This window comes from Sciurus carolinensis, chromosome 16 (assembly GCF_902686445.1).
Source record: "Sciurus carolinensis chromosome 16, mSciCar1.2, whole genome shotgun sequence".
NCBI lineage: Eukaryota > Metazoa > Chordata > Mammalia > Rodentia > Sciuridae > Sciurus > Sciurus carolinensis.
The window spans coordinates 7199851-7271939 of NC_062228.1; the positions used below are offsets into that span (position 1 = coordinate 7199851).

General features: G+C 45.0%; 2 long non-coding RNA genes across 2 annotated transcripts; one reads left to right on the top strand and one right to left on the bottom strand.

The window, feature by feature from the left end:
- Window positions 1–15660: 15660 nt before the first annotated feature.
- On the bottom strand, window positions 15661–21115 carry LOC124967311 (uncharacterized). Its single transcript, XR_007105512.1, has 3 exons — window positions 20954–21115; window positions 20168–20418; window positions 15661–16241 (listed from the first exon to the last, which is right to left on the bottom strand). It is a non-coding gene; the product is annotated as an uncharacterized LOC124967311 (long non-coding RNA).
- Window positions 19683–28868, top strand: LOC124967310 (uncharacterized). Its single transcript, XR_007105511.1, has 3 exons — window positions 19683–19820; window positions 26907–27190; window positions 27884–28868. It is a non-coding gene; the product is annotated as an uncharacterized LOC124967310 (long non-coding RNA).
- The last annotated feature ends 43221 nt before the right edge of the window (window positions 28869–72089 follow it).

Genomic DNA, 72089 nt, shown 5'->3' on the forward strand with positions numbered 1-72089 from the left:
TTAATACTAATGTCAATGAAATTAAAACTATTTGCATGTAGTTAATGTGCCTGTATGTAATAGAAGGCATAAATGTGTTCTTCCAAACTCTGATGTGTCTGATGTGAGTACAGACAGCTTATAGGCAATAGTAGGCGACTAGAAAAGCAAGCTACTTATTTTGCATGTATTGTGATATGACAGTGCTTTCTCTTCATATATTTAAACACCAACTAAATCTGCAAGAGTTAAAGGTAGTGGATAAACAAATTAAATAAAATGTATATGTTCACACAGGTGGAAGCCCTCCTGTGCTTCCTTTCTTATTGAAGCTAAATGATAACATCTAATATGAATGCAAAAAAATAAGAATGCTGAGAACATTCTCACTAATATTTTTTTTACCAATAATGTCAGTCATTTACTCATAAAGTACATGTTCAGTGTGTACAAGTTGCTGTGTGGTGAACAGTGAGCAGGATAGACAAGGTCTGTCTGGTTAGAGACAGAGACAGTGAGTGTGTAGACAAATACAGGTAAGATGGAATTTGGGGTGAGGAAATGTCCTTTAAAGAAGAACAAAGCAAGAAATGAGGATGGTGAGTGACAGGTGGCTTGGGAGTGTAGTTAGCGATGCTTCTCTGAAGAGGTAATATTTGGATTAAGAAAAGAACAAAGGGAGTGAGTGGGTGAGTCATTGAAAGTTTAAGAGTGGGAGAGTTTCAGGCGGAGAGAGTGGTAAATACGAGGACCCTGGTGTAGGACCGAATCTGGCATGTGAATGAGCAAGTCGGTGTGGGAGATGAGTCCGACAGCTGGTGGTGGAGACGAGACCATGAAAAGTGAAGAATCTGGGTCGTACTCTATGTGTGATGCAAAAATACTGAAATTTAATGAAAAGGAACATGACATCATCCAGTGATCCAATTTCTATATATGTAAACACACTCACACGTGCATGTGTGTTTTAATTTTTGTTTTGTAACCGGTTCACTGGGCTGTGGAGAGTCCTCTGCAGGAGGACCTGTTAAAAGGCTATTTCAGGGGTCTCACTTAGGAATCATTGTGGCTCTAGTTTTAGTCAAGAGAGTCAAACATATATTTTAAGGATAAAGCCAACAGAACTTGCTAATGGACTGGATGTGAGGAAGATGAAATAAAATAAAATAAGGCTAACTTCTTAGTTTTGGGATTGGGCCACTGAGTACATGGAAATGCTATTTGCTGCAAGGAGAAGCAATCAGTTTAAGGCAGGAAATCATGAATTCTATGTTGCATCTCTAATACCTGAGATACTTGTGAGGTCTCCAGTGAAGACTTAAAGATGCAAATGGAAATTGGAGTCTGGAGTTCCAGGGAGAAATCAGATCTAGAAATGAAAAGCATCAATTTGGAAGGACTTGACAAGGTGTATTTGCAGCTAAGGGACCTAGAGAATGGGTTGTGGATGTGAAAGAGAAGAGGACTAAGGTCAAAATCTTTAGGTGAAATGACTTTAAAGATTGAGAAAAGACCTAAGAGTTGTATTAGACTGTGGAAAGGGAGGGAGACCAGGAAAATTTCATGACTGAAAAACTAAAGGTAGTGAGAGGTCTCAAGAAATGACCTTAGTATGCCAAGTGACACAGAATTGAAGGACGACGAAGTCCCTGATGTGGGAACCGACTGATGAACAATGTCAGGGAGTTTAACCAGAGTTGTTCGCATGGAGTGATGGGAAGCAACTTTGAATTGCGCTGAAGGACTGGTAAGGAAATTGGTGAGGTCACGTGGGTTTCCTTATTTATAGATGGCAGGTCTTCTGACGTGCTTGAACACTGGCGTAAAAGATGCAACAGGCTGTTGATACAAGAAAGAATAGAAATTGTAGGCATAAAGTCCTGGGGTTGGTGAGCAAGGGTGAGTTCAGGTAGCAGCGGGGATATCTGAGCCATCCTAATGGAAGAGAAGAGGCCACGTCTATGTGTAGAGGTCAAAAAGAGAAAACGCTCTTCTTATTGCTTTGTTTTCTCCTTTAGTAAGAATCCAGGTCATCTATCGAGAGTGAGTGTGGACAGTTGGACAAGTGGAGAGAAGACGTCGGTTGTCACCTGGGTTAGGAGGGGGAGGTTCTGGCTGGGGACTGTGATCAGCCTTTCAAGTGGTGCCAGAGGCCAGGATCTAAAGCGAGGCCAGGAACTGTGGCTGTGAACTTTTCTCCAGCCACAATGCAATGCTCAGCTACAGGTGTGAAGCAAGAAGAGAGATGAGTTTAAACAGGGGTGAGATTTACTGCCGCCATAACTGAGGAAAGGGAGCCGGGGCAGAAGGGGTATTCTTGTAAGGACGGACCTTGGAACCCAAACTGGAGAAGGACGGTGATGGTGCGGGAGGCTGGGGATGGAAGCTCTAATGGGATGTAAACACTTCTGTTGGGGTTCACAGATCATTGGGGTTCATAGTGGGAGTGATCTTGTTCTGACCTGAAAAATCTGATGTTTGAAAGCCAGATAGGGGATGATGCAGCTTTTGATAATATGCAGGTCTAGGGTGTAACTTAAGAAAAGGGCAGCTAATATGTGCAGGAGGAAAATCACTAGAAAATCATTGTTGGGTGGGAGATATAACAAGAAAATACTGACATATTATTTTTGGACAATGGTTACTGAAAGAAAGGGATATAGGAATTAATTTCTAATTTGAATAACTTCCTTCTGTGGGCCAGTGAGTCCCACCAAATACATCAACCCTCTTTTGAACTGATACTTCTGTTTTCTGAGCAACTTTGAGATCTGATTATGCCATTTGTTGCTAATTGAAGTATTAACATTTGACATAATCCTTCTTTTTTTAAAGGAAAACAGACTTGAAGTTAATCATTATAATAATCTCACACGGTCTAGCTCACATTACTCATTTATTCTTGAATGTGAGAGAGAAGATGGATTTAGAACAGGGTGGAAAATGCTACAGATTCCACAGCTTCTCTTGATGATAATGCAAAATGTAGTGAGTGACCTTGAACTTATGTGCCATTAATAGCTGTGGTAATTGTGAATTTTTGTGGTATTTTGTACTTCTCATGCAATTCAGGGGTGGTGGTTGGTGGCTCATGAACATCTGGATACCCCATGCATACATGTTAGTCATGTGAATGGCATCCACCATGAGTGTTTATGGAAAAATCCTTGAGGAGGATGCTGTGGACTACTACTCTCCTCGACAGAGTGGGAGCCTGTTATAGAACTGACTCGGTGAATCACCCCTCCCGGGGCACATGTGACTTTGCAGTGTGACTTTACCATTCCTTCCACTGATATCGAGAAGTGGAACTTATTTCTCCATCCTATATGAGTCTGAGCTGAACATGCAACATGCTCATATTACTAAATGTGGTAGAAGTGCCCTGGTGTGACTCCTGAGCCTACACCTCAGGAGATCTTGCACACTTGCTCCTGTTTTTCTGGAATGTGGCTGCCTCCAGGTTGAGGTCCAGGCTGGTTCTGTGGAGATTGGGAGAGACGGAGAGAGAGGGAGAGGATCAGCAGGCAGGCAGCAGGAACAGCCAGACCTGTGAAGGAGGCCTGCTTGGATCAGTCAGTTCCTGTTTAGTCCCTAGCAGACTGCTGCTATATACATGACCCCACTAGAGACCAGCAGAAGAATCATCCTGCTGAACTCAGCCTGAACTTCCCACCCTTGGAGTTGTGGGCTAATGAGTGATCATTGTTTTTAAGTTGCTCATTTTGGGGGTGATTTGTTACACAACAATAAATAATTAATGCAGTCATTAAGCATTATTAACAACACAGACAAGGAGAGAAGCGGTGGTTACTGAGTACCTGCTTTGTTGAGCAACTCCCGAGAACATTATCTTGATTTTGCTTGATTACACCTCTCTGAGGAGGTATCATTTTCTTCACTGGGAGAAAACTGGAGGTCAGATAAGTTCAGTAACTGACCCAGAGTCACTTATCTAGTGAGTAATAGAGTTAACATAAAACTCAGGATCTGTTCACATGCCTGAATTCCATTCTTTATTATTATTATTATTATTATTATTAGTAGTAGTAGTAGTAGTAGTAGCAGTAGTAGTATTTTGTGGGGGTAGCCATATCCCTAGCCCTATTTTGTATTGTATTTAGAGACAGGGTCTCACTGAGTTGCTTAGCACCTCGCTTTTGCTGAGGTTGGCTTTGAACTCACAATCCTCCTGCCTCAGCCTCCCAAGCCGCTGGGATTACAGACATGTGCCACTGTGCCCAGCCTGAATTCCACTCTTTAAATATTTGTTTCCTTACTTTAGAACATCTTCGTAAGTTTTGGCAGATCTGTATACTACCTAAGCTATCATTTATTTTATATTATTTTCTTTAAATTGACTCATTGGAATATGTAACTAAGCAAACATATATTTAAAGAAGAAATATTATATTACTGTGACTAATAACTGAGTTAGATATCTGTTGGATGCTTTCCCCTGAAGTGAGCATCTCCTGATTGCTTTGCATATGAATGAATTACTTTAACACTTACAATATCTCTTTGGGGTTAGAGCAATCATTATCTTCAGACCTATTTCACAGATGAGGAAAGTGAGGCCTGGGAGGTTAATAGTTGCTCAATATCACCAAGAAGTACAAGGTGGGATATAAAATCTGATCCCAACATTTTTACACGTATTCCCTCTGCTAAGGGTGGTAACCAGTGGCAGGTTTGCCAAGGGACAAGGGACATTTAGTAATACCTGGAGACAACTGCTGTTTGTATAACTGGGAATGCCATACTGGTCTGATCTCGTAGGTAGAGACCAGGATGCTGCTAAATACCTTACGATGCACCGAACACCCCCACCACAAATAACAATCCCCAAATGTTGATGTGCCAAGGCTCAGAGGCCATGTTCTAGACTATTCTACCCTTCTAAATGGTAAACAGAAGTAAGTAGTACTTGCAAGCACTAGAAATTCAGCAAAAAGCAATGATAAAGGATCTCTCTAGAAATCATTTCTTGGGGAGGCTATGAGCCTTGGATCTCTTCTTTAGGAAAAATGATCTGCAAATGTTAAAAGGACAGTGAAGACCAACATATTGTGGAGACTTTCTCCTAAGTGTCATCAGGGGATGACAGTGTTTACACTCAGAATTAAATTCCCCTGTGTGGTTTTATGTTGTTTACAGCGTGTCTGTGTTCCTACCAACTCATCCCACAACCCCTCGGCATTTATTTCACCCTCTGGGAAATGAGGCACTATATCTAAATGAGAAAACTGCTCTCCCTGGGCCAAATCCATCCCACTACCTGTTCTGCAAATAAAGTTTTATTGGCACACGGTCATGCCCCTTTATCAATATACTGTCTACAGCTGTGTTTGCATGACAACCTGAGTTGCATAGTGACAGCAGGGACCTGATGGCCTGAGAAGCCCCAGATACTCACTCTCTGTTCCTATACAGAACATCTTTGCCAACTTCCACCTAGAACTAGGCCTGGCACACAGTTGGCACTCAGCAAATATTTGCTGAATGAATAAAGCCTTCAAAGACCCCTCCTCAGGGTGATGCCCTTTTTCTGCCTGTTTTTCCTGAGTCCCCCCCGCCGCCAGCCCTCTTCCTCTTGCCCCATCTCTCCCCCCAGATTTGTTTGTTTGTTGTTTGTTTATACATTTGCACTTGCCTTAACACGAAGTGACAGTTCCATTCTTAAAGCAAACACTTGTCTGCTATGTCGTTGATCACTGTGAGCTGCTCCGTTTTAGGGCTCAGAGATACAAATGGATCTGCTTGAGAGGGGACGGTGATGGATCACCGTCTTCTCGGGAGCCCGAGTTGTTCCTTTCTCCCTGTGGCTGTTGGCATTCGCTGCAGGCTCTCAGCTCCAGCGCTAAGGGATATATAATAGACACGGGAGGGCCCATAAAAGTAACATCTGAAACTGCCGCAGAGCTGGGTATTGATTTATTCATTACTATAAATTTTTTGTCATTACTATGCAATTGCTCTATCTCGGGAAGAATTGATAGATGCGGCAGAAGCTGCAGCCCACTGTGCAAAACTTTTCCCCTTCTATAATTTCCTGCAACTCTTCTAAAGAATCATTATTCCTTATTACATAGCACTGGCATGCCACCTATTTAGATAAATGCATGAACAAGTGTGCAGTAAATATTCGTAGTGGCCCATGTGTCAACGATATATGTCACTAATTAGATAATTTAGTGGTTCAAATAAATAAATAAGAAAATAGAAGCACACCCAGGAAAATAGTGAAATAAAACACAGACTTCCTCTGGGGAGCCTCGGCAGATAGGGCAGCTTTTCAGGCTTCTAGGGTTATCCGGTGTCTGGGCAGCTTATGGCAGGGTTATAGGAGAGTTTAAGGGGACAGCTCCCACGTGGAAAGAAGACCAGGCCCACAGCACATGACATCTGTTTGCGCCTTCCCAGCAAGCCATACACAGTTGCCTAAGCAAGTCCACTGAGTGGTCTTAGTGGATTTGAGCCCCCCACCCCCACTTTTTGGTGCTGGGAACTGAACACAGAGGCATTTTACCATTGAGCCACACACCAGCCCTTCTAAGTTGCTAAGGGCCTTGCTAAATTGCTGAGGCTGGCCTTGAACTTGGGATCCTCCTGCCTCAGCCTCCCAAGTCACTGGGATTATAGGTATGCACCACTGCACTTGGCTTGAGGGTCTTTTTAAAAAACTTGTCTGTCCTCTTTGTTTTGTTGAATCTTCTATTTACAATTGTGTCAATGCAAAGAGGGCTGAGTTCAGAGTCTGATGGTGATGGGTTCAAGTCCTGACTCTGACATGCAGTGAAAAATTCCTTATCTAACTTAGGCCTCAGTGTTTCTATCTACAGAGTGGGAATGATTATTATTTTGAGGAAATTGGCACCAGCAGAAATGAGGCAGTAACCTGGAAGCCCTTGTAGTTTAGAGTTCCAGACAGACATTGCAAGAGTTTATTTCAAGTAAATGGAAACTAGGAGCTAGGCATGGAGAGCAGCTCTTCAGAGAACTAAGAAATTAGGAGCTACTATTTGCTGGGTGCCTCCTTTATCTACTAGGTGAGATTTCCTGTGCTGGGACCCAGCTAGAGGAAGTAAAGTCTGCTTTTCTCATTTTACAGATAGAGAAACTGAGGACTAGGAATACCCAGGTGACTTGCCCAAGATGGCAGACCTAGTAAGAGAGAGGCTGTCTGACTTCACACCTCACCCCACATTTCCTACACACTGTGTTGCCTCTAGGTTTAAACAGAAAGGACTTATTTTGTCTTTTAAGAAATGAAAAGTTCCATTTGAGTTTTCCAGATAACTTGGTGGTATTGACCAGATGCACAGAATGATCCACCCCATTTGACATGGGTTACAAGAACAAATCAGTCCTGTCTACACACACAGTCAGATGTGTTCAGTTTGATTAAGGGTCTCCATGGCGACCTCATCAAGTTCAACAAAAATAATTGAATCTCCCAAATCCTGAGATCCAACTGATTAGTTCCTAAAGTATGAATCTGGCCGTGGCCTCCCAGTGGTGTGTTGGAACCTGAGGGAAATAGGTTCCCTTGCCAGATAGGTACAGCTGTGTCTCCACACATGTCTGGTCTAGTCATGGCCCCATATGGGCACGTTAATTTCTCAAATGTAGATGGCATGGATGCTGCACGTTGCCATTAAGCAATCACATAAAAGCGAACTCCCTCCTATCAGTCAAATTATCTGATTGAGGCGCTACCTTTCAAGTTCAGGTTTATCGAGTCATAATGAAGAACACTCATTAATTTATTTAGCAAATATTTAATTTACACTTGCTATGTGTCAGTAGCAGAGGAAGATACTCAGAATTCAGGGATGAATCACATTTAAATGATTTTTATCTACCCGTGAAATTCTAGTTAAGAGCTCCTACTATAACTGTTGAACAAGGAAAATACAGACAGGTGGAGGGGTGGGTAAAATATGAGTGTGTGGGTAGGTGAATTGGTGGATGAATGAATGGATGGATGGATAGATGGATAGATGACTGGAGGGACTTAATCATGTAGCACCTTTCCGAGCTTCCTTCTGATTCAAAGGAAGTCCCAGACCTATTAGTTAATATCTTCTATGGCTAATTTGGTACCTGAATGAATCTCCTTGGGTTTCATATTGATGCAACCCTATTCCAAATTTTGTTCCTTCTTATCGATAGTTGGAGTTCTGAATTAGTCTTTTGCCTGGGTTTTGTATTTTTAGCAAAGTCTTACAACTGGCACTTTGGTTGCTTACTCTACATGGACTTAAATCAGGGTCTATCTCCACGTGTCTCTCCCAACCAACCTGGGATCCACCTAGTACTCAACCCAGTGCCCACGGGAGGGGAACTGTACCTAGTGGACAAATGAGTAGATGCTGATCTATGACGGGTTGGCAGGTGGATGGGGAAATGGGTAGCCATGTTGTTTATCCTTGTTCCTCCAACATCAGCAACAGGGCCCGGCTCACCATTGGTGCTTAGAGATCGAGTGGATAGGTGGATGGATGACTGAGTAAGAGAGCCATTAGGTGACAGTGCAGCAATGGTGGGTGACTGAGTCAGTGATGAACAGATGGAAGCATGTAAGGATGGATGAATGGATAAACTACTGGAGTTGATAAGTGGATGAATGATTAAAAGGGAGTTTATGGGTGGATTCCTGCATCAGTAGACAAATGAATGGGTCGACAGATGAACAGATGCACAGGATGGGAGGGGGTGACTACAGGGACATACGGCTGCCTGGGTAAAGCTAGGGAGGACCTAAGGGGGAGTGAATGAAAGAATGGATGATGGGTCAAGTGTCTGGATTCTAGCCCCACAGCCTGTTGGGCACGGGCAGAGGATAGGCTGAGACCTCAACTCTGCCCTGATTACGGCCAAAGTAAACAGCTCTTTGGGTTTAGAGAAACGATGGCTGCTGACTTTGGGAAGATTAAGGGCATCACACACAGGGGCATGGAAAGTCTGACTGGCTGGCCAGAAACGTGGTAATGACCCGTGGTTTCCAAGCACTGTTTATAAAACAACCAAAAAGACAATGAGTGTGTTTCTCGGGTTCCTTGAGGGCACAGCGAGGACTCTAACCTAGCAGGGGCAGCCTTGTACAAAGGCCACAGCACGGAGTCGGGGTACCTGGAGCTGGAAGGCCTGCTATTGACCTGGTAGACTCGGCTGGTGTTTGCCTCTACTATCTGTCTCTCTCCAACTTCCTCTATTGGTCTTGCTCTCAATTTCTCTCAGTCTCTCTCTCTTCTCTCCCTCTCTTCTCTCTTCCCCCATTTTCTTGTCACTACCAGGCAGAGATGACCCACATCCAGAGAGCAGGGCTTCTGGGAACGGACCCACGCTGTGCCACGAAACGTGGAACGTGACCTGGGAGGTCAGTTTAGGCCTCCAGTTGAGCTGGCCAGAGGATTCCCCACGCAGGGTCACCTGGCTCAGTGGCCTCTGTGTTCTGGTTAACTGCAAGACGCTGTGACGTGGCGCAGCGACTGAGGGGCTTGGAGCCAAGCGGACGTTGCTGTCGGGTGACCTTGGAAAGTCTCGTAGGCTCTCAAAGTCTGCTTTATCTGCCAACATTGACGGAACAAGTATGGGAAACTAAAACACCTGCTCTCCTGGTTACTATGAGAATGAATGGAGATAATGTGAAAAAGTCAGTACTCAGTCACACGTACTAGGCTGCAGGCCCAACAGACGTTCTTTTCTGTTAATTGCTTAATTCTCTTCCAGTCAGGGAACGTCAACCCATCTGACTGCTGGGCATCCACTGAAGACTGTACCCAGGAACTGCAAAGATGAGGCTCTGCAATACCCACACCCATGTGCTTAGACAGCCTGGCTTGGCTGGTTAATGCCACAATGTATGTGAGTCATTCTGTCACAGGTTGGAAGGGAGGGATGATCAATATGAGTTAGCTTTCCCGCAAGTTTCTAGTGGTGTTCTTATTTTACCATTAACTCCATTGAGCTCAATGGGATAGCTAGCTGTTTATTTTCTGTGCCTTAGACCATCTAGGTCCATTGAAGGCTGGGACTTTCTGGGTCCTGGAGGAGATCACCCTCGTCAGATGTGCCCCGAGCTCTTACTCTGTAGCACTTCCATGTTGTACAGTGATTGCTTGTACAGTGTCTCTCTTCCACTAGGCCCAGAAAGCCCTGCGGAAACAGGCAGTATCAATTTGATTATTGCTGGATCCTAGCAACACACATATAGTATAACCTCCAAATAAAATGTTTATTAAAAAATGAATAGCTAAACTTTGGTCTTATTTAAAGTATCAAAAGGGCTTTGTTCATCATTGAATCCCCATCTGCTAGTACAACATTTGGAAAAGGAGCAGAATTCAGAGTTCTTTGAATGTAAGCAAGAGACGTGAACTCCAGTGAACCCATACTTCAGATGGGGGTGTGTCCAGGGCTCTTGGGAGCCTCGGAAGTGTCCGGGAAGTGTCAGGCTGTCAAGAGGTGGGAAGGCTAGGAGCCGAGGATTTCCAACCAGTTTCTTAGCCCAGAGACGTTGGAAATGTTTCAGCTGCCGTCACTTTTTGACTAGGTCCTTCCACTCAAGCTTCAAATTGTCAAGTGAGAGTGATTGGCCTAAACTCTTGGTGGGAGGGAAGTGGATTTTAGACAGAAGACAGCAGTGGCCCCCCGGTAATGAGAAAAAGGTCATGTTGAGCAGGAACCTTTACTGTTCCCTGATACTTAGGAGCTTGAAAAAGTGCCTGCATCAGACTGGGAAGCCACAGAACAGAGTTAAGACTCTTCTGGCCTGAAGGTCGCATGGCGTACGTGGAGAACCCGTGCTCCGCTGGAATCCTGCTACAGAACACGAAGCACTAGAGACTCAATTATGGGTTCTCTGAGGACAAAATTTCAGACTTTGCTCTGGCTTTTGTCAGCTTAAGACTCTTAAGGTAGTTTACACAAAGATTTGTGTGTCTGAATTTTTCCCTGGCAGGTTCTCATTATGGCCCAGATAACACAAACCCCAAATAGTTGTGGTTAGCAACAATAAGGAATTTTGAAGTTGTCTGACATCTTCTGTCCACATGGATCACCACCTAGGATCAATATTCAGCCCTGAGACAAAGGAAGAGCGAAGGATGATGGGGCATCTCCGTGGTTTCTGCGGTGTCTGAGTTCACACTCCTGCTCTGGTGCCTTCTGTCTGTCTGTCTCTCACACATATGCCCCACAGCTTCTTGCTCTCCAAAAGAGAGGAAGAAGAGTCGTGCAAAGGAAAATGCTGGCATACCACTTCAAGGCCTCATCACCTGGCAAAGGTATCACCACCAAAACAAACCAGAACAGACTGCTGCCTCCAGCCCTGCAGAAGCGGCAGGCGCATGTGAACTCTAGGGTGCCACAGTGCCCTTCATTCGCCATCTCCCGATCACAGGCTGTACCCTTGACTCTGGATCTTCCAAAGTTAAGCCGAAGAACGACACCACGCTGGGTAAACAGAAGACTGTTTACATAAAAAATATAGATTTCCTTTAAGCACTTGGCTTAAGTCTTCCCTGAGTCGTATTTACATTATTATTGTTTATGTTCCCAGAAGCGGGCAGGAGAAAGACCGAGCTGCTGTTCCTGCGGTTCCATGATTCACCCTTGATGAGGCAGCTATGGTGCAGGGCGGGATGTGCAGCCGGGAGGAGCTAGAGAAGCACAGGGACCATCCTAGCAGCTCGCTTGTGGAATCCGCAGCCGTTGTGCAAGTGCAGCCAAGGGCCTGAGGATTTCTGAGTCAGTCTCTCAGATTCCCAGCCGTGTTTATCAGTTTTGAGTTTCCAAGCTGGCCCACCCAGGGCAAAACCCTCTTGCACCTGATGGCTCGCTCTGGCTGTGTGCTGGGGGATTCTCAGATAGAAACCCCTTCCCCAGCTGTCGGTGTGACAATGCTCAGCTGCTCTGCAGGTTGCAGAGTCCTGAGAAGGCAGCCCCCACCTGTCTCCCTCCCCTCCTTCCTCATGCAGTGGCCTGTGTGGAGGTGCCCTGGGCTTGGAAGGCTTTGCTGGGAAAGAGAGGCTGATCCTCGGCACCACACTTTCCTGGCTTCAAACTTGGCCAGCCATACCCTGCTAGGGATCATATTATACAGTTACGAGCCAGGTTTCAAAGATCCAAAGGGGTCAAATAAGAGGATGCATGTGTTCTCTTTTAAGAGGCCTTGAGACAGAATGGATAAAACCCCACATTTTGGAGACATTCTGATTTTTTTCAACCTCCTTATTTCTTTCCTTCCTTCCTTCTCTTTCGCCTTCCTCCCTTCCTTCCTTCCTTCCTTCCTTCCTTCCTTCCTTCCTTCCTTCCTTCCCTTTTCTTTTCTTTTTAAGACAGGTTCTGCTACTTATTAACTCCCTGGCTCTGGGCAAATTTCTTAACTGATTTGTGCTTTCATTTACACATCTGTAATTGGGAGATACTTTGTACCTCTTAAGTTGCCAGGAGGATTAAATGAGATAATCAATCTTAAACATTTGGCATTGTACCTGATAAATGATAAGCTCCAAAAACCTGGTAGCAAGACATAAGATATTTTTAATCACATAAAAGTAGCAAGCAGGAAATGAGAGGTGTCTAAAGTGGACAGCAAGTCGGGAGGGATGGACTGGCATGTTTAGAGGCCCGTGCGGCACTTGTGTGTGTGTGCTGCTGGTGACTCTGGAGTGGACGCTGGGGATGTAAAGAAGCCCCAGGTTGCAGATTCCCTTGGAAGTGGTCTGGGGCTACTTCCATTAGTGCACAGGTCTATTTAGGGGCTCCTGGTCCTCTGAGACTTCACAAAACTATCGTCTCTTGATGCTTCTGGGCAGCACCTGCCCTGGACACTTGCTCTTTTAACTTATATGACCTCTTTGATAAAAGCTCTGATCAGATAGGCCACTGGTGCGATGGTGTTTGGGCCCGTGTCTATTATCAGAGTCTCTCACCTGGACAACCAGTCTTCTACCTGAAGTCAGCCCATTAATTCTCACTCCTATCTTCAACAAGTGTTTATTGGGTACCTACTATGTGCCGGCATCTGTCCTCTCTTCTGGGAGTATTACTGTGAGCAAAATACATGAGAATATATTGATATTGAGCATGGACTAGCAAGAGGGACAAGCATAAGATTATCATGCAATAACTAAATAGAATAACTTACAAATTATTAGAAGTGCTATGAAGGAAAAGTACAAGTTCCTGTGAGCACATAAAGGAGACCTTCTGAGAAGCTGAACCAAGGGTTTTCAGAAAGGGAGCTAAAGAATAAGAAGGAATTAGGGAAATGAGAGGGGTATGAAAGATGGTGGAATGAGACAGATATCGTTACCCTACATGTATGTATGATTACACCAATGGTATGAATCTACATGGTACACAACCATAGAAATGAAACGGTGCACCCCATTTGTGTACAATGAATCAAAAGGCAGTCTGTAAAAAAGTTAAATTAATTAATTTAAAGAGACACAATGGACTGTGGGTAGATAGAGAAGAGTCATAGTGTGTTCTGCTGCTGTGACAAAATATCCCAAAACCCAGAAGCAAAAAGTAATTGATGAAAACATCTCCCAGATCTGAATGACTGGACTCAGCTGGGCCAATTTTGCCTGCAGTTTCAGTCTGCTGTTGACCAGACTGGAGACCTGAATCTAGATACTTGAAGGCTTGGCCGGACTGACGACCAAGGTATCTTTCTCACGTAACTGGAAGTGCTGCTGGTGGTGGGCTGGGGGCCCAGTTGGACCTGTAGGGTGTGGAATATCCGTGTGGCATCTCAGAGAAACTTGGACTTCTCATAGTTCAACAGCTGGCTTCTGAAGGGGAGAATCTCATGAAGGTGTTTCAAGAGTCTCAGGCAAGAAGCTGCAAATTTTTGTGACCTAGCCTCAGTAATCCCAGAATGTCACCTCTTCCCCATTCTGCTGGTCAAGAGTGGCCGAAGCCAGTCCACATGCAAGACAGGGAGCAGCAGGTTAAGCTTCTTAGTGGGGAGGAGCAGGGACGTACAGGAAGGGAGGGAATCGTGGTGGCCATCTTGGAAATAAGTCACCACATGTGACCTATCAGCATCTGCTCTTGCTCTTCCTGCTGCCTGGAGCCGTCTTCCCTAAATATTCACATGACCTGCACCATTTAGATCTCAGTTTAGAACATCTCACTTCAAACTATCCTCTCCCCCAAATCCTCCTCAAGGGTCATGTTGATCTTTGCATGCAGTTAGTTATTCCCTCTCCCATGACCCTGTTTCAGATTTACTTACCACCGTGGACTAACCCCTTTATTAGGGCTTTGCTTGTTGTCAGCCTTCCCATAACCACCCGACCTTCACACACATTAGCCATAAAGTCCATGACGTCACGCTGTTTCTCAGCAGTGCATCCCCTAGAAAAGCACCTGACACTTTGTGGGCGCTGAATGCATATTTGTTGAAGGGAAGATCAGGATTCCATGGCATGAGCAAAGGCCCTGAGGCAAGATGCAAGAGGGATAATCTGCAGAAGTGAAAAAAACTGTATGTTAGGACGCTGGGGGAGGAGCAGCCACATGCGAGCTGCAGCTTACTCCACCATGTCACATCTGAGTAAACCCCAATAGGTCACCATTTCTGAAACACAAAAGCCATATCTTATTTCTGGAATGAAAATGCTTCATTTGGAAGATGTCTGTCGTGTGTCCAAAATGGGCTTATATCATGGATACACGAACCCTGCTGAATTTGGACTTCTTCTCTCTTTCCAAAAATAAATGAAAGAAGAACAATTACAAAAACATCAACAGCAAAGTGAGGGACTCTCCATGTTCAGAGCAGAAGTTTTGTACCGTCCCACATAGATACCAGAGCATCATTCCGTTTATTTTTTATAGCTTCTCTATGAGGTCGACATTTACATTTGTTGGCATTCTGTCCCTAAATGAAATTACCAAGACTCATATTAACTTACAACTTTGTATTATGTTAACTTATTTTTTTTTATTGTAAACAAATGGGATACATGTTGTTTCTCTATTTGTACATGGTGTAAAGGCATACCATTTGTGTAATCATAAATTTACATAGGGTAATGTTGGTTGATTCGTTCTGTTATTTTTTCCCTTCCCCCCCACCCCTCCCACCCCTCTTTTCCCTCTATACAGTCCTTCCTTCCCCCATTCTTGCCCCCCACCCTAACTCTAACCCTAAAACTAACCCCTCCCATGCCCCATTATGTGTCATCATCCACTTATCAGTGAGATCATTCTTCCTTTGGTTTTTTGAGATTGGCTTATCTCACTTAGCATGATATTCTCCAATTTCATCCATTTGCCTGCGAATGCCATAATTTTATCATTCTTTATGGCTGAGCAATATTCCATTGTATATATATGCCACAGTTTCTTTATCCATTCATCAATTGAAGGGCATCTAGGTTGGTTCCACAGTCTGGCTATTGTGAATTGAGCAGCAATGAACATTGATGTGGCTGTATCTCTGTAGTATGCTGATTTTAAGTCCTTTGGGTATAGGCCAAGGAGTGGGATTGCTGGGTCAAATGGTGGGTCTATTCCAAGTTTTCTAAGGAATCTCCATACTGCTTTCCAGAGTGGCTGCACTAATTTGCAACCCCACCAGCAATGTATGAGTAACAAAAACGGCATGGTATTGGTACCAAAATAGACAGGTAGATCAACGGTACTGAATAGAGGACACGGACACAAACCCAAATAAATGCAATTTTCTTATACTAGACAAAGGTGCCAAAAATATGTAAACTTATTTTTAACAATAGCTTCTACCATATTATATCAATTTATATTTCTAAAAAAATCTTACTTTGGCTCACAGTTCTGTAGGTTCCAGTCCAAGATCAGGTGGCCCTGTTGCTCTGGGCCTTGGGCAAGGCCAGTACATCATGGCCAGAGGGCAGCTGGGGGCAAACCATTTCCATCCTCAACCAGGGAGCAAAGAGGGAGCCAGGAAGAGACCAGGGCCCTGCAGTCCCCTCTAACGGCCCTCCCCCCGTGACCCGAGGACCCCCACGAGATCCCACTTCCTAAGTCCTACCTCCTTCCAAGAGTACTCTCTGGGGGCCTGAGCCTTTAGCAAGGGGCCTTTGGTTTAGCACCCACGCTAGAGCAGTATTTCAAGTTCATTTTTACTTCATGTGGTAGATGACCGCTGGACCATCGGAACCTGCCCTAGTTTCTCCAGTCTAGAACCCGGAGATACTAGGTTCAAAGGTAGTTCTGTTTCTCTTCAGAGCCCACAGAGTCTGGGCAATAACCTAAGACAGAAGGAGAAAGAAATCAGAGGAGTCTAAATGTCCAGACCTGAACTCAGAAGACTGGGTTTCCCCGTGGCGTTGAACCAGCTTGCGTCGGTCCCCGAGGACCAGAGGCCAACTCTAATTGCGAGTCAGGGGTCTGATTCCGCCTCAATTCCAACTACATGACCATGAATCAGGGGGCATGAAAGAGCTGAGACAGGCCTGCTGGCTGCCAGGGCGGGAGGCAAAGGCAGGCAGGACTGGGGACACTCTCATCACCCCCGACCCAACCATGAGCACAGGGTGCTGGTGACCGCAGGTGAGGGAGGGGAGCAGTTGGGGGTTGTCAGGATCCACGTGGGTTCTTGTGGAGAGAAAAGGAGGCTGCTCTTCTGAGATTTTTCAAAGTCGACCTCACCAAGGTTGCAGCTGCGATAGGGCGAGGGATGCCGCTCCCCAGAGTCCTTTGCCCTCTCGTGTAACCTAGCACTTAGCCCTTGGTCAGCACACGTGTGCATACGTCACACTGGGTCTCTTGGCTGTCACTTTCATTCTCCAGTCCGGGGCTCTCTGCCCTCACCTGTGCCAAGCAGGGTGATTTCAACGTCGTTCTGCACCTGAGGGTCAGTCTGGGTCTGTGTTGTGAGCTCCTTTCCCCTTTACCTTTGTTCCACTTGGGGAAAACGTAAATACATTGTTTTAAGGAGATGGCTGTAAAAACTTTCCTTAAGTCAGACCATCTGTGTCATGGAAAATTTCGATTTTTGTCTGGAAGTAGAATTTTTTCCCTTTTTGTTTTGTTTTGTTTTTTTCGAGTTCTTTGGAAAATCCAGGGAACAACAGGACAATAACAGAAATCTCCAAAGAAAAAGAAAAAACAGAGAAATTAAGATGCCTAACAGATATTTCAGGAAAATGTGAATAATCTGGCATTTCCCTGAAGGAATGTATAAATAAAGAGAACACTCACATTACCAAGGAGATTGCCCTGGTCCCGGAGAGCCAGGGAGCATGTTGCTCACTTCTTCCCTGACACGGGCGTCTTATGGCCAGAGTCAGTTTCCCAGAAGAAACAACAGACAGGTTTGAAAGTCAAAAACAAAGATGGCGGGGGAAGGTCAGAATTCCTCGTCATGGACATGGGAGTTCTTTGTCTCTCTTTGAACCTCTTTGTTCACCAAGGTAACTGACCTGCACCCACCCTGCACCTCCCGGAAGGAGCTCAGAGCCTTCAACTCCAGTTCCCCCCACCGCCACCCCATTTCCTTCCCTGGCTCATTTCTGCTACCATCTCTGATACCCGGCTTCACACTACGAATGGCGAGTGGGTGAATCAGAAATGGACTGAGGAGGCGACAGGAGTTCCCAGCAGCTGGACCAACATGCCAGAGGCCGAGGAGACTCCACTGCATGCTCTAGTTTTTTCTTTTTCTTTCTTTCTTTTTTTATTTTCAATGCTGAAGCTCAAACCCAGGGCCTTGTGCATGCTAGGCAAGTGCTTTGCCACTGAGATACATTCCCAGCTAATCTCATTTTAATGCATGTTAATTACGCAGACTAACGGATTGCATGGTGGTGTATTCAGAGGTGTTTTAAAAATGCACTTTGGTCCCCCTTCTCCTGCCCTCTCCCCCTTCTCTAGAGGTCGCCCTTCTACTTCCATGGCATCCTTTATTGTTATTTTCTGGTCTTCGCTTATAATGGAAAACACACAGTACGTGTTCTTCCGAGTCTGATGTTTTTAGCTTTACATGATGCTCTTCCATTCCACCCATTTTCCTGCAGATGACAAGATTGGATTCTTCTTCATGGCTGAATAGTAATCCATCATGTGTATATACCACATTTTCTTATCCATTCATGCATTGATGGGTACCTCGGCTGATTCCATAACTTGGCAGTTGTGAATTGCACTGTGATAAACGTGAGTGTGAAGCTACCTCCATGGTATGCTGACTTTTATCCCTTTGGGGAAGCTCGGTACTCATGGTGATGTTATTGTACCTGGCAAAAGAGAGCAGCATTTCCAGGAACGTCGCATCATAACTCCTATAGTCAAGTAAGGCTTCCTGAAGTGATTTGTAAAAGCACTTGGAAAGCCTCAGTCTTAAGTCAAGGGCAGAAATGAATTTTATCAAGACTGGTGAGAAAGAGACTTTAAAACGGGTGAGGTCGGTGAAAGTTGTCCCCTCCACTTGCTTAACTTAAGTCTGTTCCTATATTTGGTCTAGTAAAGTGACACCGGCTCAGGAAGCTGAGCCTCCTAATCCTGGAAAGGCTGTCCTTCCACCAGTTTGCTCTGTGACTGGGGGGAGTTGCCTGACCTCTCTGAGCCTGTTTTCTCAGATATAAAGAGTTTAGTGGTTTTCAAGTGTACCTCCAAGGGGTCCTGGGTTGTAAACTGCTCATCCCGACTCCAGCCAGATCATCTGTTCTTATCTGCAGGAAGCCTGGGTAAGATTTTATTTATTGAAAGACTTGTTCTGTTGTTTAGACATGCACAACTTGATAATCTCCAGTTTAGTGACTCTTAAACTCTAATGTGCATAGGAATTCACCCGGGATCTTATGAAAATACAGATTCCGATTGAGTAGGCCTGGGGTGGGGCCTGAAGGTACTGGTTCCTATTGCTCTGTGTTTCAGAGACCTAGACTGCTAGGCCGGGTCTTTTATGTAAAATGTATTGACCTGGGTTCTGTTTACAGAGCAAAGTGACCAGAGAGAAGACTCACCTCCGAGAACTGGAGAAGAGAACAGTTACAGGATCATTTTATTTGGGGGGCTGACTCTTGGGGCCCATGGGGCACAAGTGCAAAGCTTTCCTGCCAAGGTGGGTGTCGCTGCCTGCGGCAACAATCCCACAGATATTTGTTACCGCCTGCAGCAACAATTGCGCGGGTATTTATCTGAGGTGGACTGGAAACGGAGCTACTTCTATTATCTTTCTCTTTAGTGCGCTGCTTTCTTGCTTGTTCGTTAGTTTATAGAGGAAGAGGGGCTTACTTGCTTTTAGAGGAAGTTTTAGAGGAAGACAGGCTTTGCTTAGCACTTAGAGGAAGAGAGACTTTGCTTATCAGGAAAAGAGACTTGCTACACTTTCAGAGAGGCTACTATTATCAGAGGAGCTATTTCTTAAAGGTCTGCTGCTTCTTCTTAGAGGTGTGTCCTGCATCCTGCGATCTTCATTCTGCGAGCTGCAACCTGCATTCTGCAATCTGCCATCATCAACCTGCAACCTAGAGGTGTCTGCTTGGTCCTCCACCCAGCGATCTATCAGAGGTGCTGCTTATCTGAGGTGCTTCCTATAGGTGCGTGTCTTATATACCGAAGGCAGCCAATCAGTTTAGGATTAGTGCAATTGATGCACACCCCTTGGCACCAATCAAGAAAGAATGAGAAATATCTGTTGACCACTAGCGCAGAGGAGACATTAACTAATCAGGCAAAAGTAGATCACACCGTGTTAACACTAACTATGCGCCACCTCTTGGATCAACGCCAGCCGCCATCTTAAGGTTACCCAAACATGTCTTCTGCAGGTGAAATCTGAGGGTGAACAGGCAGCAGCTTCCTCAGGACTCAGGATGGGAGGTGAGGTCAGTGGCATCCCTTCACATGGGCTCCTGTCTTTTCCCCAGCCAGCCGACAATGGCTGTGGTGGTGACTTCTCCCTGGTTCTGGGGAATGGGATCGAGGTCCAGGTCCAGCAACAGGAAGAACACCCAGGGTGGAATGTGGGGAGAACAGGCTGCAGCCACAGCCTGCTCCAGCCCCCGAGGGGTGGCATTCAGTTGACCTGCCTGGGAATCAGAGGCAACAACCAGAGCAATGGTCATGTCATGGAGAGTTCTGGAAAGATTGATATTGAGGAGAAGCTGTGATCCTCCCGACTCAACAGATTCCATCCCCAGTCGGACTCCAGCTGGGAGGTGGAAGAACTTACCAAGTGCTTCCTCCAGTGGCTTTGCTCCTGGGTCTGAGATGAGACTGTTAGAAAGTACAGAAGGGGCGTGGTGGGGAGTCGGGTGTGCCGCTTGATTACTAAACAGTCCCCCACACTCCGTTCCCAGCTGGCAGCACGCTCGGTTTCATTATGAGACCTTATCTTGTCACTATTTTAATCCATATCAGCAACTTCAAAACACAACGTGACTCAGAGGCCGATGGTCCACGGGGCACTTTCTAAAATCCCTGCTAATGAGACAAGATGAGACACGGTCTTTGCTCTGTATCATCAGAAATAAAACTTAAAAGTGACAAATCGTGATCAAAGGGGAATAAGAATAGAGTCAGAGGGAGACAAAATAGAGACACAGAAGGTAGGTTGACCCCGAGAACCAGAGGCCAAAGGAGGAAGGCCAGCGACCAAGAAGCCTCCCCAAAGAAAGAGCGAGCGGGGCCTTCCGCCTCGTGTTTAGCCTCTGGTATGACCTTCCTGTGCAGCCCAGTGCTGCCAGATAGGTGAGGATCAACTTTAAAAAGTGAACTTTTTAAATGAAAAAGGGCAGGGAGAAATGGCCACAAAGAGTCTGTGAGAAATTAGAGATGCTGGAGGTAATAGGAGAGAAACAGCGCAAATAAAAGTGAAGGTTTTAGCTCTGTATGTGTGTGTGTCTGAGTGTGTGTGTGTGTGTGTGTGTGTGTGTGTCTGTGAGTGTGTGTGTGTGTGTGTTTAAAATTGCGGGGAGGGAATTAGGAAACAGGAGAGGAAAGGCTCTCATTTACTTACATTAATTTTCAAGTGCCAGTTTCAACCATGGGCAAGATATGATAAAGCCACTTCATGGAGGAGAACATCAAGGCTGCAGAAATCACAGCCACGATCTGGGTCACGGGGAGCTCATGACCCACTGGAGACTTGATACTCAAAATGTGATCCGCAGATCGACCTCCAGGGCCCTCGCTGGAAACGTAGAGTGCTGCGCCCCACCCCGGGCCACCTGAATTAGAATGATCCTTGTAGGTGGTCCCAGGCCAGCGTAGGCACAGTCAGAAGATGCATGAAGCATAAAAGAGAGAAGGAAGTGGGAAGCAGGAGCTGGCCCAGGTGGTGAACGGGCTGTGTGCAGGAGCTGAGCCGCCTCAGCTCACTCGGGGAGAGCCAGCAGCTGGAGGAGCCCCGGGGAGGAAGTCCTCAGGGCCGGAAGCACAGAACGCTCAGTGGTTTTGCCTCCCTGCCTCTCGCCAGCTGCAGGGCCTCCCCAGCCTCGGTTTCCTTATCTGTAAAGGCGGCTAATACTGCCAGTCCTCACTTCACAAGGTCAGGGATAGCAGCCCCGGTCTGTGAAATACTTAGTAGGGCCTTGACCCCTGAGTTTCTCGGCGAGCGAGAAGTTTCCTACACACAGCTGCTCTGAGGCTTTCTTGTGAGGGACACACTGCCCCCTGGAGGGATGGCAGCTGGGGTAAAGCTGGGCGGCAGTTCGGACTGAATGCAAATCCCAGAGAAGCTCTTTTAAAACCTAATAGTTATTGCCTTCATTGCCCATGTTTATGGGGTGCAATGTGATAATTCAGCACATGTATACAGGGTGTACTGATCGAATTAGTTCCATCTCCTTATCCTATCTTTGTGTTAGGAGTCTCCTCGCTCCTCTCTTCTGGTTATAATTATCTCAAGAATCACCCCTTTTAAAGCCATTTACTTTTACATTTTTATTAGTATGAATAATGTCACCTCTAATCACATAATTAATCATAGATAATAGCAGTAATGATAAAAACCAATGTTTGTTGAACAGCTATTACATGCCAGGCACCGTGTAAAACCCTTTTACAAGCATTATCTCAATTTAACTCTCTCAACATCCCTATGAGGATCTGAATAATTTTCTTCCTATTTTCACAAACAGGGAAATGGAGGCCCAGTAGTAGATAAGAATCCAGCTGCTGACGACAGCAGGAGGAAGGCCAGGGAGGAGGCAGCAGGAGCCTTCCACTCCTGCCCACTCCTGGCTCCGATGCCCAGGGCCCCAGCTTAATGTCTCTGTGGCAGAGAGAACCCCAGTTATAACCCCCCAGGATTCCCATCCCCTGAATATTTAATATGACCTTAAAGCACTTACTGCTTTGAGTGGATTTCTCAGATGTCACTGAAGTACCAAGACAGAAGGAGGTGATCCAGTTGGGTAAGATAGGATCCAATCAGGTGAGTCCTGGTGGTGGCAGAGGGTGGTCAGGGAGACAGAGGACAGAGACTCCATGTGCCATTTCTGGCTTTGAAGACAGAGAAGGCCATGTGATGAGGACTGAAGGGGGATCTCTCTGCACTGAGAGTGGTCCCAGCTGGCAGTCCGGAGGGAGCAGCCCTCAGTCCTCTGGCAGCAAGGAGCCATATCCAGCGAACACCCCCTGAAACTTGGAAGCATGTTCCTCACCAGGACTGTGAACTAAGAACTCAGCTGGCAGCACCTTGACCTTGGCCTTGCAAGGCCCTGAGCAGAGAGCCTGGCCAGCCACCCAGAAGCTGTGGACAATAGCCATGTGTCCTTTAAAGCCACTCAGTTTGTGGTGACTTGTTACCCAGTGACAGAAGAGGCACGCAGCCTCTATTCAGAGACCTCTATGAACACTCCCAATTCAAACGTTGCACTGTATCTTTTCCATGAAATCTAAGGATCTGCTTTTCCCTCAAACAAGTAGACATGAAAGGTGATCAAAATATGTTTCCTGAGAGCAAGAACAGATAAGTGCAGAGTTTTCTGCTTTCAACCACAGTGTCTGGCACAAGGCTTTCCTGATTCAAAGTCCAATTTCCTCCCTTAGGACTTGTTTGGATCTAGTTTTTTTTTTTTTTTTTTTTTTTTTCCTATCAGTCTCTCTGGGCCTCAGTGTCCATGTCCATAAAATTGGTATAATAACAGGGTTGTTGGGAAGATTAAATGATATAATAGTCATAAAGTCTTTGCTTCCTAGCCCAGCACAGTGATCAGTCAGTGCTATCTGCACGTGTGATCTTTACCGAAGTGGTTTAATGAATGAATAAACTCCTGCAAGAGGAGACAGGACCATTCGCACAGCGCTCAGGTTTTGCAACTCAGGCCATGTTTCATATTGGGTCAGATTGGCACATATTCCTGCATCTGGAACCCTGGAGGATGATTCCCACGCAGGGCCCTGGGATGCAGGATCAGATCTGAAAGGAAATATTTGGACAACCAGCTGCGGACTCTGCTCAGAGGCCAGAATGGCCACGTGGCTCACTCTGAGATGCCCCTGCAGATGTTGGGACCACTGCCAATAATTTGGTCTTTCAAACTACTGACTCCGGAAGTGGATCCCTCTCAGAGGGTCCCAAACAACAGGACTGTGGGTTCAATCAGAACAGTTTAGCCAGCAGCCCCAGGTAGACAAAGCCAGACTTCAACCACTGCCTCCTCAACAGCTGTTTATTTCAAATCTAGCCAAAGAGTCAAGGGTAGAATCTACAAACCTGCTCCTGTCTTAACTGAGTGTGTGTTACTCCCTATAAAAGACACTGGGACAACATGTTTATGGCTTACTATTTTTTTTTTTTTAATTCTGTTGTGCTTCTTCAGAGAAAACAGTTTTGTCATTTGACAAAAAATGAGGAGATGTTTAAGGTAAGAGAGCAGCCTGGAGTTTTAAATTAGAGCTGGGTGCAACCTGACGTCATAAAATTCACTATGACAGGGAGGGAAGGAGAGGTTCCACCCACACCCAGATGATAACTGAGTCTCCCTTGCAATCTGACTACCAACTCTGGGGTGTCCTGCACCCCTTAACATCTGCAGAACCGTAGGGCAAGTCCTGATTTCTACACCCCCGGCCCCATTCCTAGTCTTAATTTTAGCAAGTTAGCTAAAATTAAGTGGGCATCGTGGCCCACTGCAGAGGAGGGAAATGGAATATTTGAAAAATAACCGGTGAATGCAAAGATCCATTTCACTTGAGGGGAGAAGAAAGAGTGCAGAGTGGCGCGCGGTCCCTGCACGGGGGACACCCCGAGTCTGGTGCGCAGAGGAAGGAGCACAAGCCGAGAGGGCTGGAGGAACAATGGGCCGTCACAAGTGCCGCGTTATGTAACTGGGTTATTTGAATTCACAATTGTGAAGGCGACGATTGTAGGAGAAGGCCTGTCCTCCTGCTCCATGGTGGAGCAAGCCCCCAGCTGCCCTGGAAGCAGGCCGTCCCTCCTGGTGACGCAGCAGCTGGCATTCAGGAGAGAAGGACTGGATGATCGCTGACGCCGAGAAGGTGCTCCTGTGCTTTCAAATGTTTTTAATAATAATGATCATAACAAAAGGCGGCGAGAAAATCAGGCCCTTCTCCCCTGTGGCAATTGGCCATTTGCAAATGACCTGGCTCTTGGCATTGTCCCGCAGGCCCTGGGCTGCGGGGTGTACTCTGAGGCTTCTCTGCAGTTCACAGGTTCCATTCGCAGCTGGGTCAAGGCACGTGGACGTGGACGTGCAGAAGGGCCTCAGGAGGGGGAGTCGGGGGAATGCTTCTTGCATTTGGAGGATAAGGTGACCAGGGTTGTGGCGAAGGCACCCTGGGCAGTGCTGAAGGTCACTTTCCCTTCACCTGCTACTCCATAAACCCGAGCATGAGGAGTGAAAGGACAGGAGTCTCCTGGCCAGTCCTCCCAGTTTCATGATGAGCCGCAGCACCACGCGAGCCCGGAGCCTCAGCCACTCCCAGGAACTCGCCCTGGACTCTGCACGTGCTGCTCCCTGCGCCAGGGACACCTCCCGGACCTCACCCTTGAAGATCCAATTTGTCAAACCCAGCTAGACTCTCGCTCTCTGTGAAGCCTTCCTTGCGCACACTCCCTCCCCACTGGGTACCAGTGACTCCACCGGGTTTCACTGCAAGGGACCCCCACCCTGCCACCGTGGGCTGTTTGCAAATGAGCCTCCCTCACTTGAATGTGCTCCCGCTGAGGACTGAGGCCGGGTCTTCTCGGTTCTGAATTTTTCATGTTCAGCTATGAAGGTGACCTCAGAGTGTTTGGGTAGTAGGGGGTTGTCCCCCAAACCCTGGGTGCTTGTGCAGAAGTTGTGGAATTGGTAAGCTAAGTGACAAGGCCAAGGCCAAGTCTCTTTTCCTTTGGAGTGTGGTTGCGTCGCTGTGTGTTTATGCTGGGTATCTGGATAGAAGCGTGGCCCATTCTTCAGGAGTTCCCTGTCTGGGCCGTTTGCAGTTCCCATTGGTCACCATCTGCACAAGGAGGAGCTTTCCAGGTAGGAAGGGGCACTGGGACAAATGGCCGGGAATCTTGCTCTCCCCTGGCATTGGCAGGGGAAGTGGATGGACAATGAGCTGATGACAGTGACAATGACAACAAAACTTGAGTCTTGGGTGAGCGCCTTGCAGAGCCAAGCACTTTCTGTTCTTTTTCCTGTTCAGCCTGAGTACAGAGGATGAGGATGGCTGTCATTCTCATTTAATGACCTGCCCACTGTCACAGCTTAGGAGAGTCCACCCTGGAGCCCACGCGGCTGCGCTCCGGAGCCCACACGGATTCCTCAACTGCGCCCCCCGCCGCTGCTCGTGGGAGCACTGCGCGCCCGAGTTTACAGGCACGTGTGTGCAGATGCACTCCTGGTGTGGCTGCCTCACGTGCTTGTGTGCATGTGGGGCAGGGTGAGCTCAGGCGTGTCTGGCGTTGCTTGACATGTTAGCATGTGTGTGTCCGTGCGCCTCCTGCCTTGGGAAAAGATCAGGGTCTGAACAGAGCCCGGGTCCTCATGGCCGAGGAGTCCTTCAGGTGGCGAGCACCCCGCCCCAGCTTTCTTTGGGTCTTTGTCCACTTGGACTCTTGCACATTGCCTTGTCTGCCTTTGGTTGGGTGGGGACCCTGGCCTTACTGCAGGCAGTGCAGACGATGGGCGGTGAACTTGCACTAGTGAAGACTTGCTCTTCAACAGCAAATTTGCATTTAAATGTACCCTGTCATTTTTAATCTCAGGCACTTGGCACAATTAGCTCCCAAGGAGCAGGCTCTATTTACAAGGCCTGCTGCAAGCCAGGAGGACCCAGGCTGCAGCAAGCCCAGTGCAGACTCTAGGGCCTGTGGCATGGATGGGTGTGGATGGAGAAGCCTGGTGATGTATGCAAATTATACTGTCAGGGGCAACTCAGATGCGTCCTGAGGAGAGTGCCAAGAGGCATTTTGTGTTACCAGGCCATGGGCGGTGTCCCCTGAGACAGGAATCCTGCAGGTCGGAGGTGGGACGGCAGAGTGGCTTGTTCAATCCTATTAAAGGTGAGAACGGCTTGAAGGCTGCTGACAGGGCAGAAGAGCTGCTGTTTGTCTTCTAAAGAGGACAGTTGACAGTCAAAGAGAGAAGCAAGCCCTCCTGCCATCTCTGTCCTGCTCTCAAGTCCCCTACTTAGGATTAAGGCACAGGAATCCGCTGATCCGCTTTCCTTTTCTTTTTATTATTATCAGGAAGTAAACCATTTGCTTCTGGGTTTTGTTTTGCTTTTCTTTGCTTCATTTCCGTTTGACGTCCTTTCATATTGTTTGACTTCATTTGGGTTTTCAGGTTGAAGATGAGGGGCAGTGCTCTGGTGAGGTAGGAAGAAGGTCTCCACCAGAGGGCTTTGGCTTTACCCCTTGTGCCTACTTGAGACATCCTGTCTGAATCTGTGTAAAAGTTTTGTGTTTTTCAAAAGTCCCTATCTGAATTAAAAGTGCACAACTTCTTTTATAGCATCAAGCACTCCAAAAGAAGTTTTTAAATGTTTGCTGTGGGTCTGGAGCCATGAAAAGCCTTATTGTTTTACCCAAGAAGACACTGAACTGAGGGTCTGGCGACGTGCCTGAGGCCACTCAGGGAGTGAGGGCAGCAGACCAGAGAACCCAAATGTGATGCAAAAAATATCCAATAAAAGTTTCCACTCATAAACTTTGGCAGACCACAGGACGATATGAAATGAACACCATTATGAAGAATCAATTAAGAGAGGAGAGGGCCAGAAGCGAGATGAACATCAGGTATGGAAAAGACTATGGCAAAGGGAAAGCTAGCTATTGATCTTTGAAATTCTGAAACAATGCTTTTTCATTATAGAAAATCTGGAGGTAAAATAGCCAGAATGCATAACAATGGGATTTCTAAGCATTCTTGGTCTGCCCCATAGACACAGCCTGGATTCCTTCTTGGTTTTTTTCTACTCATCTGAGAGTGTCGATGGCGGAGTTGGAGGAGGGCCGGGTCCTCAATTGGCTGAGTGGTGAGAGGCAGGGGAAGGCAGGGTCCTGTGTGCTGGGATGGTGGACACTGAACACCTCCCTTTTACAAGGGCATTGATCCCATCTCACTGCTGCTTACGTTTCGACATAGGAATATTGGGGAAGGGGGACCCGGGAATTCAGTCTACAGCAATGCCTGAACACCAGGGGATCTGGAAAAACTCAAAACCTTTGTTCATAATGAGACATCTTGCTTGTGACAGAGGGCCTAAGCCTTGCCTGTACTAGGGTTCCATGTCTTCTTCTTGAGATAGTGCAGGTTGGCTCTGTTAGACCCTTAGGGACTTGGAAATGTACCTTGATAATGCTTTTTCTTATCATATTCAATGAAAAAAGGGAAGATGTCTTAGAAATGCCTTTAAAAGAAATACAATTTAACAACGACGTGGGATGTGAAAAATGTTTGAATCTGTGTTTTAAATGTTCTCCTTAAAGCTGTGGTTGCCACACCTGCCTGCGACCTCTTCACTGCACCCCAAACTAATAAATCACCACTTCTGCGGTGGGGCCCAGGCACATGTAATTTTTGACGAGCCTGAAGTGATTCCAGTGGCAGCCAGGATGAAGAAACTTTGACACAAGTTCACTGGTAAGAGTTTGTACTATCTTAGGTGTGCTGTCGGTAGACAGGCCTCTACCACCCTCCAGTCCTACCATGTGTCACAGAATGATGAGGAGGTAATGAACATCCACTCACCTTTCACCTGTGGAAACTGAGTCTCAGAGAGATGAGTTCTCTTGCTCAAACTCACACCATCAGTAAGAAGAAGTGAAGTTAGAATCTGAACCTCAGAGTCTCTCAAGGAGAGGATGGTCCCTGTTGTTCCACTGAGCCTTCTCATGATGGCTTAGGCATCTGGCCAGGAGTATTTGTGCTGCCTTGCTGCCCCTGGAGTGAGCCCAGCCATGCATGTCTTGGAGGCAAGATGGTGTTTTCAGATTCTCACCTGGGAGCTCCTTATATTGGTCATGGAGGAGACAGCAGAGATGGTTCACATAGAAATGTTCTGCATTTGATAGAAGAGGTACATGGAACCACGGAAACCAGGTCCTCAAAGTCAATGTGGATTACAGAAGGAAATCCTCTGGGCTGTGGCTGTATCGAAGGAACCAGCCTGTGAACCACACTCTCCACACACAGACCAACTCCACCACCCAACGTGAACTCTCTGACGATTCCAACTCTGAACCTGCCACCTCCTCACCTGAATTTCCTTCACTACTACTTTTCTCTTGAACAATCCCTACCTTCCCTCTAGAAGTTCAAGGTTCAGGTTCTGCAGGCAGATGGTGGTTCCTCCTCCTCGTTGCTTCTGTGGCTGCCTGTCTTCACAGGATGTCTCCTTCATTCTGTGACCCAGCATCGTTCCCATGAGACCTCAGCTCCTGCAGGGCTGGGCCTAGGCTGCATTCACCTCGGGATCCCAGGCTCTGGACTTAAGGATAATGTTTGGCATGTAGCAGTTCCAGGACTTAGAAAAATAAATAAATGATGAATTGAGAGAATGCCTAAGTCTTCTGAACCAGAGCAAGGGAGCTCATGTAACAAGGAATCCCTGCTAGTTCTCCAACTGTATTAAAAATAAAAATACCAGTGAGACATATTGGGCCATTTGCTGTCAGCCTGTGGTTCATTTTATCATGAGAAAGTCACATGAGCCTGGAGCCTGAGCCCCCGCTGTTCAGAGCATGTCCTCAGCCCCATTAAGAGGATTCCCCCCAGTAATTGCAGGGTAAATGACTTGTTAAATCCGGAGCCCCGACCATACATCTCTCGACATGCGGTTCAGACTCCTTGGGCAGTTCATCGCACTTTCGGGTAGTACATATTTTATAGAGGAGGGAGAGCTCTCCAATTAATAGTAATTGTGATCGAAGCAGTAATGCTTGTCTCCAGCCTCGTTCCGCAGGAGGAGACTGGAAGGCCCATGTTAATTGCCACAAAGAGCTCTGTCTATCTGCAGTGGTATATGAATAATAAATCAGAGGCAGAGAGCACACAGCAACTGTTATGGTCTTTGAGGAGGTACGGATATTTACGTGGTGCTGATTGCTAAAAAATTTTCTCTGAGTAATTATTAGTAAATGTGGAATGTCTACATTTGTAAGGGAATTTTAATTAAAGGGAAGGTGACTCTCATTATGGGGAAGAAGGAGCGTTTGGGGATTAACATGCAGGTCCAGGACCAAAGCGCTGGGTCTGATTGGCTTTCCCTGTTGCTACTTGGACACCAGCAGGAAGCCCAATTCCTCTGGGTTCAATTTGCCCTGGTTTCGAAGCCAGGGAAGATAAGGCATTTGTAAGTGCCTGAAGTTGTGTTGGATAAGAAGTCCTGCGGTGGAGTCTTCTTATCTGGTTCACCTCAGGGTTGTCCAGCAGGCCTGGGTCGGACATCCTCCTTGTGAGCCTCGGGGTCTTCATGAATAACTCTCACCCCTTTCATGTTGGTTTAACATGGAGCAAAGGAGATCGGGTATGCAGAAGTCAAGGAACCATTTCTGGCATATTGTGGACTTGTAATGATATTATGAGAGCGACTTCTGGTCTACTGGGTTAGTTTTCTTTGGCGAACTGATTGGGCTCTTGTGATGCAGGGAAGAGGGGGACGTTGCTCTTGACTCTAAGCCACTCACCGTATGCAGCTGAACCAGACATTGAATGAGACGCTTTCAGTTCACGGGCACTCTTCTTTCCCACAAGATCCCTTTCCATTTTGTGGTGATGATTCTTAACATTTGTGTTTATTTGGAGATGGGGTATGGATTCCTTTAAAGGGTTGATACCAGCTATTCCATCTCTTCCATAAAATTACACATATTTTGTGAATCCCTGTGTTGACATAAATATACCTTTCCTTAAGGACCCAGGGTCTAGAGGGCTAAAAAATAATGAGACTTCCAGAGCTGGGAGAAGGAAATGGAGACACAAATGGCCCCAAGTGACTTAGGAGGCCTGGGCATTATGGGGAGGTTGCCTCTTCTCCCGCAGGAAGACAAGGTAATCTCAGACCCAACCCTGTCTTCTTGCCAACACACCCAAGAGGAAGCACTTGTTTTCGGGATATGCCTCCATCAACAGATGGTCAGGGGTTCTCAAATGGCCTGTGGGAAACACTATTGAGTCTCATCTCCCAACTATCTTAATTACACATGGATCTGGCCAATCAAGGGAAACTGGCCCTTGGAAAGGAGGGGTATAAATTGAAGCAGAAGAGGGGGTATACGCGGAAACAGACTTAATAGAAACGGGGAAGTTTAGTGAATCTAGTGTCTCTCGAACGATTAAGTGGACTATAGCATTAATATAAGGACAACTCTACTGTTAAAAATTTGAGTTCTGGGAGGAAAAGCCCTTCAGTTAGTGAAAGGAATAACTAGAAAAAATAACACAATAAAAGATTAAATTGATAAACTGGATCAGAGTGGTGAGCTTCAAGAACTGTAAATTAAGTATTTTTGGCTCTGTGGGTCATAGGCCTCTGTCACAATCATTGGGCAAGTCTGCTGTTTGTCCTGAAGGCGGCCACAGACAACACATGAACTGAAATTTGAATTTTATGTAACTTTTTCATGTTACAAAATATTAGTGTCCTTTGACATTTTTCCTAGCCATTTAAAAAGTGAAAGTTATGATTAGCTCATGAATTGGATAAAAATGGATTGTGGGCTTGGTTGGACCTGTGGCTATGGTTTATTATTCCTTGACTTAAAAGCTGGACTGAATATTTTTTTGAATCCACCTGAAATAAAGTATGGAAATTATGAAAAAAGGGTGAGAAAAAACTGAAGACAGATTTAGGTGAGTTTTTTCTCACTGAAATTTAAAAAGTATACTACTCCATTTTTTATTTCATTCATTCTGACAGGAATTAAGTGGGAAGTGAAGAGAGAATCTACATTTGACTGCCTACTGTGCGCTAATAGATACATTATCGTTCTATCCTGACCTTCGTAAAAGATAAGCATCATTTCAGTTTGGTACTGGAGATTGACCCCTGGGGTGCTATACCACTCAGTGACATCCCTGGCTCTTTTAATTTCTTATTTTGAGACAGGGTCTTGCTAAGTTGCCCAGACTGGCCTCAAACTTGCAATCCTCCTGCCTCGGCCTCCAGAGTCCTTGGGATCACCTTGGGGCACCACGTGCCCAGCTGCTATTTCATTTTTAAAGATGAGGAGCCTGCTGTAGCATAGACAAAGCCAACCAGAGCCACAAGGACTGCAAGGAGGGCTGGCAGCCAGAGCCGAGTGTGTGGACTTGCAAAGCCCGTTTCTCACCTCCGCCATGTGAGCGTCCTAATGGCCTGGACTCACGGCTGCCCTCCGTGTTTTATAAATGGTATCTCATGTCTCACCCCCGAGAAACTGAGAGAAGGAAAGATTAAGAGGAGAGCTCCATCCTATGCTGCTGGTGAACGGCAGAGCGCAGAGCCAGGAGTCCGTGTGATGAATGGAAACATACAAAGGCCCAAACCCACTCCCTGAGCTTAGGGGGTTAGTGACTTAATGACTCAGTTTTCCATCCACAGAAGTTCAACTTGCAAGGCTGTGCAGATGTGAAGGATGCCTTTAAATGAAAGCAAAGGTAGCTGCCATGTTTCAAACCTCCCCTGGGCAGAGGGGGAACCCTCATGATGGTCCCAGTTCTGCAGAGAGGAAACCAAGGCTCAGAGGGAAAGTGACTTCCACTCAGGACCCACTGTTTCTCCTGTGTTTTATGGTTGTCTCTCTCCTTTCGGAAACGCTTCCCAGGGAAGGGTTTTCATCTAAGTGTTTTCTGTGTACCCTGAGTTGAGAACAGAACCTGGTGCCTAAGTAGATAATTAAAACACTTGCACGTTGACCGAGTGGATGAAGGAATGAATCAATAGACAGGCCAGTGGGTGGACTTGTGCACAGTGGTGCGGCCCGTGAGTGCCAGGTGTCTAGCCAGGGGTCTGCGCCTCCTTAGCACCAGCCACTCTGAGAAACTTACACAAAGTGTGAGGAACGACCTAAAGCCAGAGTGGAGTGAGCAAAGAAGAGGGCGGCAGCATCTCTGGATGTGCAGGACACTCCGTGGAAACGGGTGTTTCTCAAACCCGGCCTCCAGTCTCGGGGACATGCCCAATCCCCAATACCAAGGACTTCAGCTATCATAAGCAAAACTGCTCGCGCAGGAAGAGCTTTGTAAAACATCCGCAGCTGTTGGGGGCGGTGGCACCAGGGAGCCAGGTGGTAAGTTGCTGTGCCCGAGGAGGACAGTGAAGCTGCCCACGGCCTCACATGGGCGTGCCTCACATCTGCATTCAGAGGGTGATAAAAGGAGAAGGAGAAAAGAAGGGGGGCAGAGGGGGAGGGGGTGGAGGGGGAGAGAAGGGGGAGCGGGAAGCGGATCGTTGCTGGGGGCCCGTGGGCAGGTAGACCAACAGAGCCTGGCGGGGCGAGCCTGCTCCATCACGCTCCTCCACAGGCACTCCTGTAAGATCGGCGTGCAACGTATATGGAAGGTGCAGGGGATGGAAAAGGTGGAGCAGGCTGATGGGAGGTGAAGCCAGGTCCCCTGGACCGGGAATTTATTAGGTCACGTCACGGATCAGAGTTCATCACAGTCACCAAAGCCACCTTGGTCAGCAGACCCTTCCTGGGGTCCTGCCAGAACCCGGGGATTCAGCGGTCGGGCCGTCACAGAGGGAACTAAAGGCCTGCAGGCTAACGGGTTCCGCAGATGGTTCACCAACCTTAAGAGAACCAGCACCGATCCCTCGATGTGTGAGTACACGTGATCACAGGTGCGTGCTCACCAACACACGCTCACATGTTCAAACAACCAGGGGATCCCCTTCACACACTCCCTTGCACACTCAGATACACAGATGCAGATCCACACACCCAGTCGACACTCACACATGCACGCACACAGATACGGTCCCCACACTCTCACGTGGTCGCCCTCCTGTGCACCCCCACTGCACACTCTCACACACGTACACTCACACACTCCCCCGTTTCAACACGCTTACAGTTACATGTGCAAATACACACACACACCCTCACCTGCAGAGTCACAATGCACGCATGCACACCCATGCGCTCAGATGCCCAGAAACTCAGGCATGCTCACGTGCCCTCTCACACACTCACACTCACACGCTTGCACATGCTCAGGCATTCATCTGGAAGTGTTGCCTCTTCTGGAACCTCTGAATGCACCTTCATCTCCGTGCAGAACTCATAGGAGGACTGCATAAGCACTGCCCTTCCAGAAAATTCCCTCTCAGCCGAAGGAGCCTTCTGACTGGGCTACCTGCCTGCTCCGGGGGTCACCTCCTGCCAGAAAACTCTTGAAGCACAGGCCAGGCAAGCGCGTGGAGCGCTGCAGCGGGCTGGGGGCAGGGCCCTCCGGCGGGTCCACAGCACAGCCATTTGTGCAGCGGCTATTATTCCCCGCCTTTGTGTTATTCAGAAATCCATACATTGTGTTTGCCTTTTGTGTCCAGCTTCCAACAAGCCTCCCTTTGTCCCTGTCACAAAGGCCAATAAACTCTGTGTGGCAAATAAGTTTCAGGGCCTGCTGGACATTATGACTAATTGTAATGCAGTCTATATCCTGAGCCTATGAACTGATATCAGGAGACAATGGCAGAGAGAGAGTCCATTGAGTGGAGAGAGCCCCCTAGTAACCCCACGGGGGCCGAGATGGGCAACAAGGAGGCCATTGAGGATGGCAGCCCCAGCACGGAGCTGGGCGAGGGGGAGCGGGCGGCATGACCACATTGCTGGGCTCTAAAGCCGCTTTTGTTTGCCCAGCAGTGAAAACTGGCACATTAGAATTCGTTCCGTTTATTTTTTCAGCTTTGTGGCGGTAGGGGTACAAGAAAGATCGTCTTCTGCAAAGGTGTGCCACATGGCGACTTGACATTAGTACACGCTACAGAATGACCTCCCTCTTCACGCCACCCACAGGTACCATTTGTGCATATGTGTGTGTGTGGGGGGGGGCACTTAAAATCTGCTCCCCTATCAAATTTCAGGCAAAAATACAGTATTATTAACTATGGTTGCCATGCTGTACGTACATCAGAACTTACTCAACTTGAGACCCGGTTTGAATTCTCTGACCCACATCTCTCCATGTTCCTGACCCTAGAATTATTTCTGCATAGATTGCTCAGAAACTTGGAGAAGATTAAAAAAAAAAAAAAAAATCCAGAGAGAGGCCTTCCCAGCTCTTTCCCAGCCCCTGTGTGCTACCCGCGCCTGCTCTGCAGAGGCTCCTCGGGTGCAGAGCCACAGAGTCACGCAAACAGTAATGGATATCAGAGCCACACAGGAGGGAACTGATCGATGCCCATCTCACTTCCTAAAACGTATCACTTCCACCTGGGGACACCTGTCCACCCAGGGTGAGCAGGGTCTGGACCTGCCCGGATCTCCAACACTGAATTCCTAGGAGAGGGCAGAACATTCTTCCAGAGGCAGTCCTTGCTTTTTCACTCAGCAAGTATTTATCACTTGTTTTCTGGACGCCAAGGGAGAGCAAGGTATTAGAAGAAGAGCAAAGAGTGAAGTTGACAAAATCCTGCATTTTTTTCAAGTAAGAGAATTTATTTGATCTGTTTTCATTTTGAAAAAAAAAAAGTCGTCATTAAGATGACTTTTTCTTCCAGCCACAAGCATCACTGAGCAGCTAACCAGCACACAGTGTTCCTTTGTGCCCTGTTAGGAAAGACCTGGATTTCTGAATGCAAACCAAATATTGGATTATATTCATTTGATGCTATGGGTCATTAAAGTGGGACTCCAACCAAATGATGGCAAATGTACCAGATTTCTGTAGAAAATGCGTCGTTCCATGTTTCTGTCCTGGTTGCTCATCAGCGTCTCCTCACCCCTTGGAGTCTCATTTCTACTCAGCACTTGAGAATAGGCTGCACCTCAGCTTCCTGTCCTATTCTTCTGCTGGAGGCTGAGAAAGTGAAGGCGGCAGTGGACTTAGAAACGTCATAAAATGTCAGAGACCGCTACATCTGAAGCACCGTTGACAAAGGCGAAGTATTTCCCCAACAAAACACCAAAACTTCACCAAAATCCTTAAAGTCTATCTATTTTAAACAAATACCATCAATAGTCTTACCAGTTATAGAATTACAATTGTGCTTTTTAAGATCAGTGTAAGTTTTCTCTTCTAAAAATGAAATTTCCCAGAGGGTGCGGTGGCACATGCCTGTAACCTCAGAGGCTTGGTGGGAGGCTGAGACAGGAGGATCCTGAGTTCAAAACCAGCCTCAGCAACTTAGTGAGGCCCTAAGCAACTCAGTGAGACCCTGTCTCTAAATAACATATATATTTTAAAACAGGGGACTGGGGATGTGGTTCAGGGGTTAAATCACACACACACACACACACACACACACACATGTAATTTCCCTGTGGTCTCGGGGTGGGCATTCTGTGAGGAGCCTGTACCTGAGGACAGGTGATTCCAGGATTCTCACATGTGAAGGAGTGGAGCCATGGGAGCCTGGGAGGCAGACTTAAGGAGCATCCCACTCTGTGCAGCTTGTGTCTGGGGACAGCACTGGAGCCGGGGAGGACTCTGAGCCAGGTGAGGTCGACTACTTCAGGAGTGAAAAGTGAGTGTGGAGGTGAGCTGCAGGACTGGGGTCTAGACCAGGTGAGGATGGCTCTCCCTCTGGGCTCTGAGTGACCTGTGTACCTGTCTGTGTTCCAGCTCCGCCATGGACGAGCCGTTGCTGGGTGGTGCTGGTGGGCTGCTTCAGCTCCTGACCCTAACATGGATAAGTGGTGGTTGCCTTGTGATAGGGCTGACGACAGGGTCTCTTGAGGTCCCAGCACGGTTCCTGGCATCTGCCTAATAGGAAAAGCGTGTGCTGTTGTCTGGTCACTAGTGCCATACTGCTAATAGTAAATAAGGTGACAGTGTGGCCTGGTCCCCATATTCCTCTCAAATTAGGAAAGATGTTAAGTAGGGCAGACATCTATGGGGTTGGGGTAGACTTCCTAAGTGCCCACTGTTTCCCAGGCCTTTGGCATTGCTATAAAAAGATATGGAAAGACTAAAGGAGGTCCAGGTTTATGGGACAAGTAGGTAAAATGTCAAGGATTTTAATAGAGCCTAACAGGTGTGCTCCAGGTGCTGGAGAGTACCAGGGAAGCATCAGCCCGGTCATAAGAGGAAGAGGACGCTCCCTGGAGCAGGCGAGGGTGGCCGGGGCAGGTGCCTCCGATGACTGTGAATCAGGAAGAGCAGGGACCTTTCAGTTCCATGTCCAGCGTGTTTGGAGACCTGAAGTTGTGTGCCCTTGGCGTTCCCAGGAACTTGCTGGTCAGCTGGTACATGGGCAGAGGTGGGATGCTGACCAGAAATCGGGCAGAAGGGATCACGACCGTGGAGCTTCTCTGTCAAGCCAGACTGCAGAGCGAAGCCTTGGAAGACGGTCTCTGTGGCCCTTGCCTGTCCCAGGGCTCCGTTCTGTGAAATAATAGACTGCCCTTTGCACTCAGCCCCGCTGGAATTTTGGTTTTTGTCATCTCCCAGCTAAAGCATCCCTGCATGTGCCAGAGGACATGGAAGGCTTTGCAGAGCACCACAGCTTCCCAAAGCTCAAGTGTGACCCACTCGGGGCCCCAGATCCCTCGGCTGGCACTCTAAGAAATCATCAACCAGCTAATCCAATTTTCAAAAATTAATTACACTGAATAATCCGTCAAAGAGATAGGCATGGGGTGTGCTTCTTTCTTTCTGGCCTTTAAAAATTGTATCACGTATCTCTCTCCCGGATGGCTGTAATTTGTCACCAGTCTCCAGGGCCTTAAGTCTGGCCCACCTGTCTCCCCGTCCCTGCTTTCATACTTTAGCCAAATGAATGTTCCAATACACTAATCAGATCACTCATCTCTTTCTTCCCCCAAATGGTCTCAGGAGAAAAGTGCAAGGGTCTTATGGGTCATGAGGCACCCCGGCCTCGACTGTCTTAATGCTGCTCCCTGGCAGTAATTTCCCCAGGACCCCCAGTCTCCCTGGAATCATTTCAGCTTCTGGAACATGCCAGAGGTTCACTTCCAGATCCTCAAATACTGCAGCAACTACAAGAAGCCACCCTTCTGAAAGCTTGTCCTTCCTCAGCGCCTCCTTTGCCTGGGGAAGGCTCACTCACCCCTCAAGCCTCTTTGATACCACTTCCTCTGGGGAATCTGGAGTAGAAGCCCTTTCCCTGGATATCCGAAATGTCATGCCTTTTCCTGACTCTGTGGCAAAGATGCAGAATGGTCACCCAAACCGTGTCCTCTTTTCCTGGGAACACAGCTAGCTAAAATTTCCCAGCCTCCTTAGCAAGTTGGTGGGTCCTGGCATGGAGTTCTGGCCAATGGGAAGGTTATTAGGAATATAGAAGAAAAGAACATACACCCTGTCATCACCCTCTGCGGTTCTTGTAAGGGAAGATCATCAGGACTCCCATAGCACAAGAAATAAAAGCAAGAATCAACAACTGGGATAGATTCAAACTAAAAAGCTTTCTCTCAGCAAAGGAAACTATCAGAAATGTGAAGAGAGAGCCTACAGAGTGGGAGAATATCTTTGCCAACCATACCTCAGATAGAGCGCTAATTTCCAGAATCTATAAAGAACTCAAAAAAGTCTACACGAAGAACACAAATAATCCAATCAACAAATGGGCTAAGGAAATGAACAGACACGTCACAGAAGAAGATATACAAGTAATCAACAGATATATGAAAAAATGTTCAACATCCCTAGTAATAAGGGAAATGCAAATCAAAACTACCCTAAGATTTCATCTCACCCCAATTAGAATGGCGATTATCAAGAATACAAGCAACAATAGGTATTGGCGAGGATGTGGTGAAAAAGGAACACTCATACATTGCTGGTGGGGTTGCAAATTAGTGCAGCCACTCTGGAAAGCAGTGTGGAGATTCCTCAGAAAGCTTGGAATGGAAACACCATTTGACCCAGCTATCCCACTCCTTGGCCTATACCCAAAGGACTTAAAATCAGCATACTCCAGAGATACAGCCACATCAATGTTCATAGCTGCTCAATTCACAATAGCCAGATTGTGGAACCAACCTAGATGCCCTTCAGTTGATGAATGGATAAAGAAACTGTGGCATATATATACAATGGACTATTACTCCGCAATGAAGAATGATAAAATTATGGCATTTGTAGGCAAATGGATGAAATTGGAGAATATCATGCTAAGTGAGATAAGCCAATCTCAAAAAACTAAAGGACGAATGATCTCGCTGATAAGCGGATGAGGACATATAATGGGGGGTGGGAGGGGTTAGCATTAGGTTTAGGGTTAGGTTTAGGGTTAGGGATAAGGAGAGCGGTAAGAATGAAGGAAAGAAGGACTGTATAGAGGGAAAAGAAGGGTGGGAGGGGTGGGGGGGAAGAAAAAAAATAAACATCATTGCCCTATGTAAACGTATGATTACACAAATGGTATACCTTGACTCTATGTACAAATAGAGAAACAACATGTATCCCATTTGTATACAATAAAAAAAAGATACTATGCAAAAATTAAAAAAAAAAAAGTAAAACAGAAAAAAAAAGAAATTAAGCAAATTAATCTCAGGTAATAATGCAAGCTATGAGGAAGTAGAGTAATGGGCTGTATGTCAACAGGAAGGCAGAAGGGATGGGGAAACCCTGAGTGTAGGGAACTGAGAAACCATTTCTGGAAGGATGGCAGGTGTTCTGAGTGAATGATGGGGAGGGAACACCCACACGTAATTCATTCCAATATGTGGGGAGCGGTCAGATGCACACCCTTGGTCCATTCCCACACGTTGTCTGGGTTAATAGATCCAGGTTGAGTCCCAGGTCTTTTACATTTAATTATTCATTGATTCTAATGTATGGTTAAAATTTACCTTACACGGACCTAGGGGACCAGCTTTCCTAGCATAAACATGCCAGAGGTCAGAGACCAGCAAGGCAAAGTCACAGTAGGCCAATTCAAGAATCTGAGTCTCTTTCTGATTGCAGTGGGCAGTCACTGGAACAGCATCTTGGGTAACAGGATCTGAGTCCTGTACATGGAGACAGGTGGGAAGGGGTGAAAAAAGAAGTTATAGTTGTTGGGAATCCAGGAGAGAGGAAGGGAGACATTGCAAAGATTAGATTCCAGACATAGTCTGGGTATAGAATCATGGCTGGGAGGTGAAAGTAAAAACAAGAATTAGGAGTGACTTTTAGCATTTGGAGTCTGGGCAAGGGATAGATGGAAAGGAACTAGCACGGATAGAAGTAGGTGGCAGAGGAATGGTTTGTGGCTGGGGGAGGTGCAAAGTTCTATTTTGGGCACATGAAGCTTGAGATTTTCTGTAGATAACTGAGTAAAGAGGTCAAGGAGTTGTTAGGGTGACCAGAGGAGAAGTTGGAGATACAAATGAGAGGAGTTTTGATATGTGAACAGCCTTTAAAAGATCGGGTGCTCTGGGAAGTGAGCAGTCAACTATGTCAAATAAAGCTGAGCCGCTGGCTGAAAGTTGCTCATGCTAAGCAACCTCTGGGCTTGGCAAGACGGAGGTCTTCGGTGACCTTAGTAAAAGCTATGCAGGTGGTGAATGGACGCTGAAGAAGTGAAGGGTACGGTTGTGGACGACTCTGGAGGAGTTTTAAGGTCCAAAGAGGCAGAGAAAGTGGCTGTAGCTGCAGGGCATTGTGGGAGGTCTTCTATCATGGTGATTGGGCGTAAATGAATGAACGTGCCTAGGGATGATGGATGGACGGATGAGTGAAGGAACGAAGGGCAGCTGCTTGATACAAGCAGCCCTCTGACCTTGCAGCCCGGGAGAGCGAGTTGTTTGGCATTGGCTTATCAAAGAGACAGTTCGTTTCTCCAATGCCCCCATGGAAAAACAGCTATAAATTTTCCTTTCAGGATTGGGGATATTTCCAGGTGTTTCCTGGATGATCCAGGTGGACTTATGAAGCCACTTCCCAGGGAGGCTGGGTACTTTCCTTGTCCATCAGGACAAGAAAAGGTCCTGAGAAAGCCTGTCATGCTTATCAGGCCTGAGGTCCCTGTTTTGAGTTTATTGATAACATACAGAGGCTCTCTGAGACAGATTTTAGGAGAAAAATTAAACTGGGTTTTCCAATCTGTCTGGCCTTCATATTTCTTCCCAATATACCTGCCTTAGTTTTTTCCATAATGTTCTGTTTCTTTTTGCTTAACAAAGAAACCTAAGAAATAAAAATATGCAAACCCTGTTTTATTTCCCAAATTAGCCCAAAGCAAACCACATCACATCAGTTGTCATATCCTACAATCTATTATTTTGGTGAGGGTCTGCGCTTTTCATTTCCCTGTGCCTGAATAATGTTCTTCTGAGGCTGCCTCATCAATAAACCACCCTGATGAAGTTTCACAGGCTCAGATTAATGAATAACAATTAGGTGCATTTAAAAAGTAATATTTTTTCCTGCAATTTGGAAATTGATTTATGAATTTGGGGATCCTCCAATTTCATCAAATAAGTGGTTTCTTCAATTTACTTCTTTGGCCAATCTGAGTAAAGCCCCCTGAAGGCTGGCAGGTTTGTGGAGCTTCCTTGCCAGTGTATCGATTTCAACAGAAAAGGAACTTTTGATATTTAGCAAAAAGTGACCACGTGTACGTGTCAAGTCCAGAGTCATTCTCACCTGGGTAATTGCTACATGGAAATCATTTCTTGAGCAGCTTGGACTTCATGTCACCTTAATCCAGTTCTCAAGAGTATTTTCTGAGGAATTTGACCTGAATTTTTATCATGTATATCTTGAAAATTTGGAAAAGAAGGTACCGTGCACTTTCTCATTACCGGAAAGTCATAGATGATGGAGAGATAGATATGACAGTATGGGAGGATATGATACTGTATGATATGGTATGATATGATATGACTTGACATGGCAAGGTCTTGAAAGAAAACATCACATTTTGGGATCTATGATTCTCAGCTTAAGAAGTAAAAATTACATTTGCTTGGCGCTCTCTTTCTACCATCAATACTTACCTCTGCTTGTTCATCTTTCTTAGATGTTTTGTATCTCCTGGCTGCAAGTGAATACGGAGCCTCACGCATCCTCCTACAAGGTCAAGTACTTTAGGAAGGATTAGAGATGGGGTCAGATTCTGCTTCTCGTCACCTTTCCCTAAGGGAGTTAAAATGCCACCTCTGGAAGATGTTCTTGATTGATTTTGAGTCATTTCTTCAATGGACAAGCTCTGTGATGATTCGGCCTAGAAAGAGAATTTATCTAACAGAATTTTGTTGAACACGTACAATGCTCTAAGAAGCGACATAGGCCTCAGGATACAGAGATGGACACGCTGTTTCCCCAGCCCATAGAATTTTCAACTTAGGTGCTAGAATCACAACATAACTGAGAGGAGGAAAAAATGAAATAAAATGAAAAGTGGTGACATGGCTCCTGTCCTTTGCACTTGCTAGTCTCATGGCACAGGGGTGAATTTGTTGAGGATCATGTATAATAAACATGGCGTTTTTTTCTTTCCTTTGGCCTGGAGGCTTCTTCCCTGATATATCCACATAATGCTTCTTAATTGGCTTGACTCTTGAATCAATGATGTTAAACCACAAGGTCCACATGACGTCTCAAGCATTTTATAGAGAATGGGAAGTGCCAAGCAGCGAATTCCAGGGCTGAGCTAATCGCTTGCTCTTCAATGGATTGAGCGCTCACCTAGAGTACTGGCCTGCTTACCGTAGGTATCAGTGAAGGCCAAGGGACTGGTCTTCATGCGTTGGGCAAGATCCTAGCTATAATGTCCAAATGCTCTCTGAGGACTGTTTTCTCACAGAGAAGCAAAATCTTCCACTATCTAAAAGTCAGTCATGTTCCTTACAATTCTCCACCTCTGTATTCATTCCCTGGGTTAACTCTTAAGGACTCATTCTCAGCTTGAATATTTCTGGTATTTATCTCGAGGTCCACCCTTGGTCTGATGCATAGATCTGGGTATGAGGATATATGCCCTCAACAGCTCCAACTGGATATTCTGTCAACATTCAAAGAGTATAGGTCCCAAAAAGGAGCTTCTCTGGCAGATGGAGTCAGGCACACCTGGGATCCACCTTTCTGGCCTGGGGGTTTATAGCCACAATGCATATGAAAACACCTGGATTTAATTAGTCTGGGCTGAGGCTGCGGTTTCTTTGCATGTCTCCTAGGTGATTCTAGCACACTGGATCTCAGCCTTGCTTGTCTTAAATATCCGAGGCTTTAGCCTGTACCCTTCTTTGACTGCATGAGAACCCCTGAGAGTTGGTCCCAAGTACCTGCAAATTTTAAAGTTCCCAATGATTCCGAAGTACAATCAATCAAATAGACAGCACCTTAACCCTGATACTGACTAGCCGTGTAACTTTGGCAAGTAATTTAATTTCTCTAAGCCTCAGTGTCCTGATCTCTAAACTAGAAATAATCATCATGCCTGTCTGGGGCAGAGTTGTAAGGTTGATATGAGATATTTTAAAAATTTTTTATTTGTTCATTTTAGTTATACATGACAGTAGGATGTATTATGATATGGGATATATTCATGGAGTATAAATTTCCATTTTTGTGGTTGTACGTGATGTGGAGTTACACTGGTCATGTGTTCATTTATGAGCGAAGGAAAGTTATGTCCAATTCAGTCTACCGTCTGTCCTATTCCCGTCCTCCTTCCTTCCCTTCATTCTCCTTTGTCTAGTCCAGTGAATCTCTTCTCCCACTGCCCTTATTGTGAGTTACCATCCACGTATTAGAGAGAACATTCAGCGTTTGGTGTTTTGGGATTGGCTTATTTCACTTAGCAAAATATTCTCCAGTTGGCCATCTACATACCAGCAAATGCCATTATTTCATTCTTCTTTAAGGCTAATATTCCACTGTGGACATACCACATTTTCTTTATCCATTTATCTATTGAAGTGCGCCTTAGTTGATTCCACAGCTTAGCTATTGTGAATTGAGCTGCTATAAACATTGATGTGGCTGTGTCACTGTAGTATGTTGATTTTAAGTCCTTTGGGAATAAACTGAGGAGTGGGATAACTGAATCAAATAGTGATTCCATTCCAAGTTTTCTGAGGAATCTCCATACTGCTTTCCAGAATGTTTACGCCAACTTGTAATCCCACCAGAAGTGTATGAGTGTAACTTTTTCCCCACATCCTCACCAACATTTATTGTTACTTACAGTCTTGATAATTGCCATTCTGATTGGAGTATGATGAAATCTCAGTGTAGTCTTAATTTGCATTTCTCTAATTGCTAGAGATGTTGAACATTTTTTCATATTTTTTGTCTTTTTTATTATCATATTTTTTTTTATTTACTTAGGCAAAGGGATGTGGGGGTGGGAAGGATGGTGGAATGAGATGAACATTATTACCCTATACACACGTGTACTTACACTACTGGTGTGACTCTGCCTCATGTATAGCCAGAGGAGGGAGAAGTTGTGTTCCATTTGTGTTTGATGTGTCAAAATGCATTCCACTGTCATGTATAACTAATTAGACCAAATTAAATAAATAATAAAAATTATTATGATATGAGATATCATATGGAATATTCAGTGTTTACACATAATAAATAATGAAACTATCATTATCTTAGCTTAACTGTCATGTAAAATACACAGACTAAATAGCTTAACAACAAATATTTATTTTCTTAAAGTCCTGAAGGCTAGAAGTGTGAGATTAGGGTGCCAGCATAGTTGGGTTGTAGCGAGGACTCTTCTTAGTGTGCAGATGGCTGCCTTCTTGCTGTGTGCCTACTTGGTAGAGAGAGGTACAGTCCTTTTCTTATAAGGCTGCGGTTCCCTCAGGTTGGGACTCAAACATCATGCCCTTATTTAACCTTATGACCCCGCTAATGGCCTACCTCCAGATACAGTCACATTGAGGGTTATGGTTTCAACATACAAATTTGAGGAGGACATAATTCAGTCCATGGCAATGGTCATTATCACTATTATCATTTCCTAAATTCTGTTAGCAAGGTTAACTGTAATTGCCAGAATATTCCTGGTTTCAGCATTTAAAGTCCTGCATCCCTGGAAACTCCTATAATAGTTAAAACCACACCCATCCTCCCAACTCGATCTCCTGAATTAGCCTGAAGTCTTCCCTCATCTACTTTCTGAATTTGATCAATCATTAAACTCAAGCAATTCTAACTTTTAAAAATATAGTAGTCTTGCACCCCTCCTTCCATCTGACTGCTACCTCCTTTGATTATTTCCTCCTTATCTACCATCTAGATGATTATAGCACTCTCTAAATTAGTTTTCTTTCACTATAAACCAAACTTGGGCATGAATCAGAATCCCCTGAAGACCTGTTCAAACACAGATTGCTGCTTCTCTGCCTTTCCTGTTTTCTGACAGGGCCTGTCAGGAGAGGGCCTGAGAATCTTCATTTCTACCAGATGAGGCTGATGGTTCTGGGTCCTGAAATTTGGGGTTCATAGCTGAGGTCTGAGTGGTTTCCACATCCAGAGCCAATGGGGAGATGGAGCCCGCTGGAGATTCCAGAAGCATGTGGGTCATGCAGCAATGACACGTTGCCACCCAGGCCCCTTTGTGAACTGCAGAGTTCTGCATCAGCAGGAAAGCCCTGGCCCCAGACTAGCTCATTGTCAAGTGACCTGCTCAGCTGTGAGCTCTTTGTTTCCCAACCTAGTTCCCATCCACAACAGTCACTCCTAATACAAAATGCTGAGTTTGTGACTCTGAACAGATGATTTGGGTTGGGGCAGCCCTGACTTGTGATTTGGGCTGTGGCATCATCCATCATGCTCAAGATCTCAGTGAGTTCCAGCCTGTCCATCAGCTCATGCAGAATGAATGTCTCCAAGCAACTGGAAACTTGCTCCTCCTAAGAACTGTCACTTCGCCTACATCTATTAGTATAGTTGTTCAACTTTGATCAGTTCTGGATCACTCATTTGTTGGTTTGCTCATCGGTTGGTTGGTTCAAGCAGGAAGTATTTATCATCCCTTCTCTGTCTCAGGCACCCAGGAAATAGTGATGGAGATATCCAGAACTTTTTCCAAATCCCATGTGGTTTAGAGCCTACAGAAGTTCCTTTACATCTGAAAATTGAGCAAAATTCACCTGCCCTGGTTCTGGCTTTCTCTGCTATAGAAGAGGCAGAACACTTACTCCTATGCTCAGGGACCTCAGCATCAACAATCTGACAAACTCCTGAATTTTCCACCAGTTGCCATGTTCTTAAGATTTGAACATATTCTCACATATGCATCTGTCTTTCAGAGCACATATTAATTAATTCAGTGAGGTTTCCATTCACTTATTTTATTAGTTATCACTGCTGCATAACAAATTTCCCCAACACCTCTCAGCTTAGGCTGTCATTTCATAGTTTCTTTGGAATAGGAGTCAGAGTACTGCTTGAGCTGGGTTCTTTGTTTCATGGTCCTTTGTTTTATGAGGTCGACAGCAAGGTGTCCTCTGAGAGACTGCATTCTCATCTGAAGGTTTGACTGGGGAAGGAGCCGATCAGAAGCCTCTGGATGATTGTTGGTAGCAGTTCCTCACGGGTGGCTGCACTGAAGACTTCAGGTCTCCTCACAGCTGAGCAGGTCACTTGACAAATGAGCTAGTCTGGGGCCAGGGCTTTCCTGCTGATGCAGAACTCTGCAGTTCACAAAGGGGCCTGGATGGTAGCATGTCACTGCTGCATGACCCACATGCTTATGAAGCTCACCGAATATTTGAAATCCTGCTAATTGGCATCACATTCCAACCACTTAATTCTACCATAAGTGATTCTTTATGTAATTTAGCTGTACACATAGGTATAGATAGACTCTTCTAAAATTCCAGATGAAATAAAGTGCATAAGCCTAGTCCATCAGTCACCTCATGTGAAAGGTGGCATACCTATGAGAAGACGGCCATTCCATCTGTGTCTGAAGGTAACCCTTTGCCTTTTGTTCTACAGACTTCTGCCACGGCAGCTTTCTTTATCATGCATGTGAGGCAAGACAGCAGCAGAGAGAGTTTGCCACAAGATGGAAGTCACAGTCATTTGTAGGCTCGTCACAGGGATGGCATCCCACCACCACCTTTGCCTTATTTCATTGGTTTGAAGCACGTCATGAAGTCTGATCCAGACTGCAGAGGAAGGAGGCATGAAAACCATGAGTGGGAGGTCATTGAGGGTCGTCTTGGAAGTCTATCTGCTGCGTTCACCAGCTGAGGACCTCTCTCGTAGACTCTTGTGGTACTCCATACTCAATAGTGATAAGCCCTGTGGTTGTTGGTTGTATGCTTCTTAGTGAGGCCATGTGCCCAGATATTTGGGCAAACACCAATCTTAATGTCAATTGAAGGTATTTTTTAGGTGAGATTAACATTTAAATCAGTAGACTTTGAGTAAAGCAGATTATCTTCTATAAGGTGATGGGCCTCACCCAGTCAGTTGAAGACCTTAAGAGAAAAGACTCAGGTGTCCCAAAGAGGAGGGACTCTTCCTCCAGGATTCAGGCTTAGCTACAGCTCTTCCCTATGTCTGGAGCCATTTCTGCAGATTTCATAATCACCAGCCTCCAAGTTATAAGACTAATTCTTTAAAAATCTCTCTCTCTCTCTCTCTCTTTCTCACTCTCTCCCCTACGGGTTCTGTCCCTCTAAGGCCCTATTCTTATTGTATCATTCAATTTTTATATTACATTTGTTTTCCCCATAAATCTCTATTTTCTCTGAACTTTGTACTGTTTCCATCTTGTCAGTGCTTTATTTTCTTTGACCAGTAGTGGATCTGACACTGACAATATACCCAATGAAGTTTGTGGAATTCACACATGTATTCACTAAATAGGTGAGATCTTACTAATTGATGTTTTCTTTCCACCAATTAATTCTACTATCAGCTATGATTTATATGGTTTAGCCACATATGTAGCTATAGATAAAAATCTTCTAAAATTCCAGAAGAAGTGAATCTAATAAGCACTTGGACATCAGCGATGATGCCACATGAAAGTTGTCATACCTGTGAAAAGACCGGTATTCTATCTATTATAATAAGACCTGAGCCCCAAATCGTCACTTTTCTGAAAATCCAAGGTTGGAGAGTTGATTCTCCGTATATTAGATGCATTTAAAGTTTGCTTTCTTTCTAAGAGTGGAACATAAAAATCCAGTATAATCAACTAGGAGGATGCAGTTTGGGTGAGAGCTGGCTCATGGACATGGTGGCTCCCGAGCTGTCCTGATGAATCAGCAGACTGTTGGTGACTCAGCACATCAATCATGAGGGTTCCATTTTCCAAGTAAAACCCTTTCTCAGTTATATTCTCTCAAAGCTTTCTCTATGACAAAGAATCATAATGTATAATGGGATCAGAGAAGGAGAGTCCAAAACAGGAGGGTACAGAAACATTTATCTCCCATGATATTTTAACACTGGCATGTGTGAAATTTGCAGCACCAAGCCCAATGCAGATGTAAGATCTGGGGATGAATCTCTGGAACATGGAAATGACACATGAAGCAGGGTTATTAGTGGCTTACTTAGCGTGATAACATCATCTGGTGAACACTTCCCAGGATCCATTCCCACTGATAAGAACTTATCAGTGCACATATTGATTGGAGATTTATCTGTACCATCTGTGGCTCTGGAAACTAATGATTTGGGGCTATTTCCTCCAAAGGTGAAAGAAATACTAAGAAGAACCATGTGGGTATGTAGTGAGCTTGCCTGATAACGTCTTGTACTCAGGCCAGAATTGCAAAATGTTTTGTAGGGTAATTTCTGGTCTGTTGGCCTGAACTAAGGATGTGCAGGGACTTCATGTCCCAGAAGCAGAAAAGGTGACCTCTCAGCCCAGAGATTCACATGGTCTAGAGAGCTGGCAGAATTCCACGGGAGGTGGGGCCCACAGCTTCAGCCCCAAAGAGCACAGTGTGAGCACTTAGCCACGTGTTTTGGTCAGAGGTCTATTTATGGCCTGAGAAAATTTCTGGGGCAAACATCTAGAGAGGGAGGCTCTAACCTTCCACAAGAACTGTTTCTGCGTCCCATGCAAACACGCCATTAACTGAGGAGACAGGGGCTCTCTCGATGACTGAGTGAGGCCCTGCACAGGTGAGGTGAATTGGCATATTTGATGAGGTCTTAGTTTTCCAGAGCACTATGAGGGACGGATGGAGAAATGGGACCCTGATACTGATGGGATATACTTTTAGGCATCCTGGGTAATAGCTTGGAACTTCTGATAAAGGGTCAAAGCAATGAGCCACATGGTAGACACAAATGCCTATTCTAACACAACACCAGAAATGCACACAACTTATCGAGAACCAATTATGAGATCTTGGGCTCACTACTTACATCTCTACCACTTATCCAAATCAGCATAATGCCAATTAAATATCAGTATTCCTATTTTAAAGACAAAGTTAAGAAAACATAACAGAAGTAAACAGCTAGTAAGTGGTTGGAAGCTGAGGTGAATTCAGTTATGTTCGATGCCAAAGTTTAAGGGTAAGGATACTTCTGAGACATAGAATATTCTAGAAAGAGTGATGTTGTTCTTCAGTAGATATTCCTAAATCTCGTTTCATTCAAGGAATTACTAGCTTTCAATGCCAGGAACAGAATACCTACTACTCTCAAGATAGCCCTATTTACTGTGGGTCATGAGGACATATTTTAAAGTTCTTATTTTACTCTTTGTGTGTGTGTATGTATGTGTGTGTGTATGCGTACGTGCATGCATGTGTGTGTGCACATGTGTGTGGGTGTATGTGCTCATACCTTTAGAAGTCCAGAAAACTGTTTTGTGAAAATGCTTCAGAGGGACTTTGAGAAATCCCTGCTTAAGAATTTCTTTATACCAGCAGGTTGGCAAACTATGGCCAGCAGCCAGCTGCCAAATCTGTGTATTTTTCTTTCTTTTCTCTCTCATTTTGATCTGTTTTCCTAAATAAAGATTTACTGGCATACAGCCATGCCTACTTATTTATGTATTATCTATGGTTTCTTTCTAGCTACAATGGTCAGAGTGGAGCAGTACTGAAAGACACCGTCTGGCCCACAAAACCAAAAATACTTACTCTCTGGACCTTTACAGAATAAATCCGCTGCCCTCTGCTCTAAAACATGAGTGTTCATAAATAAAACCTAGATGGTGAAAAATGTCTGTTTGAGATTGGAGGCCCTGCTGAAGCCTGTGACCAAAAGTGAGGATACTTGTGGAATATCACAAGATGTTCAAGGCAGGAAAGAAAATGGCTCATGTAGTGAATGGAAAGGGGTCAGGAACAAGCAGAGAGGACAAAGACAGACTAGAGCCAGGAGCTCAGGACCTGTCATGCTGCACTGGCAAGTTTCAGATGTCCAGGTTCTATTCTGTCTATTGAAAGAGTGAAGGTTTAAGGGAAGGACGTATCGTGAACACATCCATGATTTAAAGGATCATACCAAATGCCATAGGGAGAGCACATCAGGGAGGAGCAGGAGAGGTCACAAGATGCCCGTGGACACTTCTCTGTCACTTGGTTGAAGACCAATGGTGACTTTGACTAGGCTACCCTGCCCTGTATGACTTGGAAAGAGGTTTAGTTGAAACTGATGGAAGAAATGGAGAAATGTGAGCTCCTGCCAGCAAGGAAAATCCTCTCAGAATAAGAGGGAATTGAAAAGGGCCTTCAGACCACTTCCCAAAATGGAATGTAGGAGGAGAGCCAGAAACTATTTGATGGCTGGAATGTGGATATCCAAGAAAAATCAAATGGTTCCTTGCTCTCCTCTTACATTCCATTTTGGGAGGTGGTCTGAAAGGAACATAGCAAGTAGGCAATAATTTCTTTATAAAAACTCTTTTTTTTCTTGGACAAACAGTCAACACTATATCAGTTACACTTACATGTATTCAACATTCTTTCTCCAGCCCAATGAATTTGCTTTAGGTGAGTGCCATTTTAAATGTTTCCTATTCATCTGTTTCCAATAATAATCACAAGTGGAATGTTTATCTGACAATATCTGACAACATTTATAGTTATTCTGGTTGATTAATATTTGTTCTTTTTATTTATAACCTAATATTGGAAAATGCTAACTCGAAACTTGAATATTTTGTTTTATTCTAAAGTCTTGTAGGCTTCATACTGTGGACCACTAGTGTATACATGTAAAGGATATGGATGCACAGAGACATACATGTTGGGAGAAGAGATGTTTTTTCTGATTAAAATTAAAATACGAATCTGTATATCAACTCAACCCAAATAAATTATGACAGTAAGTGCTATTGCTGATCCTTCCAGGGTTGAACTCTTTGTACTGGAATATGGGGTCAGTTATGACCAAAGTGAACGCAGATCTGTCGGTGACTCTAATTTCGATGCTCTCTCTTCTTCTTTGTCTAGGATAAACAACACCACCTTTAGTGGGTTAATCACATATTTTAAATGAGTTGCCCAGTAGGATGCATTAATGTCTTATGGAAAGGAAATGTAGTCTGTGACATCGTATGGGTCCCATGGGCGATGTAGTTCATGACAGCTGAGAGATCTCTTACAGGACATTTTATTGATGTTTCATATTAACAAAATTTGGGAAAAGCTTGGTATTCACTACAGAGAACTCAAAGGGTATCCCATGCAGAAGGAAGAGGAATTAAAAAGTAGGGATGGGGGATGAGGCTGGTTTATGGATGAGACGGCTTGGCTTGGCTCTTGGGGTCTTGGTTGGACATGCTCCCTGCTGTGGGATGGGTGGAGGCAGCTCAGAACCCCACTTGGCAGTCATGGTGAGAAAGGAAAGGAAGGTTGAGGAAGGCCACGTGGGAAGGCACTCACCCCTGTGAGAACATGGTGCCTGGAAACAGCTTTCGTCCTGGCCAGGGGATGCACAAAGAGACATTGGGCAAATGTCATAATTATGGCCAGGAAACATCTGGCTGGATCAGGAAACGGATGGGATTTGGACATAGGCACATCTGCGGGGACAGGAGGGTGGGATCCAAGACTATGAAGACATTTCAACTTTGGGGGGAGGAGATGAAATTTAAAAAATAAGAAAGAAAAATGTCTAATAACCTGTGTTCTTTTATTTAAAAAATTCAAGGTACTAATTTTTGTTTTATTTATTTTCTTTACTTGGAGAGGGTTTTTATCAGGTACACTATAAATGCCGAGATAGAAGACTCCAGAGAATAAATTTCCTGGAAAAGACCAAAGAAAAAAGCCAACCAAAGTCTTCTGGAAGAGATATCTCAAATTTACTTTTTCTGCAAAACTATTATCAGGACCCACTTGGGAAATGGCAGATTAGATGCTTAATTAGCATACGGCTTAGTAGTTACACTCAATGGCTACTCTCCAGTAGAAAAGAAAACATCTTTAAAATATTTTAAAGATTGCTGAGTCAGACAAGAGACTTTCAAAAAGGATTAAAGAATTCTAAGTCGGAAGAAGCAAAATGGAGATTAGCGATGGGTGATTTGGATGCTTTCAAAACATAGGAAGTGGAGAGACCAGGCAGGCATCAGAGGCTTGAGTCCCCACTAATTTGATTCATTCCTGACTGCACTTCTCTTTCCTTTCCCCATCCCTCATCTCTACCCTATTGGTCCTCGTGCATTTGTTTAGGGGTAGCTGAGGGGTGCAGAAGAAAAATGAAGCAGGAATCCACAAAGGTACTTAAGAGAAAATTTCAAATATGTAGAAACAGGAATATCTTCATAGTTGCATCTTTTGAAAGTTTCAATTTCAGATTTTGCCCATGTTTGGGACCAGGAAGGACCAGAGTGTCCATCATTAGATGGAAACAACCCATATCACCAGTGGAGTCAAGGAAGTGAAGTGGGGAAACGGAGACCGTGAAATGGGAGGACAGAGTGGAGAGTGGAGGTCCATGGTCTGCTCTGGGAAGTATCAGGCAGGCAGGGTTCAGAACATGCCCTGGAAGCCATGGTCCCCGCAGCAGCGTGGAGAGTGGGGCCTGGGTTCTGGGTAGGCATGGACGATGTCATGGGAAAGCACAGTCCGGGAGGACTCAACGTGCCCTTTAAATCACAGACTCCTTGAAACAGGGTCTCTGCCTCTGACCTAAACTCCACAGCTCCAGGGCTGAATTGGCTGCCAGAAAATCTCCAAGTGCTCAATAAATGTACTCTTCCCTCAGTATCCACGGGGATTGGTTCTAGGACAACACCCACCCCCCAATCCAAAGATGTGCAAGTCCCTTATATGAAATGATGTGACATTGGCATACAAGATACATAGTTCTCCTGTTAATTTTAAATCATCTCTAAATTGCATGTAATACCTAATACAATATAAAAGCCATGAAAACAGTTGTAAGGAAAGAATGACAGGGAAAAAGAAGTCTGTCTATGCTCAGGATAGACACAGTATTTTTCCCGAATATTTTTGTCCCATGGTTGCAGATTCAGCAGCCGATGGTGTTTGTTGGGATGACCATCCCTGGTGAAGCCTCACAGAGCAGCCCAAGATATTCTTTCACGTGGACATCTATGGGGCCAACACAAAGGAGAATGGTCTGGAACTGTCACTGTCTTCTCTTTGTCTTAGTTTCTTTGGCAAAATGAAAGTCCCTATGTCCCCAGTAAGACTGGGGAGCGGCGAGACCCTGGTGAGCTCTAACTGAGGTGGGCGAGGCAGCAATGGCTTCTGGGGCTTTCCTTTCTGCCCTCCCTCTGTTCAGACAGGGACTGTTAGAAAAGCTGAAGGATTTTTTGGTGCAGAATCAGCATGATTTGGGTGAGAAAAGCTTAACATGAGACGTTGGGTGAGGTCCACAGTCAAATCCATGTGTCCCTCTGCACCGAGGCTGCATCCTGTGGGTAGGGCGGCCCACAGAGCTGGGGAGGATGCTAGGGGGACAGGTGCCAAAGGGGCGGCTATCAGGCGGCTGAGGGAACCCAATGGGGTGTGGTTCCAGCAGTGGGCCCCTGCACAGCAGTGACAGCCACTGGCTTGTTCCTGCAGGGCTCACCAAGCCCTAGGTCCCCCTTCCAAATTTGTATTTTCTTTGGTTCTGTTGTTCCATTGGTAAAATAGGATATAGGGACACCTGGTGAAGGCAGCGCTCTGAGAGGAGCCTGCTTTTAACTGGGCTTTCTATTTGGGGCATTGAAGTAACCAGACCAGTGGCACCCAACCAGTTCAAGCCAGTGGGGCCCAGTGTTTACCAGGCAGCTTCAGAATCAGGCTGCTGGTCAATATCTCCTGTCTTCCCCTTCGAGGTGGAGTGTCCAGGAGAGCCCAGGAGAGCCAGTCATGAGCAGTTTCAGGAACCAGGAATGGGATATGTTTCTCTACCAAATACAGTCCAGGGTCCATTTCTCTCTCCTCCCCTAGACAGGCTTTGAGATGTCACACTGGCTTTGAAGCCTGGCTTCTGTACTTACTTGCTGAGTGACCTTGGGAAAAATCCTTTAATCTCTCTGGGTCTCACTTTTCTCAAAGGAAACTAATATCACCTGTTGGAGAATTAAGTAAGATAAAGTGTATCAAACACCTAGCAGGATATCTGTGACAAGGTGAGCTTTCAGTGTACGATGGCTATTACCATTGTTCACTCAGTCAGGGACATCTTCCTCTTGTGGACACATGGATTGGTCCCTCACTTTTTTGGGGGACTTTGCTCAAAATCTGCTTTGACTTAAGTCTTTGACTTAAGTCTTCTATGGTCATTTATAAAACTCTGAATTTCACCTGTCCCTCACCACTCATTACCCAACTCCTTCCTATTATTTTTATCTATCTATCTATATTTTTTATTTTTTAATTTTTTACAAATTTTAGACTATCCATCCATCCATTCATCCATCCATCCATCCATCCATCCATCTATCCACCCACTCCCCCACTCTCCACTCCCCCATCCATCTCCATTCATCTTGCTGTTTAGCAATTCTTCCATCCATTATTCAGTCAGCCAGCTGGATCTATTTTGTCTCCATCTTCTCACTAGAATGTAAGTTGAAAGAAGAGAGGCGCTTTCATTTCCTCTTTTTTCCTGTGCTGTACCAACAGCACTTAGAACAGTGCCTGGCACTTAGTAGCCACTCAGTAAATAGTGAATGGATCATGTATGTTATTATTATAGTTCTTCAAATTGTAGCTTTGTGATATAGGACTTAGTTCAGAGTCATTAAATTTACACACTAACCCTAGAGCTAGTTATAATCATTTCCATCCATTAATGTCCATGTTCTTAAATGATTATATACATTTTCTGCACTGAGTTGGTGGGAAAGTTCCTTTAGCATCAAAGTATTAAGACTGTCATTCCTCCAGCTACAGGACCATGGGCTCTTATGAAATTGCCCTTGGATTATGAAGGAGTCCAAGGTCATACCTTTCTCCCAAGGGCACTGCATGCTTAATGACTGGTAAATAATAGCATGGAATAAATGCCTGGCCCAGTTGTTCCAGCTCAGGACAATGCTGACCAGCAATCCTCCATCTCCAAGAAGTTGGCTGAGGCCTCTGCATCTGCTGCTTCACCCACCTGACTTCTCATTCTGCCTAGTCCTGCTTCTTTTACTGCCATACAGGTGTGGATACTGAGAACATTCCTGGGTAAAGTTTCTGTGTCTATATCTCTTTCTCAGAATCCGCTTCCCATGGAGCTGCTACAGTGACTTTTATTTTCACCTTTGATTTTTGGAAACTTGTTATTCTTTGCCTATGCAAATGCCCAAATTTGCATAGTGACCCCATCTGCCATCTTTCCAAAGCTGTGCTTCTTTTCAGGGTGATGCCTATGAGTTCCCGCAGAACCAGCACTACATGGCTCACACCAAGGTCTGCCACCATCTCGAACAGTAACCAAGCCTCCAGAGGCCCTTGCTGCAGCAGCCTCTGAGGGTCTGGGTGGTTGAGCACGTTGAAAAAAACTTCCTAGGCCCCTAGGGTGCCCCGCTGGTCTCTTCTCAAGAGAATTTTGACGTTTACTCCCTTGAGCTTGAGATGGGTGTGGTCTTGCCAGCTCCTGAGATGCCCTCAGCCGTCTTTCTCATTGTCTCTAGGCAAAATCTTTAGATTCCTTTAGTGGAGTTCAGGTCTTTAACAAGTGCAAAATGCTTAGTCCTGGTTTTATTCCCGTCTTTCAAGTCCACGTTTTAAAAATCTTTCTGCTCTGCTTTCTGCTCCTCCAACTATTATTCCATCCAAGTCACCATCCTGTTGGGCCATCTTAGGGAGGGTCTCCACTTCAGTTCACTATCCCACATTCCAGTCATTCCCAGACTCGCCCTCATTGACACACCCAGGCACCTCTTAATCATTGGCATGTCTTAATCCAATCAAGTTGGCAATTCCAATTAACCATTATACTGTTTTAGGTGGTCACGTTACAACTGTGTGGAGAACCATGGAACCAGACTCGGGAAACCCCTGGTGGTGAGCATTCTAAGCAGGCAGTATAGCAGGTGCCCATGACCTAATGCTGCAGTAACTGTGATTCCTTCAATGACCAGAGGAAAGTTGACATGCTGTGGTCACGAGGGAGCATGCTCTGTTTGGATATGACCCAGGTGTGTCCCCCTGGGGTTCACTGGTTGTGTGCAATACTAGGGCCTGGGGTGAACCTTTCAAAGGCAGGGCCTAGTGGGAAGTCTGTAGGATAGGTCATTGGGGGAATTAAAGTGGTTTTCCAAAAGTAAGCTGTTGTAAGAGAGAGCCCAACCCCTGAGTGTCACACTGTTCTGAGATGTGTTCTTTCTTCCTACAAGGCACCGTTGTCATCCGCCAAGAGGTGACACAGTCAATGGGGGCTTTCACCAAAGCTTGTGCCATGCTGTTTGAACTTTTCTTTGTTTTTTTGGTGGTGCTGGAGATTGAACCCAGGGCCTTTCTGCATGCTAGGCAAGCACTCTACCAACTGAAATGCTGTTTGAACTTTGAGCATTCAAAACTTTGCACTACATAAATTTTTTCCTTATAAAGTTTGTCTTTCTCAGGTATTTCATCATAGAAATACAAAGGAGAAACACATAGCAAATATCTACTTTTTGAAGGGGCTGGTCTAAGATACCTTCTAAACTCTCATAGTAATCTCTTACAAGGTTTGCTATCCTTAAAAAATAAATGCTGATGTTCATTATTCATTATAAATATTTACTAATCATTTATTCTGCTCAAAAGTCAACAAAGTAAGCATGGTTGATATAATATCTACCTTCATTAAACTTATGGTCAATGAAGGAGTCAGAAGTGATTCTGCCAATCATTTGCTGATCTGAGTCCCACCAAGGCAGAGGATGGTCATTCTCCAGGATATCTATCATCTGCAGGAACTTACTGTTTTTTGAATTTACTTTCAATACATGCTTGATTCCCATTATTCACACGAATACATCATTTGTTAGAGTCTGTCACTGGAAGTTCCCATTAATGGCATCCTCAGAAAAGTATTTTTCTTTCTTACTTCTCTGAATCTATGCTCTAAAGATGCCAATGACCACTTGGTATTTAAAAATTCTCATTGAGCACAGCACATTCCTCATCTGTCTGTCCAGTGTTTTAGGGTCTTCTTTCAATTCTTATTTTAACCTTTGCTCTTAGCTTTATTATAACTTTTGAGCTTTTCCATCGAAAATGTTTTAGGAATGTATCTCTCTTCCACTTTCCCCCAATTCTATTGTCTTTGGGTCATTGCTCCTTGGAATATCATTGTGTTGTCTGGCTCTGTCATCTGCCCAAGTGGAAAGAATAAGCTTATTCAACAGGGTCAGTGGATGGGATGGAAACAGTGGGGCCTGGGAGTCAGGGCATTCTAAGTTTGAAATCTCTTGTGTTAACTAGACATGCGGCTTTGGGCAAAGTGCAAACGTTGTCTGAGCTTTACTTTTCTGATTTGCATTATTGGTCTCAGGGTCAGGAACAGGGTGTGGTGAATGGGGTGCTCATTTCAGGGGTGAAATTTAAAGACTGTCAAAAAGCACAATCATCAAGATAAATAATAATGCAGCATTAATTAAAATTTGAAATAAGTACACAAAATTCTCAAAATGAACAAAATATGAAAATTTTAAGGAAAGACAGGGTCTGACTGAACCAGAATTAGAATGAAATGAGAGAGTCCAAGTTGTGAAAATGTAGGGTGCCTCCTTAACTGCTGCACTGGAGGCTAGTGGCTTAGTCACCCCCTTACCCCAGTCCTGGCCCTCAGGAGCCTAAGAACACTACCTGATTCATCTGTCAGGAAAATGCGTTCTGCTAATCCAGATAGTCTCACGCAGTAACTTGTACCCATGTAGGGTATTTCTCTCCTCCCCTTCCCATCTCTCCTTCCTCATCTGCCTGCCCCAGATGATGCAAGATGGGGACAGATCAAAGTGAGCATTGACTCACCCAGTGCTTATCCGGGCTATGCACAACTCATCAGCTCTTCCAAGCCTAGAACATTGGTCTAGCCGGCTGACAGATGCTTCTAAGTGCTAAGTGCTTTTTTTTTTTTTTTTTTTTTTTTTTTTTCATATGGATCTCTCCCTCTCAATACAATGTTGGCAGCACATTTATTTACTCTCTGCAACAAAACCACTGCAGTCCTGGGTCGGGACACTCTCTGGCTCCATGAGACTTAGCCAGACATCGTCTAGATCTATGACTTGAAACTCTTCCCATCAGCCTCCCTCACTTGCACAACCGAGGCACGGTGCACACTCATCAGCTCGCATCTAGTGCCAAGTTCTTGCTTTATGTGCGCAATTTCAGATCCATCGGGCGTTGGGCAAGGGGCCTAATATGAAATCCTGAGTATCTTCTTGGCTCCCATTCTCTACTTGGTGCTATTGCCAACTTCTTCCTCCCCAGTGTTCTCCAAACCCACTAGTGCAGAAGACAAGGGTTTTCTAAGCTTCCAAGAAAGGACTCTCACTCCATTACCATCACACAGCATCTCCAAAACCACAGAGTCCTCTGTAAGCCTCCCTCCAACTGAAGTGAAATGACCTCAACCTGGAGGCTCAGAGGGCTGGTCAAATGTTTCTATGGAGATGGGGGAGCACCAGGCCAACATGGAGGTGTTCCAAGGAGGGGTGTTTCTAAGGGACATTGTTGGTAATGGAATTGAGGAACGTGGAAGAGAGTTATACAGTGAAATCTTTGTTAATAGAAGAGCTCAAAAATGTTTTGACCAAGAGCTAGAGTTAAAATAAGAATTAAATGACAGCCATCAAGAATGCAGAGAGTAATAAATCCTGGAAAGGATGTGAAGAAATAGGAACACTTTTACCCGGTTGGTGGGATTGTAAATTAGTACAACCACTGTGGAAATCATTATGGAGTCTTCTTAAAGGACTAGGCATGGACCCACTATAGAACCCAGTTATACCACTCCTTGGTATTTATCCTAAAGAATTGAAGTTGGCATACTATGTACATAGATGTTTATACAAGCATAATTCACAACAGCCAAATTGTGGAACCTGCCTAGGCATCCATAAATGGATGAATGGATGAGGAAAATGTGGTATATATATATGCATGGAGTTCATTTAAAAAATGAAATTGTCACTTGTAGGAAAATGAATGGAACTTGAAAACATTGTGTTAAGGGAACTAAGCTGAACTCAGAAGGTGAAGGATTTTATGTCTTCTCCCATATGCAGAAATAGAGAAAAAGAAAAGAGAGGTGAGGGGGGCATCTCATGAAACTCAAAGGGAGATGTGTAGAATAGAGGAAAGTAACCAGGGAGAGAAGAGGGGAGGAAAAGAAGTACTGGGGAGTGATATTGGCTAAATTATATTGTTATATTGTGTGTATGTACGAATATGTAACAACAAATCTCACCATTATATGCAACTGTAATGCACCAATAAAAACATGGAGGAAAAAAGAATGATTGAGAGAAGACCCTATGAGCTGGAAGGACAGCTGAGGAATTTCTGAGTACCAAGTAGACTTTGGCATCTTGAGAGAATCTGTGTTTCTGGAACAAACTCAGGGAAGTAGGAAAGGAGAACACTTCATTTAGGATGTGACCATGGTATGAATGGGAAATTCCAGAGACATTATCTAACAAATGATGTGTAAGGGTGATTAACAGGAGTTAAGAATGTGGTTCAGGCAGGGTGTAGTGGTGCACGCCTATAATCCCAGCAACTCAGGAGGCTGAGGCAGGAGGATGGTGAGTTCAAAGCCAGCCTCAGCAAAAGTGAGATGCTAAGCAACTTAATGAGACCCTGTCTCTAAATAAAATACAAACAATAGGGCTGGAGATGTGGCTCAATCCCAGGTGTCCCCCCGCAAAAAGAATGTGGTTCAAAGACCCGTGAACTCAGGTGGTTGACATTTATTTATTTTTTACCTGGATACAAGCTATTGACATAACAATTGGTTCCTTTCTGTACTCCAAGGAATGTGTTCTGAGTCATGTAGCTAAATTTGTGTCTAAAATGGAGCCATCAAGAGTTCCTCAGAGCTCTGGATGAGGAGCATGCTACCAGGAACAGAGCGGGAGGACAGAGACCTTGAATTTGGAGTGTGTCCTACCTCATTCTAAGTCTGTCTTTCATTCATTGGGCAACTTTATGCAAAATCCTTGAAGCTGCTGAACTTAGGGTTTGAGTATGTCAATATCTCCTCTACTACTCAGGTCCGTGCCAGAGCTCTGCTCTAACCTTAAACAAGGCCAGAAATTCAGTGGTCTAAAGAAGATATCTGACTTGAGAGCCAGTAATGACACAGGCATGGTGCCTGCCTTCCAGAGGTTCACAGGGCAGTAGGGAAGACAGACAAAGAGGTCAAGATTAAGAGGGGCAGGGGTGAGCGTGAGCGGAGTATGCACGGCTCCTGCAGAAACTGGGGAACTTCGTCTAGGAGATGGGTGGGTAAGAGAAGGTCCTAGGAGAAGGGGCCATCTGAGCTGGGTAAGAGATCTGTGGTTGTCAGAAGAGAATTGAAAGTGAAGGACAAAGATACAGATTCAAAGTCATTTTATTCCTGTTGCCAATGGAGGCTGACCATTGGCGTTTGCAGTTCCTTGACAACCTTCAGTCTGCCTCCTTCCCTGCTCCTTTGCTTGTTGAGTGGTAGCTCGGCTTTATTCGGCATGCCTTGTCTTTCTTGGGAGGGCACCTAGCAGAGCAACACACACCTGGAAGGCCTTGCCCTAGGCGGAGGAATCTGAGCTTTGGGAGTCCAAAGAACACAGCAGGAAGACGGTCCGGTAATATCTAGTTCAGGAGCATGCGCCAGCCCTTGACTGAGGACATTGCCCATAGCTTGGGGACCACAGCTCTGGAAGGGAAATTAGTCCTTTGTGCCCCGAAGTTCACTTCTCTAATGACAACACCAGCTCAACAGGAGCAATGGTGCGCTTTCCTTAGTAGGGAATGTCAATCCCAGCTGGCAATAGAATCACTTGGGGCAGGGTAGAGGGGGGTGCTTTGATTTTTAGATGAATAATCAATAGTCACTTATTTATTTGTTTCATGTTTTTATTGGTGCATTATGATTATGCATAATGGTGAGATCCCACTGTAACAGAATAATCTGGCCAATGCTCCCCAGCATTAGAGGGGAATATTTTAAAAATACTGATTGCTGCAGTGTTGTAATGTTTTGGTTTCCTGTCTATACTTCCACCAGATAAGAAGGGGCTTCCTGAAGCCAAGTATGTGGACTGTGCCATTAGTGATCAGCTTGGCGATATGACAATCATTTATACCACAAAGAACGACCTACCTGCGTCACAGTTGTCTGGGGCTTCATCTTACAAAGGCTATGTGCGGACTAGATAAAAATGGAGACTTATTATGAGGAATTGGCTCATATAATTATGGAGGCTGAGAAATCACTGAAATTAATCCTGCATCTATTGAACTTGAACCTCTAGGACTTGGAGGGGACCACAGCCTGCATTTTCTTAAGTTGCTAAGTCATTCTTACACTTAGCCAAGAGGACCCAGGTGGCAGAGACTCCACAATGGAGGGCAGATGGGCAGTCAAGGAAATCATGCCCCTCCTGACTTCTCAGAGCTCTAGAGGGCTGGAGACCCATCAGAGACCTGGTGAGCAGGGTGGGAGGAGCAGCCCTTGGACAGAACACAGAACACAGGAGCAGGAAAGAGACTGTCACCCAGACTTGGCGACCAGCGAACCACGAGAGTGAGGGAGTTGTGGAGGGTTGGATTAGATCAGCTCTTGTTTGACATCCCTGGGTGTCTCTCAGTGCCAAGGTCGATGCCCCACTGAAACTTCAGTGGGGTCATAAACCAGCCCTCAGGATTCGACCTCCTTTATCTTGGTCTTTGTGCTTGGGACTCTGACTGTACAACAGTCTCCACGTTAGTCCTTATGAAGGCACGTGCCCACTGAGTGGCAGCTAAATCAATCCCTTGAGCAACTGCAGAGTAAGTAGTTTGGGGATATGGAAGGATGGAACAAAGCCACCATTCCCCCAACCAAAACAAAAAACAAAACAACACCTGGGAATATGTGGGACTCAGTCTCAGTTGAGTATGACAAAAAAATCAAGGACTTAATTACATGGAAGTGCTCAGAGTCTGGTTTCTCAGGTGTCACAGACTGGGTTTGAATCCCATTGAAGCCATAATCTCTGTACAATTATGAGACTAACAGCAGCAGCATCAACCTCCAAGGATTATAAGGATCAAATGAGAAAGTTCCTCCGTGTATAGACTGGCCTATTGCAAGTGCCAGTAAGTGTTAGGGTCACAGTTTTCCAGAATTATTCAGTGGTTCTGAGTCAGTCCAGCAAGATTTCCCCATAAGCCTATCCAACCATGTCCATGTCTTAAGAAGCTCAAGAGTCTCTTTGTGCTAGTTAAGAAAGAGTAAGCTAGAGTGCATAAAATTCTGGTTGCTTAACCTAATAGAAGTCTGTTTATTGCTTAGGCAAAGTCACTATGGGTCTAGCAACTCTCTAGGACAACGTTCATCTGTGTGGTCACTCAGTATTCATGGTTTTGCCTTCTTAATAGGAAGCACTGTTGGTCTTCAGAGCTAAGAGATAGAGATAAGAATCAGAATAGGGACACGATCGGAGGTAGAGACCGAGATAGGGACAGCGTGGGGGGATAGGAATAGAGATAGAGGAGGGAAAGAGAGGGGGGAGGGGCGTCTGAGAGTGGATGTTGAGCGCCAACCTGTTATGGATGGACTCCCTTCATACCTACCCACAGCCTTTGGCCAGAGCTGGTAACAGGGCTGCCCTTAAATGCCAGGGTGCAGAAATGAGGGCGAATGCATGGAATGAGAAGTGGTCACCCCTCTGTTGGTCACACTCTCCTTCACCACCAGGATCCACACAGGATCCCTCTGCTTCTACGACACCATCTCACCAGCTGTCTCACCTCCCACCAGTTCCCATCTTCCATTTTGAAATATTGGCAATTCCCTCGGCACGCCTCTGTGCCTTTGCCAAGCTCTTCCTTCCACCTGGATGCCATCCCTCTGCTTGTTTCCCTGATGAGCTGCTCAGGCTCTGTGGACTCAGTCCCTTGCAGGGTTCTCTTTTAGGGAAACTGAGCTTTTGCAGCAAAGCACTATGGGAGATCCCATCATTTTCATGCACTTGCTCACCTCCATCTGTCATTCCCACAGGTGGTGTGGGAGCCCCAAGTCTCTATCATCGTTAGTCCTCAGCCATACTTCACGGTGACCTTAATAAAAATTTAAAGACCATATAACATACATTATCCTGTAGGTGTGTTAATTAGTCTTCCATATGACATCATCTGTGCTCCTGGGATAGTTTATGACCGCCATATATCTTGAGGGAAAGGACTTAGCCATTCCCCACATGACTACTTACAATTTGTTTGGTTTGCCAGGTACAAAGAGAAGAGACTCAAACCTTGAAGACATCCTTATATCTAGAAGAAAAAAAGATGGATAGAACACTATTTATAGAATAGTCTCCTTTGAACAAACATGTAAACTAAAATATTATTTTTTCATAATCAAAACTAATGTGTAATTGATTTTGGTCAGGTGTCATTGTATGATTTTTAGAATATTTTAATATTTTGTAGTCTTTTTTAAGATTTATGAGTATGTGCAACCTTAAGCATACAAATAATAGTGTCACTTTTGACTTTTAACTCATTATGCCAGACCTCTGAAAAAGTATGTCCGTCTTCCTGATGTTCATTTGGGGTGTGTGTGTGTGTGTGTGTGTGTGTGTGTGTACATAGCCATTTTTTTTAGTTCTTTCTTAGCATTTTGGTTCTTTATAACCACTTTACCTTAATTTTCAAACACAAAATGAGTTGTATCAAAAAGGAGGTAAAGCCATTGACCTGAGAGATTCAGAATTATTTTTGAAAATCAAGGAAGTGTTATTTCAGAGAGTCCAGAGTATCACTGGAAATGTGTGCATTTAATAATTAGGGATTTAGTGTGTACTAGAGCCAAGGTGTAGGTCATATTATATTCAAAGGTATGTCATATTTGTCATCTGTTTCATATCAGCTTGACTTGTTTTTTTGTTTTCGTTCTAAATTCCTCCAGACAAAGAAGGAACGGTCCCTACCATGGGTGTGAACCCTCTTGTAGTACCTTGAGCTTATGAAACATAATGACTTCCTGAGCACATGCAGAAAAGTTAACCAACAAAATAAATGTAGTCCTTTTGCTTCCCGCCAAAAATTTAAACATATGTTCCTTATTACCTATCCCAAGACGTGATACAAATGGAACCTGTAAGTTTACTCTGAAAGGTTCAGGAGAGTGGATAAAAGCCAGGGAGAGTCAAGTACCCTCCTCAGGGGCCCCTCCAGTGACAAGGGGGAGAGATCTAAGGCATCTTCCTTTCCATCCTCACAAGGATGAGGTTCTTGATGGCAAAGAACGTGACGCTTGGCATCCACTCATTCATTCCACATTTTTGGAGTGCCTACTATATGCTTAGCACTGATCTAAGTAAGCATGCCTAAATGAGCATCCCCCTTCCTATCAGCCCTTTAGAGGAGTCAAAGTAGCTTCTCTTTAGAAGGCCTGCTTTTTAAAAACCTTGGTCTACTTTCACCTCATTCCAACTTTACAGGCAGGACCCCAAATAGAAAGACCCTGGCTGCCTGGGATGAGGACCATACCCACCCTGGTGAATCAGAAAGCAGGTAACCAGGCCAGTGGTGCAGCAGGAAATAACCCTGGTGGATAGCATCTTACCTTAGCCCATCAAACTCATCATCTATAAATACTATTCAGAAAGCATTTCTACCAAACTGACATTGTCAACTGACCCAATGAAAAGGCGTAGATCGATGTCAAGGTGACCTCGTGTCTCCATGCCAATGCTGTCCTTCCCAAGTGTAAAAGATCCTTCAAAGATATGTCTTCGTGGTAAGGTAAAGACTTGCACAGTGACTTTTTATGAAGTATCTGGCAACCACTGGGCACAGAATACCAGGAAGTGGATATGTTGAGCTCGGTTGAGTGTTCCGAGGAAAATAGACTTATACAGGACGTGTAGCTGTTGCTGGGGAAGGAAATCAGTGCATTTCCTGTTGCTGGGAAGAAATTGCCAAGCAGTGGAAACCAGGCACTAGAACTTGTTAATGAATTAAACTCTATCGATTGGTGGGCAAAAAAGGTTTAGTTTTGAAGACTAGTAGAGAAGCCCCAAAAGGTAGAAAGCCTGCAATAATTAGTTTGAACAGTTTTTGTTGTTTGCGTTTTAGGTATCAAATCAATAAAGCAACATTAATAATTAAAGACTAGGATAAATATACCAATTCCAGATTAGAGCTTTAAGCATTAAATTGCTTGTGCCAAAGGCTTTTTTAATAGGTTCTAATCTTCCCAGATGTACTGAAGGGCTGTAATGAGGCTCCTTAAGCTACAGATTTGGTGAGAAATATGAGGTCCTTCTGTATGGAGGCAGTTGAGGGGTCCCAGGATAGATGCCCAGGGGCTATCATGGGAAGGGACCGGTATGGCTCATTTAGAAGAGCTGTATTTCTTTTGCCCTTCTTTGGATTTAGGGACTCACAAACTGTAGGTAGGAGCAGCACTTTCTGCCCATCCGCAGCTAGCTGGAATTCTGCATGAGAGGCCAAGGCTTGGGAAAGGGAGAAAGAAAGATCGGATGGAGATGTGATCAGGAAGATGCCGCCGGAGCCCAGACTCTGGGGGTGGGCTGGGCAGAGATTGGAGAGGCAAGCAAAGGGCAAAGCCCACAAAGGATGAGCTGTGGCCAGCCAGGTCAGTGTCAGGAAGTAGTGCCCGGCTGGGGAAAAGGAGTGCTAGGGATCTGGCCTGCTCCTACTGAGTCCAGTCCAAGATGAGGGCCAGTTCCAGTTTACCAGGAGCCACATCCAGAGAGCCAGAAGCATGGTGTTCTCGCCAGGACGTTCTCTCTCTCAAGAGCCAGCCCTGTCTGAATCCACATTTCCTGTGAAGGCCCCTGGCTGGATTTCCTGAGGGGCTCTTCCCATCCGGAAGGAAGTCGACTATGTCCGCATTGGCCTGGTCTCAGGCCAGGTACATCTCATACTTAAAAATAAAAGCCACATCCACACCCACCACTAATTCATGTTCTTCCTATTCGTTTTTGGCCCTCACTGGGTTGTTTATTCTCTTATTGTCCTTTCTTTCTCTTTTCTATTAGCAAAGAATAGATTGCCTACTACTGTTTCTCGCACCCACAATTGCATGCAGTTCTCATCACATAATTGGTCAGAAACATCGCTACAAGATGAGGCAGACGCCCTTATTCTCCTCATTCATTTTTATCTCTTTTAAGTTAGTGGTCCCTTTTTTGCTATGATGCCTGTCCTCTTGGTTTTTCTCTGCACTTTATTGAACATGACTATAACTAGGACCATGAGTGTGGTTCTCTTATATGTATTCATGGAATTCCCAAGCTGAAAATATTTGGGGGATCAAGCACACCAAAGTCCTCTAGAGATCATTTTCTCACACATTCCTCCCTTACCCCGGCATGATTTGCGTCTTTTAGAAAGACTCCTCAAAAGGGGTGCATATTAATATCCCCATGCAGATTCTCAGAACTAAAGGTTCTCCAACATGTCTAACTCTGTTTAATTTCATGTTTCCCAAACTTACTGGAATTACTCTCTCTTTGTTCTTTCTCTAGTAACTATTAGTATCCTGTATCAGTATTTTCAGAAGCATGATGGGTAAAGGTGCCTTAATTCGACATTCTTGTTGAATGACATCATCCCTCTTCAACATTCCTGATAGATTGTCATCCATATCAAATTCCACTTTGATGTACCCAATGTTGCAGAGCTCACTACTCTCAAGGAAAGCTCATTCCATTGTGAGAACAATTATTACAATATTGCAACTTAGATCTTTTTGCCACAATTGCTACCTATGATTTTAATTCTGTGCTTACCATAGCTACACAACATCTCAAGTCCTCATGTCTGTCTTCAGACTTTAATTCTTTCAACTTGCTCTCTTTTCTACTGGGTATCATTCTCCACCAGACCTACTTGTTCCCTTAAGATACATGAACATTTCATTTCTCTATACATTTTTTAAAGCATGTTCAAACACTCCAGAAAATTTAATGGCAAGCAGGGTTTACCTTTAAATCCTTGTTGATCACCCCTCTTCCTGAGATGTCCTGAGCTCAAACACAGGGGTTTTCTCATTTCTACCGTACTTTCACATCTTGAGAAATTAATTTCAACCATATTAATTGAATTTGTCAACAAGGGAAGCCTCTCCTTCCTCTATATGTCACACGCTCTGATTTTACTTGAATATTCAAGCTCATTTTAAAAATTGTAATTTGGACTGTTTCTGTATCTATTAGGTTAAGTCTTCTTCCAAGCTATGGATCTTGTTCTCCATAATTAGCTTAATAATGCATCATCTTTATTTCTCCTTTAAACCCTTGTACAATTCCTACTGGGGGAAAAAAACTCCTCACACTACCCCTTTTTATTTCATACAAGGAATCCACCTCAATCTTACAAAATCGCTCAGTTAAGTGTTCATTTCCAGGACCCTCCACATTCAAGGACTGAATCCTCGTCCCCAACATTTTACATACCCATATGTTCCCTTCTCTGCTCAGTCTTCTTTCTTCGTAGGGAACTGACCCTGACACTGCTGCATCCTGACTGTGACAATCACGTGTCACTGATGTTGGTAGGACACCACCAGGGGCCAGTTCCTGAGCTAGGGTTTCACATGAGGTGCCTGCTTTCCCATCGTAGCAACAAGGACAGGAGTTTAAAGTTAGGGAAACTGAGGCTTATGGAGGTTGGGGAAGGTCGTCTCTCAGAGCATCAGGGGTAGTCAGAATTGGGCCAATTGGATTCCACAGTGCAAAACGCCGACCTCTTAAATTACGCTCTAGTTGTTGGGACTGTATTTGTGGTTTTCTGTTTGGATCTTTTATTTGGAGACTTGATCCTATTTATAGTGGACCCTTTCCCTTCTTATCTCCCTCCTTCCCACCCTCCCATTTTCCTTCTTTCTTTTCCAACTTTCCTCCAGTTTCTACCTCTTTTCCTCCCTAATTCATCTATTATCTATTATCTATCATCTATCTATAATCTATCATCTATCATATATCAATCATCTATCAAAACCTATCAATCATCTATCTATATAACCTATTATCTATCTACATACGTATCTATTCTCTCTCTCCTCTCTTGGTCTCTAATGAAGGGGACTCAGAACAGAGCCTCAGGACACCTGGGTTCTTTTCTCAGTTCTGTCAGCTGACCCCTGGCCCTGGGTTCTGAACCCCATCCTGTCTCCCTGGCAGGAGTTCAACAGGCCACAGCCATTTGTCATGTCCCCAGCACTGGGGACAGAGAAGATTAAAATGTAGCTGCTCTGTCTTGAGCTACACATGTTCTCCAAATTCTGCGCCAACCACTCTACACAACGTCCTCCTTTGTTTATTCATTTATTCAGATTCGATTCTACTTGATAAAAGTGCGTCCTTCCCACTTTAAAGAAAATGGGGATCACAGAAGTTTCAGATCCACGTTTAGTAAGTGATGGGGCTGGGAAAGCAATCGGGTCCAATGGCCAGATTCCATTGCTGTGAACCCCAGGACTAGTGCGAATTCCCCAAACGAGGTCTATCCAGAGCTGTTGCAGAATAACAAGGACTCTGTGATCAAATAGTTGTGGGATATTCTGGATTAAATAAAATTCATGTACATGTATGACTGCCTGACTGATGTGATCCTGAAATATGGATAATCAGAAAAATGAGGGCTTACACTCTATTTATGTGTGATCTATCAAAAATGTATAAATGCATTCTGCTGTCATGTTCAACTAAGTAGAATAAATAAAGTTAAAAAATTCAAAAAATAATTCATTTGGGTCACACCAGTAATTGAGGATTCATGGTCCTAGACGGGGAATGTGTGACATCCGTTCCCTTCCTACAACACTATACTGTCTCCATGCTGGATTCCAAGAGAATATTCAAAAATATTCTTTTGAGTTTGAAAACATACCCCTAGTTAAGACTGTGCAGGGCCCAAAGACATGAATAGTAATGCATACTTATGCTAAATGACACTGCAAATGTAAATGTCATGCATCCGTATTTCTTCTAAGGATAATTCACAACCAAAAGGCAGAGGCATGCTTCAGTGGTGACGATAGCAGAACAATCCCTGACAAGCAATTGCCGCCTTTTTAGTAATTAACATGCTCCATATGGATTGAAAGGTCATTTCTTTCCCCCTTTCTCCAAGAGCCTTAATATTTACCAAATAGTGTCGCATTGTTGGAAATGTCACGGGGTCTACAGCACAAGGGGCAATTCCACACCGTGATTCATGATGACTTGGTTCATTAAGGAAATTACAACTCATTTATTTGGATGCTGGGTCTCTTCTGCTTTCAAAGAATTCTCTTTGATTAGAAAAGTGAATTATGTTGACTTGTTTCTGTATTGTAGGTGGTCTCCAATTAAAATGAAAAGATACTGTGTCTTCGCCTTCAGGATGTATTTCCTTTCCAATGACCGTTTTAAGTTTCAACACAGTAGTTACCACGGCAAATGCAAAGCAATTGTGGGCTAAGTTCTCTTTCCAACCACTCACATCTTATTTCCCTAATCACCAAACCTCTCTGAAGCCCACCTCTCTCCCTTCCCCAGCTCCAACCAGCACCAGGTTCTGCGACTTTGATCTCTAAATTTTAAATCTATCCCTTCTCCACTTCCAGGGTCGCTAACCTAACCCATGTCAGTGGGTGATAGTGAGCCTACTGGTCTAACCACTGGTCTTCCAAACCACCCTTCATTTCTTTAGGCACAAAAGCTGGAGTAGTATTTTAAAAAGTATTTTGGTTAGAGACTACATATCTTTTCCTATTTTCTTATGGACCAGAATTCTTACGGAAAAATGAATAAATACGTGTGTATATGTGAATGTGGTTGGAAATGGCAGCAAACTAGGGAAGTTCTGAACATGTGTGCTCCATTTCTTTGCTCATCATTTTCTGGCAACAGACTTTGCAAACAAATTGGTGTGAGGCTCACGCAGAGTCTTAGCCATCCTTGACTTGGGCGTCACTGAGCTCAAGAGATTTTTAAATTGTATAAATCAGATCATGAGGCTCCCTGACCCTGATTTCCATCAAAATGCTCAATACCACCTGTGTGCTAGATGTTGGGCCCTTCCTCTCTCTGCCGGTGCCCCTTCCCAGCAGGACTCCTTCCCAGCACCTCCCTGGGCTTGCTACCCATCATGCACCTGGGCTTTCTTTAAGGCCTCTAAACGTGGAATGTCTGCACACACATTCTTCACCCTGAGTGGAATGTTTTCCCTCAGCTCTCAGCCAGTGTCTCTCTTCCTTTCTTCAGGTCTCATCTTAATTATGGTCTTCAGACAGGTGCTACCTCAGCTTCTTTCAAATATCACTCTTAATAGTTTAACTTGGGTGGTGAATTTAAGATGGATCAAATTGCCACTCACATCAAAAAGGAAGGTAGGGAAGGAGGTGTCCCTGCCCTTTTCCTTGAGCCTGGTAGGTCCTGGGATTGCTATCCAATATGGTAGACGGGATACTCTGCCAGCTTCCAGGCTCAGCCTTTCATATTGAAGACCTTTATTTCTGTCTTTTGGAATCAGCACCAAGGGAAGACAGCCACCATGTAAAGAGTCTGGTGATGCAGAGAGGAAGCCCAAGCTAGCCATATGGAAGCCTCCATGCAGGGAGGGATGCCCCGCCAAGTCACACCAGCGTGATGAGGGAAGAAGCCTTCAGGGGACTCCAGTGTCTGCTGCCATCTAACTGCATCCATTGGAGGGAACCCAAGTGAGAACTGCCCAGCTGAGTCCACCCACCCCGGGCCCAGAGGACATAGGAAGGGATGCTTTTGTTTGTTGTGCAGCAGCAGACACTAGGAGTGTGTGCTTGCTGTGCTGTCGGATAACAGTCCATAACTTCTCCTTCATATGTTGTACGTGGTAAACATTCATACACTTTTTTTGTCTTTTTGGTTTGATTTTCTCTCAGATGTAAACCTGAGACAAGGATGGCCTTGCAGGTGACTCCTAGGTCACATAAGAAGCATAGAGCAGTTTGAAAAGGCATTTCCTTGTTTCTGTCATCTGCAGAGGCAATCCAGGAGGTACTGCCTTGGAGGCAAGGATGGGTGGTCTAGCAACTGTTGCTTCCATCCCATGAGTGATCTGCTGGAGACTGTGTAGAAAGTGCCACAGAACGTCCACTGGCAGAGTGGGGATGCAGGGAGCTGGGGCGTTAGTCCACCAGCTCCTACCCATGCTCAGTTGAGAGCCTCAATGTTAGGTCTCTGGATTTAGCCTGAGCAGGAGGCTGGAGATGGCCTTGGGCACAAGAGTGCATGAAGCAGTAACCAGGACTTCAGAAAGCGCTGTGGGTGACCTCGGGGTGGAGGGATTTCAACTGGCTACTGTGAGTGCCACAAAGCAGGGACAGGATGATCTCGTTTCTCGTTTTATGTGTAGTCCCTGCTGCTACTGAACATGCAGCACATATTGGTTGTGGGAGTAGAGGAATGGGAAGACATCTATTTCATAAAGATCGTAGCAGCTCTCTACTCCAGGAGGCCTAAGACGAGGACGCGAATTTTGTTATTGACCTTGGCAAGCTCCCTCCCCTCTCTGAGCCCCAGTTCTCTGCATTATGTGATAAAGGGGTTGGGGTTCATGATTTCCGTGAACCATTCAGCTGCAATATTCTATGGATTATGAGTAGAATATAGATAGCCTCATTAGGCCAAGAAATCATATTCTAAGCTGAAGAAATTACTTGGTTTTTACCAAGAAATGGAATGAGTATTTTAACAAGAAAGTGTAATTAATGGAATCATGAGAATTACATTGTGATCTTCTGTCCTTTTAAAAAGGAAGGTTAATTATTGCATAAATTGGGCTACATATACACAATGGACTTATTTAGCAGCCATTAAAATCAAGTTTATGAAGAGTGCTTTATGACATTGAAATATAGGCATGTACTATATGTATAAAATGTGTGTGTGCTCTCACCCACACATCTACCCATCTCTGGAAGATAAAAAGGAATATTGGAACCATCATTTAATTTGGTAGGATAATGGGTGATTTTTACTTCCAGATTAAACTTATTTACACCTTCAAATTGTGGACA